General features: G+C 38.5%; 2 long non-coding RNA genes across 2 annotated transcripts; one reads left to right on the top strand and one right to left on the bottom strand.

The window, feature by feature from the left end:
- Positions 1–17690: 17690 nt before the first annotated feature.
- Positions 17691–33108, bottom strand: LOC101669871. The gene is made up of 3 exons (XR_198459.3): positions 33011–33108; positions 19794–19841; positions 17691–18243 (listed from the first exon to the last, which is right to left on the bottom strand). It is a non-coding gene; the product is annotated as an uncharacterized LOC101669871 (long non-coding RNA).
- A 1014-nt stretch (positions 33109–34122) lies between these two features.
- Positions 34123–41592, top strand: LOC101694424. The gene is made up of 3 exons (XR_198458.3): positions 34123–34324; positions 39309–39549; positions 41464–41592. It is a non-coding gene; the product is annotated as an uncharacterized LOC101694424 (long non-coding RNA).
- Positions 41593–72089: the final 30497 nt, after the last annotated feature.

The raw sequence follows: 72089 nt of genomic DNA, 5'->3' as shown, positions 1-72089 counted from the left end.
GGAGAGTATAATGGATATAGTCAATTATATTGTAATACGATATAATGGGACAGATGATAGCTATACTTGTGGTGAACATAACACGATGTATAAACACCAAACCTCTTAAGATTTACACTTGAAACTAATGTAATATTGTGTGTCAACCATACTCAAATTTTAAAAATAATAATAAAAAATAAAGACCATGTTGTTTGTTAGATACTGCAAAGCATTTTTGTTGTTGTTGCTAGCAACAAGCAAATCAAATCAGGTCAAACTCTCCAAACTCAATTCACACTCTTTTATAATGGTAAGAAGATAGACATGGGTTTCGGAGTGGTGGGGAGGTAATCATTCTCTTTTTTATTATCTCATCTTTCTTTGATCTCTAGAAAGTGCTTTAAATACTCATCATGATGATTTTTTCAATAAACTCTTTATACATCAAAACACCCCACAAGTCAAAAAATCTTCAGATTGCTGATCCACCTTCAATCAAGACTAATCCCTCTGGCTTTCTTCTTAACCAATTGCTTAAAATTCAATCAGTTACTTCCATAAATGCTCATATTCAATTTGATGTTCCTTTAAAATCTTTTTTTTTAAATTTTTTAAATTATTTTATTTGACAGATCACAAGCAGGCAGAGAGAGAGGAGAAAGCAGACTCCCCGCCAAGCAGAGAGCCCGATGTGGGGCTCGATCCCAGGACCCTGGGATCATGACCCAAGCCGAAGGCAGAGGCTTCAACCCACTGAGCCACTCCGAGACTACAGATTAATAATGAATACCATGTATTGAGCACTTTACACTCTCCGGGCCCTGGCCTAAGCACCTTACATTCGTTAATTCATTTAATCCTTTATAGCAACACTAAACAGTCTTTCCAAATTCCCAATAGATATTAATCTTTAGGAAACAAGAAATCAGAATTCCCAGAAATTTTTGTGAATTCCTGATGTCATTAATTATTCTATATTTTAATGGTATTTACCAAGAAAAAGTTTTTAGTAGTGGTTTCTGTTTTATTTTTCTTTGTCTTAGTAGTTTTGACAAACTTATAAAGAACTATGTACCCTATAGTGAATATTCAGAAACCAGAAAATGCCAGCAAAAATTACTGGGTGATGATGGAAAAACCTAACATTCAGATCTTCTAGCAAAATTAATAGCACTACACAGAAACGTATGTGAAAAAAGCTGATTTAAGAACTTATTTTGCTTCCAAATGTATTCTTTCCTAAAATACTTGGGATTTGTATGAAGTATACAAATTTGTTGATAATTATTTTATTCACAAGAATGACTGTTAGTCACAAAGAAGGCCACAAACAAGCTCTTATAACATGCTTCATTAGATTTCTATTCCTGTGTAACAAATCACCACAAATTTAACAGTTTAAAACAACACAAATTTCTATTTATCTCATAGTATCTGTAGGTTAGGTCCCTGAGGCTCAAATTGAAAGACACAGTTCTCATCAGGGGACTCAATGTCCTCTCGAAGTTCACTGGTTGTTGAAAGAATTTATTTCCTTGTGGTTTTAGGACTGATGTCCCCATTTTCGTGCTGGCTGTCAGCTAGAGACCACTCTCAGCTACTAGAGACCACCTACCATTCCTTGCCTGTGGCCCCAGGGGCAATTTGAAACCCGGATGTTTTTCTTTCTCCCAGTCCAGCTGGAGTGCTATCTCTGCTTTCTTCTTCTGTGACCAGCCAGAGAAAACGCTCTGCTTTTAAAGCATTCACGTGATTAGGTGATCCAAGTGGATAATCTCCCTATCTAAAGTCAACACATTTAAGGCCTTACTTACATCTCTAAAATCCCCTCACAATAGCACTTAGATTAGTGTCTGAATCACTGGGAGAAGGTGTATATATACCAGAGACCTGGAAACTTGGGAGCTATATAAGAATTTTGCCCACCACATCTGACCATAGCCACAGGATCTCTATGCTGACCACCTATGTGATTGAATTTTCTAGTAGCCACATTAAAAATGGAAATGAGACCAGGCCAAATTAATGTTAGTAATATGTTTAACCCAATATATTCAAAATATTATCATTTCAGTATGTAATCTAAATAAGAATAAGTGAGATATTTCACATTCTTTTTTCCATATTAAGTCTTTTTAAAATCTGATTTGTATTTTATACTTACAGCATATCTCACTGCAGACTAATCTCAGTTCAAGTACTCAAAAGCCATACATGCTGTACTGGACTGAGCAGAATTCAATTATGGTTGATTTTCTTCTACATGGTTCTGGCCCCGTTCTGGAAATGTCTAACTTGACTTTCACTGTGATAGAAGTTCCTGCTCTTGTTCTCAATGTGATATCACTGACTATTTTAAAGCCTATAGAATTTCTATGTTTTTTATTATTAAGCCTAATTTTCATAAAAGAATTAAAATAGTTTGTATTATTTCCCAATTTCTCAACTGATTTTTCTTGGGTTGTAAGATTCAAGAAAACATATATTCCCTGGGAAATTCTGGGAAGGAATTCCCACATAGAGATACTACTATAAGATATACACTATAGAAAGTAAAACTGAGGCTTGAAGCAGTTAAGTTATTGCCCCAAATCAGTGTAACTGTCTGATCACACTCTTGGCTACAATACAATATTGTTGATTCTTGTGCGACCAGAAGGACAAGCCCTCCTTCCTCTTCAGTCTCCATTCCCACAATGTAAGAGATTAATTCTTGTCTAAGACCTTACTCAGAGACATATTTGAAGGCAGTATATTCACACTTCAGTTAGCTCCTTTAATGTGCGAAGGAACATCCAGAGCTAAATTTAGAGGTGAGGGTTGGAGACTAAATTATTCTGCTCAAGAACATAGAGGTACACCCATACATTTAACAGTCAGGAAGTTTTCTGACAGACATGCCAAGACAATTCAATAGGGAAATCATCGTTTACCCAACAAATGGTGCTGGATGACTGAATATCTACATGCAAAAGAATAGGTAGACCCTTATCTCACGCTATATACAAAAGTTAACTCAAAATGATCAAGGACTTAAATAAAAGAGCTAAAACTATAAAATTCTTAGAAGAAAACATAGGTATAAGTCTTCATAAGCTTGGATTCAGCAATGGTTTCTTAGGAATGACACTAAAATCAAAGCAAACAAAGAAAAACAAAATAAATTGGGCCTTAAGAAAATTAAAAACTTTGGGGCTTCAAAAAAACACTTTGGGGCTTCAGAGGACACTATCAAGGAGGGGAAATGAGAACACATAAAACAGAAAAAAAATTTGTAAATCATATTTCTGATAAAGATCTAATATAAGTAGTACTATTACAACTTGACAGTAAAAAGTACGATTTTTTAAATGGGTGAAAGATTTAAATAGATATTTCGCAAAGAGGACATACAAATTCCAATAAGCACCTGAAAATATACTCTACATTACTAGTCATTAGGCAAATGGAAATCAAAACCTTAATAGGGTATCACTTCACATGTACTAGGATGACTGTAATAGTAAAAGTAACATGTCAAAACAAAATGTGTGTTAATAATGTGGAAAGGTTGAAACTGTCATACCTTGCCAGTGGGAATGTAAAATGGTATGACCACTTTGGAAAACAGTTTAGCACTTTCTCAAAACGTTAACCATAGGATGCCTGAGTGGCTCAGTGAGTTGAGCCTCCGCCTTCAGCTCGGGTCATTATCTTGGAATCCTGGGATCGAGCCTGGGATCGAGCCCAAGTCGGACTCTCTGTTCAGCGGGGAGCCTGCTTCCACCCAACCCCCGCCTACTTGTGATCTCTGTCTGTCAAATAATAAATAAATAAATAAATAGATAAATAAATAAATAAAGTCTTTAAAAAAAAGTTAAACATAGACTTGCCCTTTAACCCAGAAATTCCACTTCTAGGGATATACCCGAGAATTAAAAATATATGTTCATACAAAAACTTTTGCACATATGCTCATAGCAGCATAATTCACAACAGTCAAACATTGAAAACAAACCTAATATTCATCAGCCGGTGAATGGGCAAACCAATAGGCCTAGCCATACAACAGAATATTATCCAATCATAAAAAGGAAAGACCTACAGATGAATACTACAGCATGGAATGAAAACATTGTGCTACATGAAAGAAGCCAGACTATAAGACTATATGTTGTATGATTCCATTTATATGAAATGCCCAGAATAGGTAATCCATAAGGACAAAATAATAGATTAATAATAATCCATAAGGGCCTGGAGGCTAGGGGCAGAGGAATGAGAATTGCTTAACGAATATAGGTGTTCATCTGGGGCTATGAAAATCTTTTAAAACTAAGCAATGATGATTATTGCATGACTTTGTGAATATACTAAAAAAACATGAAATTTTTCACTTTAAAATACTTGATGTACTTGATAGTATGGAATTATATCTCAATGTGAATTATATCTCAATTTTAAAATAACATAGAACATACAAGAACTTGGCTTTTGTTCTGGAGAAGGGGAAAGAAAAGGAAGCAGCAGCAGGAAGAGAAAGAAATAGCCCCTAGGGCAACATGGCTAGAGACTGAGGCTTACTTGCTGATAGGGACAAGCATAATTTTAAAATAAAGGATACCTAGTGTTCAGTGTTTAGATGTTGCAACATTAAATCCTTTCTGTGTTACCACAACCTCAGCAACGTCTGATAAATACATAAAGACTTCATATAAATGTTTATTTGTTTGTTTGCTTGGCTCTTTCCCTGTGTGAAAGAGAATATGAAATCAAGTAAAAGCTTTGAGTTCCATGTGTAGGTCAACACATCATGGAAGGGGAATATAATATGACAGATGATCCCTCTATAAACCAAGCTAACACGGGAGCCTCTGGAATGTGGCGTGGAGGTAGGCATGGGACAGTCAGCCCTTAGAAATTTGTAGAAAACTTGGGGAACATACTTGACTTCCTACAAACATGGAATGGAATTTCTAAATAATACTATGTAAATCTTAAGGGCAAGAATGACTCCAAAGGACATAGGAGTAATCAGTAAAACTCAGTTTAAGGAAGATCAGTATTGCTTCTTTTATAGGAGTTTTAGACCCGGCCTGCCCTCGTGAGGACTGTGTGTATTTTAAATCTCTAGCCTTAGTTTCTCGGTTTCTATACAATCAGAAATTTGGTGTAGATCCTTTTCCATGCCAAAATTCTTATACCCTGGAAAATTAAAAATAAGCAGCTCAAGTTTTCAATCCAAAGCTTTCCAGGTTAAAAAAAAATTTTTCACTGATGATTGACCCTCAAATCAATAAAACCTCAAATAAGTCATTCAGGAAAATCACAAAGATGCAGGCAAGTACTTGTCAACAGAGATATCAAGCAAAACTCTTTTTCAGCGGAACATGTAAAGACAGAGAGAACATCCTCCAGACCTATTCAAGGTCCAAGTCCATATTGTATATTTAGATATGATTTTAAACTTAGAGTAATCTAATTTGCAAAATAGAGAAGAGTAACTTCTCACATCAGGGGTTTTCTTTTCTGCTTTGGCAGAAAAGGGGTTGATACCCCACCAACAGCCTTTTTCCTGCAATACTTTCATGTAATCCAAGATAAATCCAAAATAAATCCAAGATAAATCAAATGATGTCTTTATTATTATACTTAAAAATCTTAAAATCCATGAAGAATGTATATAGTGGTCAAGAATGAGATTCTCAGGGGTGCCTGAGTGGCTCAGTGGGTTAAAGCCTCTGCCTTCAGCTCAGGTCATGATCCCAGAGTCCTGGGATGGAGCCTCACATAGGGCAGGGAGTCTGCTCAGCAGGGAGTCTGCTTCCTTTCTGCTCTCTCTGCCTGCCTCTCTGCCTACTTGTGATCTCTGTCTGTCAGATAAATAAATAAAATCCTAACAAAAAAAAAAAAAAAAAAAAAGAAGAAGAAGAAGAAAAGAAATGAGATTCTGAAACCAGAAAGGTCTTCTTCCATCTAGAATGTAAAGTCTGTGAGGGCAGGAGATATATCTAATTCATAATTACATCCCCAAAACCTGGAATAATGCCTGACACAAATCAATTGTTTAATAGCCATTCAAATAAATGAATGGCTGAAATACCAGCTCTACCAATGTGTTATAGTTCAGTGAACCTCTGTTTCCTCATCTGCAGAATGGAGATAATTATGTTTCACTCAAGAGAACTTTGAACAATGTGACGTATGCAATGAGCTTAGCATAAGGACTGGCACATAGCACTCACTCAATCCTTGGTACCTCTTGTTGTTATTTTTCTATCTGTTTCTGAGGCTTTTCTTGATACACATTATGAAAATATTTTAATAAAGTGAGTGGCTTGTCACATAAATCCAACTACCAGAGCCTCACAAGGATAAAGTAGTCTTAGCTCAACTTAAAGGCCAACCCATATTCAGAAAGAATAGTTTTAACGGGGGAGTCACTGTTTGCTTAAGAGATCTAAGACTGAAGGAACAAAAATGATATTTCTAATTCTGATCTCACATAGGGCCTCATAAAGTACTGCAGGAAGAAAAAGTATTATCTCTGTTTTCACCTCCTACTACTGCCATGGCTCCAAAAGCCCCCACCAGACACTGTTCCCATCTTTACGACTACTTTAGAAACTCCAATGAAAAATCAGAGGTAGTCATGGGAAATCTATGAATGGAGAAGTCTCACTGCCATAGTTTAAACCACAGAATGTCTGATTGTTCAGGTTTGCAAATTAGCAAGTGAACAAATCAGTTTAAAGAAATAAGGACAGTACCACATGAAACATACTCCTCTTATTTATCTCGACAAGGCATGGTTCCATTTTAATGATTTATGTTAATGTTTTATTGTACAGTGGTTATGCCCCAAAGTACATTTTATAAGACAAATGAAGTCTTAGTAATCCCAGACATCTCCTCCAGTATTCTCTTATTATGGCTTTGCTGAGAACTCATGCGGGGGAGACCACCAACCACTGTGTGAGTTAGGAAGTTTGCAAATCAATGAAATAAAAAATCAGTCAAATTCTACAGTAGTGAGGGGTCCACAGGCGGTTCCAGTGGGATTCTGTTTTCACACAAAAATGGTTTATTGGTCTTCATCATAATGAGAGATGAGCAAACTCTGCTGTATTTAGGGTTCATCAAACATCAAACCGTTTTTTTTTTTTTTTCAAATGTTTTGGGTTTGCCAAAATCCAAAACACGTTTTGCCCTCAGCATTTTTCCCTTCATTTTCAAACCTCTGTGTATTTTAAGGAAAAATTTAATCCTTATGTTTCTGACTCATTTACACTTAACACGTGAACATGTTTCATAAGACTTATTTGACGTCTATGAAGCCTTGTAAGTCTTCTAAAGCCCTTTTTTCATAGCAGCAGGAAACTGTGTGTTGCAAAGACATGTGAACTTGAATCCCCAATGAGTGGAATTCGTTTGGAACTCAAGATTTGTTAAGACACCATGCTAAATTGAGTTAAACTTGGTAAAAATCCGTTTTCTCTCCTATAATTATTATCCTATACTTTGGTGCATGACTTTTAACAATGAAATTTCTGAGGCCACAAAACTCATTCTTGACATGCCTATGATATATACCATAAGCTGGATTTCCATAAAGGAGGAAGGAGCTGAGGCCATTTATTATCTGTGGCCAGTGGAGTACAGTTTAAATTCTAGACTTTCTAGATCCTAGTCACAACCCTCCATGGAAGCTCTTGTCTCCCAACTGTTCAAACTAAAAGGCTCCTCCACAGTCCTTGTGTTTGTCCTCTTCGACCTCCCCCAGTCTCACAAAGGGCCTGTGTGATGCATGAGGAAGCCCATGCACACTGGAATGCTACCAGACTTGAGTTCAAATCCCAGTACAATCACTTCTTGAAAGGCATGTGAGGTGGTGGGCAAGCGTTGTCTGGACAAAGACCCTTTCTTACCCTAGAGATTCAGAAAATGAAACTAGAATAGCAATCAATGCATAGAGTTTAAGTCTAGATAGTTGGCATTACTGCAAGTGAGGAAATGGAGAGACTTCAGTTCCTTCCCTATTCTTATGTTTGGCCCTTTTGGAAACTCTTCAATCCTAAGCAGCTGCTTCCACAGCAGTGGGACCTAGATGGGTCTAGAAGCTTGGTATAAATGGAGCATTCAGAGCCATTCCTTCTAGATTCAGATTCCTCCTAGAGAAAATATCAACTGTGGGTCTCCTGATGTTTCTTGAGGACAGAAATGATGTGGAGAGATTAGTGGTAAAACACAAGGACTTGAGAGTTAATCAAATTTAGACCTGTATCTTGCCTCTGCTCCTTCTTAGTTGCTTAATGCTTGGCAAGTTAACTATATCTCTGAGCTCTGTTTTCTAACTTCAAATGGAGACTTAAAGATATACTTACAAAGTGGATGGACAAATGAAATGGGATCAAATATGGTAAGTGTCGGGGACCGCCTCCGGCCGGGAAAATCCCCGCCATTACAAGATGGTGCTTGGCTCACAGCCAGCAAAATATGCTGCAAGTAAACAACAAACTTTCTGGTGAAGCCAGCCTAAAGGAGGACATAGTCATTGGCTGTTTCAAATTTAATCAGCATAGTAACAAGACTCTCATTGGCTCTCCCCATTGCTTGGCCCCTTATTGGTCACCCTGCTGTATATAAGCTAAGGAAGTTGACAAAATAAACGGGAATGAAGCATTAACACCATAACAGGCCTCTTGTCGTCCTTGCGGGTCGAGGACAATAGGTAAGTGCTTAGTGAGCCCATGTTGGAAGCACCATGAATAGCAGTAGTATTTGTTGCTATTACCATTGCTTTTGTCCTTATTTTCAAAGCAGCTCCTATAGGATTTCTAAAATCTACAGTCCCTCTTTCCACTATTTACAACCCCTTTCACCATACTAATATTTGCATAGGACTGAATATCCAGGAAAAGAATTGGTTCTATTTACTTTTTGGTCACTACTGGATCTTTTCAGGGTGTCAATAAGGGTGCCTCCTTCCTCTTTGCTTACATGATCCATCTTGAGGAAAGACATTGGGATAATCGGGGTTTTGTTTGTTTGTTTTCAAGTTTTTTTTTTTTTAAAGATATTTATTTGTCAGAGAAAGAGAGGGAGAGGGAGCGAGCCCAGGCAGACAGAATGGCAGGCAGAGGCAGAGGGAGAAGAAGGCTCCCTGCTGAGCAAGGAGCCTGATGTGGGACTCGATCCCAGGACGCTGGGATCATGACCTGAGCCGAAGGCAGCTGCTTAACCAACTGAGCCACCCAGGCATCCCAGTTTTCAAGATTTTTTAAAGGTAATCTCTACACTCAACCCGGGGTTCGAACCCACAACCCTAAGATCAAGAGTCACGTGCTGGGGCACCTGGGTGGCTCAGTTGTTTAAGCGACTGCCTTTGGCTCAGGTCATGATTCCAGAGGTCTGGGGATCAAGCCCCGCATCTGGCTCCCTGCTCAGCAAAGAGTCTGCTTTTCCCTCTCCCTCTGCCTGCTGGTCTGCCTACTTGTCCTCTCTCTCTGTCTGTCAAATAAATAAAATCTTTAAATAAATAAATAAATAGTCACCTGCTCCACCAACTGACCCATCCAGGTACCTCCAGTATTTAGATCATCTTTAACCTAACTTCTAAGCACTGGACTTCTGTACCATCTTTGTAGTCTCAACAGGCTGAATCCAAATATATTTGTCTTTCCTTTGAGGCTGTCTTCCCCTTTTCTTCACTACAACAGATTCCTCCCTTCTATTCACTCTTCTATAAGCAGACACATTCATTGAGGGCCTTCTTTCTGCCTTCATGCCCTTCTATATTATTTCCTTCTGGTATTTGTGGGGTACTTTCTCATTTCTGATCTCCTGCAAGACATATCTGTGGTTTAACCTGTAAGCTGTCCTCAAAACTAATCCCTCTATCTTCCTCCACAGATTAATAATATGACTCTATCACCTTCCCAGACACTCGTGCCCAAACTCTGGTTTCTTCCTTACCATAGTCCCTTGCATTTAATAACTCTGTTCATTCTACCTCCACAACAAATGTATTTATCCATCCTCTTCTCTCTGTGTGCATCACTAACACTCTGGGTTAATCCACTGTTCCCTGAGGCCTGCTCCGACTGTAACACTTTTCATCTTCCTACTCTTCGTCTCCTACAGTCTGTTCGCCAGGGGATGGAACTATCTTCTTAAAATGAACATCTGGAAATACCTGGGTGGCTCAGTCTGGTAAGTGTTTGCCATCAGCTCAGGTCATGATCCCACTGGGATCGAGTCCCACATCAGGCTTCCTGCTCAGTGGGGAGATTTCTTCTCCCTCTACCTGCTGCTCCCCCTGCTTGTGTTCTCTCTTTCCCTCTCTCTCGCTCTGACTAATAAATAAAATCTTTAAGAAAAAAAAAAATGAACATCTGATCATGTCACTTTTTTGCCTGAAGACTTGTCACGGTTTTCTCATGTTGTTAAGGTCCTGAAGGCCCAGATAATCTAGCATATCTCTCTAGCTCATCATGCACCACACATACCCACCTTTCAATTGTTCAGAGCTGTTGTTCTCCTTTCCAATGCGGGTCTTCCATCTGTTGATAACAAGGCTCTCCCCTTCTCCCTCAATTGGATTGATTCTTGTTCTTTCTTCTTGTCAAAGCTAAAACAACACTTCTTCTGAAAAACCTTTCCTAACCTTCCTCCTATGCCCTCATAGCACCCAAAATTCTTTGTGACACTTAGCACAAGCATCACTGAATAATTTGGGGAAGACTATTTGTTCACTAGCTCCTAGTTGTGTCATAAGCCTATACTCTAACAGGGTCTGTGTCTCTTGCTCACTGCTGACTCCTCATTGCTAACAGGAATGCCTCAGTCTGGTTTGCTCTTAATAAAAATGTCTTCAAGGGATTAACTGCTCCCACCTCTGTGCACTCCTGCCCCATGTCACTTCCCATGTGAGTTTCTGTTTGCACAGACAAAATTTCTGCTAGACTCAAAGTCCTTTAGTGGTGTAATTAAGGTACTTGATCTGGTTCAGAATTACCTCATAAGCTTTCTGTGGAAAAGCACCACATTTTCTATTGTGTTTTCATCACAAATTTGCCATTCCTAATATTATAAATCACTGTAAATACTAAATCATACAATATTATAAATACTCTCTGGCTGATAACTCATACTCTTCTTGGACAACTGTATTTATCTTCAGGATTCATCCTTTCTACAATATCCAGTTCTTTCCCTAGCCATGGTAATATATAGTTGATATTCATATATATATACAGTTGTATAGTTACGTATGAATAATATGTATCATTGTTAGATTTTCTCTATCAGTTGAGTGGCAACATGAAATCATTGTTGTTAAAATTCAGTAATTGTTTTAAGTTTTTGTTAATGTTAAGTAACTTCATGCCTTTGATGAATCATATTAATTCTAAGGTAAGGCCCAATTGCAACTGGTTGGATGAAGGCCACCTACCTTAGGGAAGGCAATCTCTTTTACTCAGTCTTGTGTTAATCCTACCTAGAAACATCCTCACAAACACACCCAGGCCATGTTGACCAACTATGTGGGCATCTCACCATCCCGTCAGGTTGAACATAAAATTAACCACCATACTTTGGGTTTTCTAAATTCTTCTGCCTTTTTTTTTTTTTTTAAGAATTTTTTAAAGTTTAAAAAATTAAAGTCTTCCCTCAATCCCTAGACTAGATTCAATCCCCTTATTCTTCATTCCTCTAGTCCCCTATCCATTTTATCCATAACATTCCTTATCTTTGTAATTCACCACATGTTTAATATGAGTAATTCCCCTCACCTCTGGTTCCATGAGTGCACTGACTATACCATTTTCTTTCTGCCATAGCCCTAGGTCGCAGAACTATGCCTGACCCAGAAGAGACACCTGATAAACATTTGTTGAATTGAACTGATTATGGTCTAGTTCCTCGGTTTTCTGACCTTTAAGCAATTATCTTCTAGGTCTGCATCCATGTTGCACTATATCCCAAGTATAAATGATGGCGGTCCTCTTCCCATCTGCTTTCTGCTGAGAAGGGGCACCATGACTAGAATGTGGGTTTGGGAGAAATCCACACTAAGCTTTGGGTTTAGCAGAAATCCACAGTAAGTCAAACAATCAAAATTATCTCTCTGTGGTTCATTCTTCCAACATAAAATAGTGGTTTCAGCAGCATACAACCCAGCCTGTCTTCGTCTACCCACACTACCCTCAGAGAGGAAATCCCTCCACCTAAGGAGCAGGCAGATTAGGTGACTCTGGCTACACTTATTTGCCAGTTCAATGTTGCATCTCCTGATAAACTTATTATCAAATGAGATAGAAAAAAACAACAAAGGAAATCCTGACACCATGTTTAGATAAAACAAAACCTGGGATTTTCCTTCCTAAAGTAATCACAAAATAAATGTTCCATATTTAAACTTGAAAGATTATGATTTTTTTCCCCCACAGTCTTACTATAGTTAAACCATAGCTACTTGTCCATCTATAGTGAGAGATAAGAATCCTAGCAATACCCTAGTTTACACTCATTTTTAAAAGGAAAAAACTATGACAGCAATTACCAAGAAAATGCTGGCCTAAATTTTAAGGTGTCATACATGCAAATGTAGCCACTCATTATTTTCTCCTTCAGCATTATAATAGAGAAGAAATGAATCAGCCTAAGACTCAGAATTCCTTCTGATTCTTGATTCACTCTCTTATTAGCAGGTAGATTTAGCTATCAACTCATTGATGGGTAAAAATAAGATGATCCTTTCTTCTTCCCTACCTACCACAAACAAAGTTGTATAAATTAAATGAGATATCATATGTAAACATACTTTATAATTATGAGATGCTATGTATGTTAAGCTAATAACAATGCCACATTATACCAGTATTTTTTTTTCCAAGTTTTAAATTCAAGTTAGTTAACAGATAATGTAGTACGGGCTTCAGGAGTAGAATTTAGTGAATCATCGCCTACATACAATGCCCAGTGCTTATCACAAATGTTCTCCTTAATACCCATCACCCATTTAGCCTATCCCCCCCACCTCCTCTCCAGCAGCCCTCAGTTTGTTCTCTATCATCAAGTCCTTTATGGTTTGCCAGTATACTTAATTTTTAAATAAAGGTCTTCTTAAAATAAAAGAATTTCCCAGTAAGATATGATTTATAAATAGTACTTATAGTTTGTTCAACTTTCATACTGAGCTTTTTTCCAACAACTTCTTTTCCTGACTACATTAGGGTATCATGTACTTTATGGGTAACAAACAAGTAATGTGTTGAGTGAACAAAAAGATTGCTTCATCTTTTCAGGTTTCAGGCAGGTAGTTACTTGGTAAAGCAACACCTTCAGTTAATTTCTTAGCCAATGTACATATAGGCAACTGCAATTTTCAGGAAGAGCTTTAAATCTCAAAGAAATCAATGAATCATATTTAAGTTAAAGATGCTGCTTAAATCATATTTAAGTTAAAGTTAAAGTTAAGTTAAAGATGCTGCAATGTGAACCACCAGTCACAATGTTAAAGAAAAGGCAATGTTGGTACCATGTTCAAACTTCTTAGCGAGGCTCCCATCTTAGAAAAGGATCCCTTCATGGTTTACTTCCACCAGGGCATTAGAGACAGCAGCCTATTCCCACCATCTGGGTATAATAAATGAAGAATTTGAGTCATAAAAATTTCTACCCAATTTAAGATGCACGGTATTGCTTTTCTCAAACTAACTGCCCCTGGCAGTCCTAGTTAATACTTCCGTTCAAAAAACAAAACAAAACAAAACAAAAAACAAAAAAACAAAAAGCAAGAAACACCAAAACCTTAAAAACCTGTTACAGTGACATTTAAAATAATTGGGAAACAATGTTAAGGTTTAATCTCATTTACATTAAACCTCCTATGAGATATGATTGTGTAAACTTCCCCCAATACTTCCCCACTTATGGCAGACCTGCTGAAAAGCAGTGTAGAGGGTAGATAGAAATCAGTCTCTCCCAGGAAAACAAATGATGACACAATGTGCATTTTAGATTTATCTCCTTAGCAGGGTCTAACCAACAACAGCAAATTCAACAAAGAGAACTGGATTCTACTAAGTCATGAGCAAACAGAGTCAAGAGCAAAATGTGATTTTTTAAAAATTGCTATTCCAAAGTTTGAATCTTTGTCAAGCAATGCCCCACAATTTATTTACAGCTCATGGGAAAATATTTTCTCCTTAACTATTTGACTACCACAGACTCTCCAAGATACTGGTGTGAACCAAGAGTAGAAGCCTTAAAGTTCACAAAAATGTATTTTTCCAAAATTAACCACAAATTGTCTTTGATTAACAGATTATTTTGGAAAAGGAGAAGGAGGGAGAGGAGGACAAAAGAAATCAGAATGAGAAAGAAACATCTCTTCTACCTCTCCTTAGTAGAAATTTAATTTCTTATACAGATTTTATTAAGACAAAATTTCAAACTTTATAAATTTAAAAACATGAACAAAATCATGAATCAATGAAAAATTCTTAAACTGACTTTGTAAGAATGTAAAACTTCCCTATGTCAAAAACAAATAGAAATATGTTGGCCAAATATGACCAAAAGTTACTTTTTCTACTGTACAAAGAGCTCATACATGTAGATAGGAACATCAAAAACCTCCCCTCGAAACTGAACAAGGGGTACAGACTATCACAGATGGAGAAATCCAAAGCAGAGAAACGTATGAAGAAAGGTCAACCATGCTAGTAAGCAAATAATTACAAATTTAAGGGGAAATGCTATGCTTTATCTATTAAGCTGATGAATATTTTAAAGTGATAATTATAGTGAATTTTCAGTGAGATATAAACTCTTCAGCATTGCCAGGGAGACAGTAAATTAGTTAAAGTTTTCTGAAATAATTTTGACTTTAAACATTAAGAGGTTTAAAAACCCAGCCTTTAACCTAATATATTCATTTCTAGGGTTCTAGTCTTTAAAAAAAAAAAAAAAAGTCAAAGAACCTCACAAAAACTTATGTAAAAAAAAATGCTTGCAGTTTTTATATACTAGTGGCAAATTTTAAATAATCCAAATTATAGCAATAAATAGATTTCTCATGATGGTATATGATGTCACTGGTATTGGGTATTAAGGAGGGCACGTATTGCATGGAGCACTGGGTGTTACACATAAACAATGAATCTAGGAACATTACACCAAAAACTAATGATGGGAGAGCCTGGGTGGCTCAGCAGGTTAAAGCCTCTGTCTTCGGCTCAGGTCATGATCTCAGGGTTCTGGGATCAAGCCCCACATCAGGCTCTCTGCTCAGCAGGGAGCCTGCTTCCCCCCTCTCTCTGCCTACGTCTATGCCTAGTCGTGATCTCTGTCTGTCAAATAAATAAATAAAATCTTAAAAAAAAAAAAAAAAAACTAATGACATACTGTATGGTGACTAACATAGCATAATAAAAAAAAAGTTTTTAAAAGTAAGTGACAACAAGGGAAAATGCTATCCAATGGACTTAATGAAAAAGTAGGACACAAAACTACATATGTACTATGACCACATTTTGATTAAAATACATACTTAGAAAAAAAGACAGGAAGGAAATGCAAGAAAATATCAACAGAGCATACTGGAGCACTATATTTTCTTCTCCATACCTGTGCATGTTCTATATGTTTTATAAAAAGATATTATTTCATAATTTTAAAAAATTCTGATTTTGGAATAATAGATGCACTATTGATACATTTTTGTCTGATGGGTCAGTAAGATATGAACTTGGCTTCAGAAGGGAGTCATTAAGTACAGAAAAGAAATATTTCTAATTTTGAAATTCAGAGCTCAAATTCAACCTGATCCATTAAGCCTTCCATGGAAACTCCCTTAAGTATTCTGACTCAAAGAAATCTCTCTCTTCAAAAATTCAAACTTTGTTTACATGCATCTTTTTATTTAATATCTTATAAATATCCCCAGTATTGATACCCTGTCCTAAGACCCTTAGATGTGTTAACTGTTATTATTCTCATTTTATAGCTGAGAATGATGAGGCAGAAAGCAGTTAAATGACTTGCCCAGAATCACACAACTAATAAGCGGTAGAATGAGAATTCAAATCCAGTTAGTGTGACTTCTGTACTATTTTTCTCCACCACATTTTGGCATGTTCTATCTGTTTTAGCACCATTTTATGTGTTTTGAAGTCTCCTCGGTGACAGCACATTTGCTTTAGAGTTGCTTTAGGGACCTTCCTTAAACTTCTCTACCTATCTTCATCAAAATTCAAGATGGTGCTGTGGATTAAGGATGCTGGCCATAAGGAAAGCAAACAAGTCCAATATGTTTACATATGCACTGAAATCTTCAGGGGGAGTACTTAAGAGATTAATATTATTGATTTTCAAGGCTTTTTCTAGACATAGATATCTACAAGGCAAACTAGAGCTGACCTATACAATCATATGCTCCAGTTTTAAGTTCTCTGTTACAGCAACATAGAGAGGAATAAAAAAAAATTAAGATTTATTTACTTATTTGAGAAAGAGAGAGAAAGCACACATGCATGTGCAAGTAGGGAGAGAGGCAGAGGGAGGTGAAGAGAAGCAGACTCCCAGCTCAGCATGGAACCTAACCTTCAACTCAATCTCAGGACCCTGAGATGATACCTGAGCCCAAATCAAGAGTTGGGCCACCCAGGCACCCCAAGACTAACAAAAATATTTTTGAACTGAAAACATCAAGTTGTTGTTATGAACAACCTTTCACACAAATCCATTTATTACCTGTGGAATTCTTTCGGACAAATGCTACTCAAAGGTAGAAAATGGGGAAGGAAGAAATGAAAGACTCCTTTTGCATTCTTGTCAAATAAACAAGTGGTTTATAAACTTGGCTTCCGAAGGGAGCCAGTGAGTACAAAGCACAGTTATCGTGCTACCTACTGCCTCAGCCAACTTGGTAGTAGAACATGTTTAATAGCATGTAATGTGATGCAAATTTGTGGGGGGGGGAGGCAAAGAGAACAGAAAATGTAATGTGTCATCCAAGTGAAATTACTAGGGAATTCTGGGTTTGTAGGTTACCCAAATTGGATTTTGGCCAAGTGATTGAAGATCTCTAAGTGGGTAGAAAAAGTTGCTGGACTTTTTACTGACCAGGACAGATTAAGACTCCATGTTACAGCTCAGTTGAAAGCCAAACCTTCCAACAGTGGCCCCTGACACTAAAGCCAGCCCAGTCCTGGTTCAGAAGAAAGAGTGCCAACATGTTGAATCATCAAATTATTTCCTATTGCAGATATTTCTTGGATGTCTCCCATGCAGTTTCATCAAGGCAATGTTCCTATTTCATTTATAAGCATACAGCCCAAAGAGATGTCTACATGAATACTGAGAGAAGGCTTCAAAGGAAGACCCAAGAATATTTTTTAAGTTTCAAGGTGCTGAAGGCAATAACGGAAAATACTAAGGTTTTAGGGTTGGAGTGCTGAAAACAACATAGCATGTTTCTTATAGATTGCTCTGGCTACATATACCATTTCTAGTGACTGTCGCCATGGTTCTTATACCCCGTATCTCTTTCTTATTTTAGAAAGCCGTTGTACTGTGTGCTAATGGAAACTCTGGCAGCACCAGCAATGAGAAAACTTCATAAGTTTTGGTAACTTCTGAAAGTTTACATCTATTAGATCCTATCTGTCTTTCTAATTCCCGAGTGTATAAATAGCATAGAGCCTGAAGGTGGTAGGTACACATGCATGTTGTTAAGTTTCCTAATTCCTTTTATTACAACTTGGACGTGGTGCAGTCAAAAACCCCAAGCCCATTTTATGCAGTCCTTCCCTTCATGAGATGATATCCCTATGGAAGAGGATTTTGGAAGAGCGTCTTCTGCTTCGGGGTTTTACTGTAGCAGTCAAAGATCCAACTCAAATATCTATCTGCAGAAAGAATCTTCCAGTTGTCGAGGAATTTGTTTCTTTCTGTTGAACTATAACTACCTCCTCACAGTTAAGATTCTCAAAATCCTTTGTGTGTGGCTCTCTTCCCATGTCTCAGACTGTTGTATTTCTCCGGGGTGTTTATATCTGCAGGGGACAGTGAACGACTTCCTTATCCATCACAGTGCATTGCCGTCATATTTTAATCGTCTTCAAGGTGTTTAAAGACTCCTGATGAGAATTTGGAAAACCTGGTTTCCAGTACTGAATGAAGGAAAACACATAACCTTTGTCCTTTGTCTCATTTCCGAATAAGTGATAAAGATCTCTCTCCCAAATAGTTCACCGTGGTAAGGACCAGCATCTGTAATATAATTGGAAAGTGTATACAAGCATATGGAATTGTGCACATGAAAATACGTCCAGGCAAATGCTAACAATCTAAAAAATCGTAGTTGAATCTTAGTATGGAGTTAAACTTATGGTCAGCCAAAATTTACCTGCAAATGGCCATGTCATTCATATTCAAATTAAAAGAGCCTTTTAGTGGCACTCAAAACAATTAAGGGTATTGCCCTAAAAAGATAAACACTGTAATAGGTCTTTGAAGTAGGAACTGGTTCAGCTGCCTTTCTCCTCCACTGCAGTGCCTTCAAAATCATCAAAGCAATGTTCTTAAAGTGTGAATGTCTTACAAGTAGCTCCTAATGGATTCACCCTTCACTCTGTTTCTCACTAATCAGAGGTAACCTGACTTTTACATTCGTAATTATGCCTCTTTCAAAGAGCATTAAGGCTAATATTGGTCTTAAATGATCCTAAATGCATCTCTGCTTTTGACCTGGGCTGCTCTGACCACATACATCCTGATATTAGAGCAATCCCAAAGACAGTATGTCCCAAGGGCACTAGTCAGTAGGATTTTTTTTCCCAGGGTCACTTCCCTTCCCTTCACCACCTGCAGGATGTTCTCTAAGTGGTTGATTTCCTTAGACCCCTCCCAGAAGAAGTCAAAGTTTTTCAAAGGCTCACTCTTGTCTGAAAGAGTTATTTTCAAATTTAATGCACTTAAAACAAAAACAAAAACACAAAAACCAAGGCTTTATGGGCTATTGTTGAAAATGAAGACCCCCTAGGCCCCCAAATCCCCGATATTTTAATCCAGTTGGAGTGAGTGTGGGAATGTGCATTTTAAATGAGCAGGCTAACTTGTCCAGGTGTAGTTGATCTGCCTTTTGAAAATTACTGCCCTATAGATTAACGTCCATTCTGGGCCCAAATAACTTTCCAGGCTTATCTCCCACATTAATTCCCAAATCCCATCCTTAATGTGTGCGTGCACACATGCACGCACACGCACACGTACACACACACAGATACTAGGCCTTAGCAGATGATGTACAGCCTCACCTTTGTGCTCTTCTCCTTTTTCTCTCAGCTTTGACTGTTCGTCTCTATTCCCTGTCACGTGAAGTCTACGGGTTCAAGGTCTTACCCACACACCAGCTCTGAAGCCAGTCCGAATACCTCAATTAGAATTCCCTTCTTAAAGTTTCTGGAGCACCCAGTTTAAATGTCATTTGACCCTTAGCAACATATTCCTTGCATTACATTTATTTTTTAGCCTGTCTGTGTTCATTATTAGACTATAAAATACTTGGTAAATATCATATCTCGTTTATCTTTTTAGTCCTAGCAGAGGGCTGTGAATATAATAGTTGCAGAGTAAATGTTTATAAAAGTAAGCTTACTTTACTTAGGTCTACTAGATGTACTTAAGGTTACTTTGTGAAGATGTTTGCTGTCTTCCCTTGGAACATTAAAGCAGAAATCATCTCTGAGGTAAACATAATACACAACTCAACTAGCCAAAATTACAAGTTTCCATGTCTGCATTTTGAAAGGGCTGCTTACCTTGTTTTGACAACTTTGGGTTCCAGAATCTTACCTATAATAGACAATCTGTAAATACAAAAATATTTAGGATTGTTCTTTAATGAGGAATTGACAAAGATAACAAAATATTGACATAAAAATTAAATGATCCTTGGGGCGCCTGGGTGGCTCAGTTGAGCGTCTGACTCTTGCTCATGATCTCAGAGTTGTGGGATCAAGCCCTGCATCAGGCTCTGCACTCAGTGTGCAGAGTCTGCTTGGGATTCTTTCCCTCAGCCCCTCCCCATACTCATAAGCTCTCTCTAAATAAGTAAATAAAATCTTTTTAAAAATTGAATGACCCAATAATTAGAAAACTTTTTATACTCATCAAATTGCAAAAAATTAAAAGGAGTAATATTGTGTATTATTTGAGATGGGGAGCTGAGCACCCCCACATATGGTGGGAGCATAATCTAGAATAAGGGTCTTGGAGAACAATGATAGCTTCCATTGAAATGTGAAGTGTAAGAATTCACTGACCCAGTCATTCTACCATTTTGTATCTTCCTCAAAGAAATGCACATACAAATATAGAGAAAAATGCACAAAAATATTCATTGCATCATTGACTGTAATAACAAAAATTCTATCAATAAGGGAAGGTGTAAACAAATATCGACATGGTCATGCTACAGGGCATTATGCAGTAATTAATTATGAGATGCATTATATAGACAGATATGAAGGACCTTTAATATATATTCCTGAGTTTAAAAGCAAAAGTTGCTGTGCCTTATTGTAGGAGACTCTTTCTTTCTTTTTTTAAAGATTTTATTTATTTATTTGACAGAGAGAGAGAGAGAGGGAGAGAGAGAGATCACAAGTAGGCAGAGAGGTAGGCAGAGGGAGAGGGGAAAGCAGGCTCCCTGCGGAGCAGAGAGCCCGATGCAGGGCTCAATCCCAGGACCCTGGGCTCATGACCTGAGCGGAATGCGGAGGCTTAACCCACTGAGCCGCCCAGGCACCCTGAGACTCTTTCTTTTTTGAAAGCTGATCCCGAAAGTCAAATATAGAGAAAAATGCACAAAAATATTCATTGCATCATTGACTTAATAACCCTATGAAGCCGACATGGTCCACAGGGCATTATGCAGTAATTAATTATGAGATGCATTATATAGACAGATGAGACTCTTAATATATATTTTTTAAAAGCAAAAGTTGCTGATCCCGAAAGTCAGTAAGATGATATGTACATTTAATTGCAGTTGCAAATGCAAATCTTTTAAAAATGTAATTATATCCCTTTATTGTCTTCTTCTTTTATGCCTTTTTTATGTGTAAAAAGACACGGAGGAACATATCGACACACAGGAACATATCGCAAACTGGTGACATGGGTTCCCCCTCCTAGGGTGATGACTGAAATTGGCACAGTAAGTATAGGGAGATGGGGGACAGCCAAGAGACTCTTCCTTTACTTGTATTGTCTGAATGTAATTTAAATGAGCTTGTGTTCATTGCAGAAGTGTTTTACATAAATGACTTGTGCTGTGCAATGGCAATTACATTCTACTACATGTTTTGTATGGTAGAAAACTATATTATATGGTTAGCTTATTATACAGACACTATATGGTTAGCATCAAGCTGTAGTTTCCAAAGGATGTGCAGAGGTTCCAATTCTAACTGCCAATTCCCTTTCACAAAAGACTGACACAGATGCTTAAGTAGCCTGTTGGAAACAGAAATTTGTTTGCCATGGTAGCGCTCAGTTTCTTCCTGTTTCCATGGGTCCTCTTCACAATATCCTGGGGCATGTATGCTACACCTGCTCTGTGTTGTCATTCTCCTATCCCAGGACCAAGGACAAATTACAGAAGTCTTTACTCTCTTCATCTACATGAATATTAAGCAGGGGTCTCCAGAGAATTAAACCAAAAGCCTATATATAGATATATAGAAAGAGATTTATTATGAGTGATTGGCTTACATGATTCAGAAGTCTGAAAAGGCCACAATTCTGCTAGAAGTCCAGGAAAGCCAATGGTATCATTTCAGTCTAAACCCAAAGGCCTGAGAACCAAAGGAACCCATGGTATTAAGTCCTAGTCTGATCCTGAAGGTCCTGGAACCAGGAGCACCAAGGTCTTAGGGCAGGAGAAGATGTATGTGTCAGCTCAAGCAGAGAATAAATTCTCCCTTCCCCTCTCTTTATTCTACTCAGGGCCTCACGTATTAGATGACACCCCTCTTCATTGGTACACTTCTTTAGTCAGCATACAGACCGAAATGCTGATCAATTTCACCCCGAAACACCCTCATAAACACACTGAGACATAATGTTTGACCAGTTCTGTGGGTTTTCCTTACCCTAGTCAAGCTGACACATATCACAACACAGCATTGCCCACCGCTTTGCCTATTAACCAGGTATGGCTGCAGAGCACCACAATCCTCTGTCTCTCACTAACATGAGCAGAAGGCACAGCTTCTGACTGGTATGTCCTCTGAATCCCAGGAGAGGGGAATAGCTTTAATTCCCTATTCCTATAAAGGTCACTGTGCGTGGGGGCTCATGCCAAAATGGATTTTGGTCTCCCTTTGTTCCTACTCCTCAAAAGAAACAAAGAAATGAAGATATTCCTTATTTTTGTGAGACTGACACTTATCATTTTGGAAAGTCCTCCCTAGGAAAATGAATGAAAGGTTACAAGTAAAAATTGCGAGAGTCCCCCACCCACGGCCAAGATCCTTAGAAGTGACATGTTAAGTGTACAGTCCTCAGCCTTAAGCTTCATTAGCCTCTGGGAAAATCCCCTCTGCTTGAGGCACCATACAAGCACATGTGCGCCTGGGGTGGTGTAAACATGCCACATCTACCATCACGTGACTCACAGAGCACTCTGTCTCATTTAGTAAATGTGAATGACTTGAGATGATGGGGATTAGGAAACTCCCTAAGAACAGTGGTAAATCGGAGTATATGAACACACATCATGCCCTAAATTGCCCATATACACCCTTTAGGTCATGGATCAAGGAAACTAAATCATTTTATGATACTAAAAGAAAAAACAGTGAAACACACAATGCCTCTCAAGGACCCACAAATTTTATGTATACAAATAGTTCCCATTTTCTGATAAAACTGATTCAAACGAAAGAGTTCTATTATTTGTAAGAGTTTATTGATACAAACTTTGTATTTGGTAAGTTACCTGTAGAAAAGGAAATTGTTTCCCTTACAACTATGGTGTGATTACTAGAGTTCGCACCATTGCCAGTGCCTCATGCTTTTGGAGATCACACACCGACATTCCCTGAAAAATGCACAGACTATAGAAATAGTACTTTGGATTTGCCCTTCTAGGCAACCAACTTGAGCCACAGTAACCTGAGCAACATGTGCCCACAGTGACCACTGGCTGAATACAAACAGGTCCTTTAGGTGACACACCTCAAAATATTCATAAGCTCTAGCTTATGAATAAGGTCTAGCTGACCAGTAGGCTAGTTGCAACCCAGCACAGGTACCCAAAAAAAGAGAATTCCATATGTTCCCATACCACCCCACCCCACCCCACCCCACCTCTTGGCAGTGTCTGCTTTGCTGTCATGTCCACTGCTTCCTTGAGGTATATCCAATCAACTACTTTCTCCTTTGGCCTGGCTTGAGTGAATCCTTTCACTTCCCCTGCCACCAGCCTCCACCTGATCGAGGCATCCTCCATGACCACATTCAGTGGAAGCTTGATCCAACATGTAACAGGACAGTGTTTTTCCCTGTTCCTCCATTCTGCCTTCCTCAGTGTTAGCTTCCCTAGAAAACTCTAGGATTTCCCCCTTGAGATTTAAAAAATAAAAACAAAAAAATCTTGCTAAGTCCTAGGACTCACATTCTCATCACAGCACACTGAATGATAACATCCACAGAAGTCCTCGGACTCAATCTCTTTGGCCCACATTGTCACATGCCTGACCACATACTATCCCAGTCACAGAGGAGCAGATAAGATAAGGTGACTGGCTTAAGGAATCAGCTTATCCTTTGGGCTCAGGGTAGGATGATAATTCTCATAGATGAGAACAGGGTGGAAATAACTTCCTTAAAAGGAAAATTTTGGTGCCGGTGGCAGGAAAGGAGAAGAAAAGAGGCTGGGCTAGACCAGTATTGGCACCAAAAAATGTCTACTACCCCTGCTAAGTGTTAGTCCTAGATAGGTATGAGAACCTGAAACTTTAATACAGCATCTGTTCATGCGCATTCAGCTAAAAATAACAAACAAAGTTGTTAGTCCCTCATTCTTCTTCCAGTCAGTCCCTGGACGAGAGGAAATTTTTGACCATTATTTGCAATTTAGAAAATCTTACTAAGAAATGTCATATTTAATTGCTATGTATACGGATTTTCTCCTCTATGAGAAGACCATGGAGACCTAATGACCATAGAATCTAAAATCTTCTCACAAAGGAAAGACAATTTATGCAAGAGGAAAATGGACACCAAAACAATGATTGAGATAATAGACCTTAATGTTCTTTCCACTCCTTTATAGAGATTTCTAAGTCAATCTGACTGTTTACACCCATGCCTGCCTTCATAGTATGTATCTTCTGAATTTTCTTATATAAATACTTTTTATCCTTTTATCAAGATTTATTGAATTGCCAAAACCACATTTGGAATTGCTCAGACATTGTGAAGAATTGAAATGTGTTCAGCCTTAACACATCTGAGTTCAAGATTGTTATGTTCTTTGCCAATAACGTACCCCAAATCTGAAACCAAGATAGAATATTGTGTCATGTATCAGGGAACCAGGTATCAGTCTGAATTTTCACCACACTTAACAGCAATGGAAAAAAAAAATTTAAACATGAACTAAAAATAAAAAAGTGAAAGGAATTACTTTTTCATAGGTTCACAAAATTCTTACTTGGAATATTCTTTGTGGTGGTGGTTGGTTTGCCACACGAACTGCTGTTCACCTTGTATTTAAGTGAAAAGGTAAAAATGTGCTGGAATGGGACAGAAAAAAATTGAGTTCTAGTCTAAGCTAGACTCTGTGACTTTGGGCAAGTCACTTTACATCTCTAGGCTGCACAGTGTACAGCTTGGCAGACGTATCTTTAGAGGTTCCCAATCCTGAACTTATTAGAATTTTGTGAAATGAACATACTAAGTAGGGAGCTCAGTTCACCTAAATATCTAAAATGGAACATTACCATCCATTTCCCTCCTAGGAAATTGATATCAGGTAAAAGAGATAGAAGTTTGTAAGACAATTCTGGGTTTCACAAACAAATTTCCACGTACCTCTTTAATTTGCGATTACCTTAAGCAAGCAATTCCCTTTACACTTTTATTCAAACATAACAAGCTGTGTTTGAAAATGCCGGTATACACCATTTATTACGCTCTCCAACCCAAACACGAAAACATTTGTACTTATGTTATGACTTCACCTGGTGGCTTTCATTTTCCCCAACATAAAGACAGGGTGAAGCAAAGTAATAGAAAAATAGAAAACATCTTTGTCGGAAAATGAGATTGCAGCTGTGTAACTGGAGCACACAACCATAAATCAGAATGTCAAATCCAAAACACATGACTGTTTGCAAGTTCTCCATGTGCGCTCTAATGTGATTACAGCCTGGTTGCTATTATGATTTAAAACAAAGTCTTTCATGCTAGAAACAAAATGCGGAATGTGAGCTGCCTGGGGGAGAGAGCTGCAAGCGAACTAGCGAACTAGGGACATACCCCTTGCTGTCAGAGAGGTGGGCTACAGTATTTCAAGTGCTGGTTTGTCAGGTGTGAGAGAGCAAGAGGATACAAGAGGAACCTTGGCAGAGGTCTTAACATGAGGGACAAATTAGCCAGCAGTGTTCAGCTCAGCTTGACAATTTGAAATTAGCTGCTCTCTTCCCCCCTCCCCATCTTTTTTTTTTTCTCCTGAGCAGAATCCTGAAGCCAAATACGAAGATTACAGAAGTCATTCTTTCCTGCCTATCACATAAACAAATGGCCCAGCTGTTATTGCTAAGATTCCAGTTTTAAACTTGGACTTTCTTGTATAAACTTCAATGTAATGGTATTTAAAGTGTCATAGGCAATAAGCATCTAATCCTACTCAATAAATTGTAGGCTCGTTGCATGAACTCCTAGAGCTGTTAAAGACAGCTGTGCTTTTTTTGTAATTTAAGTCATTTCCAAATTGGGCAAGTCTCCAGGTGTATTTTCAGACAAACAATGTGTACTAGAAAAGTGATGTTCTGAGTCTTTCAGCAATGGAATAAACACAAGAGAGTAAAAGCTGAGATGTAAGAGGGTACAAACATTCCCGATCACCCCAGGAGGGCAGGCACCAAGGTAGGGGAGCTGGGAAACTGGTTCTTATTTCCTTGGTCTATTAGAATATGAGCCAGAACCTTTTCCCCCAAGGACCTTCTTAGATCCCAGCTACTTTTGTAACTGCTTGTTGGGCCAGTGCCCTAAATGGGTACCAGGATGGACAATAAGAATTTAGTATTTCTCAAAATAGAATCATCAACTCTCAGAGCAATGACAAAACTCCTCCCATAGCTGATATTTAAAGGTTTCAGGAGAAAACGGTTTCCACCCTGTGATGTCATTGAAATAAATCATCATGAGACCAAAGAATAAGAAGGCATTTTAAGAGGTCATTTCATCCAGAGGACCCACAATAAAGGCATTTAAAGAAGATTAATTGGTATTTATTTTAGATTCAAATCATCATTAAGCATTAAATGAATCCTCTTCTAGGACTTAATAGCTCTGAGTGGGCCGGGCAGGGAGCATGCTTTTCTGTATCTACCCCAAGTTGAATATTCTACAATCAACTGATGAACCTAAGTAGGGGAACGACCAAGTTCTTTACCTTGCTTTAATGATAGAGAGTGGTCCTCAGAGAGGCCATCATCACAATGTCTACCTCCTGGATCTGATTTCAGAGCAGGGGAATATTGTTACTGTTTCACCAGGAGTTGTTATGCACCAATAGGATATTCTTACCTACATTTGTTCTGCTCTCTTGTAAGGTACTGTGCATTATCTTTTGGGCTAAACACATATGATGTCTACGTCACTGTCAGCAATGTAGAGAAAACAGAGAGAAGCTCAGGGAAAACATAAATTACAGATCTAGAGCCCACAATGCAGTTCCCTTGAGTCCTTCTGTGGTGGGTTGAACTTCATCATTGACAAACTAGGTCTGAAATGGATCAACACCTCTTTCAGTTACTGGAAAATAACACAAGCTCACAGGTGGAGAGAATTTCAGGCAATGACTCGGGATTACTTTTGGCCTAGGTAGACAGCTAGACAGGTACAACTAGTCCCCAAACTCTTAGAAATGATCTTCTGGATCCCTGCCCCAGCACAACCCCCAAAATGACAGTTCTACGTGCAAAGAAAATTCCTACTGAAACTTGTAAGTCTAGGCTTAATAATTAGAACTTCCCTTTATGCAGGGATCCTGATGGTATTCCTACCGCCCGGCTTTGAGAAAGACATGTCACCTCAGCGGAAAATTTCACCTCAGGCAAAAGCAATGGCCCACCGAGCACAACCTCTTAGGCTTGTTCAGTTTTGAGGGGAAACACAAAGATCTAACCAAAAAATGTATACATTAAAGATTTAACCAAAAAAATGTCTAGAAACAACTAATCTCTCGGTGTCACTTCAAACAAGTATAGCATACCAGACACATGGTATTTATCAAACAATTTAGTCTCTCAGCTAGCCAACCTATTGGGTCCCATTTCTGTCACTTTAAAAGTCTCTAAAAGCCTACAAAAATACTGTCAAAATGACAAAATGATAGTATTCAGAATTGTGTTCCTAAAGCAATTTACCCAATACCACAGGTAGCATTTCTCAATATGTGCATAATTAAAATGCTCTTTAATTTTCATGAAAGCATCTTGAAAGAAAGGACAAGCCCTATAGAATGGAATGGTGGGTAGATTTTTTTAAGCTAAAAGCCAGAGAATGAAATTATTGAAACCATCTTCTGTTCTACTTTAATTTTCACCAGCTTTTTGCTAGTTTACTTTAACAAGTAATGTTTGATTGAATTCAGGCCTGCTTTTGTTTACAAAATGAACCAGAGCCAGCAAGTCGTGGCCTGGTTAATTTGCACATCCACTGCCTTGGTCTCCTCCCCTTTAAACAAAAATCTGGAGTTTGTGATTTATTGTTGATTTGGTTAGTTCAAATCATTTTGATGGCTAAAATCTACCTTCTGCCCCATCCTTGAGATTCTCACCAAAAGTACCCAATCTACAACTCCTATACAAGGCAGAAATGACCCCACCACAAAAAAATGCAAAACACATCTTCTTAACTTCAGATGCCTACAAAAGAAACTGAGAATAAAAATTCACAGATGGAAGAAGGGAGAAAGCAGTATCCATAAATCAGTAGCTTTAGAAACCAAACTGTTCCATTCAGAAGAAAAATATCAGGAGAGCAAAGTAAAGTGGTCATTATTGATGACAGGTCTCTTTGAGTCTTTGAGAGTCATCATTATATGCCAGTAAGGTAAACCAGTGGCTCTCAAATCCAGCAGAACATCAGAATCATCACAAAAGCCCTATTCCTAAGTCTCTTCCTCTAGAAATTCTGAATTTAAAAGTCCATGATAGAATTTATATGCTCAAAAAGTACCTCCAAATGGTTCTGGAAGCTTTGAAACAGGGTATAGTCTTTATGCATGTTTAATTTAGCCCTGCCCAGTCAGTCTCACCTACTCCTCTGCTTGAATTCTCTACTCCAGATCTGAAAGTCTCTTCTTGCTCTAGGCTGTGAAACTGGTGTATTGTTCCTCATATAGTCGGGTGAGAGTAAATATGTAGAGAGAATAATGCCATGCTTCCTTTGTCACTCATGTACAAAATCCACACCCACACACTACTGTTGGGGTGTGCTCCCCAAGATCACTATCTAATGTTAAAAATGATTTCTCACGACTGTGAACTCTGAGAAAAAAACTTAGGGTTTTGGAGGTGAGGAGGGTGTGGGGTTGGGTGAGCCTGGTGGTGGGTATTAAGTAGGGCATGTATTGCATGGAGCACTGGGTGTGGTGCATAAACAATGAATCTTGGAACACTGAAAAAACATCAAATTAAATTAAAAAGATGCTTTTTAAGATACTTTTTTTATGTTGAAAATGTAATTTTAATAGATAATTCTTCATATTACATAGGAACACAATAAAATACACCACATTCTGAAGAAACTCCAGAAGTTATGAGAATCAAGAGTGGGGGAAATTCAGATGGGCTACAATATCCATTACCTTAAATTTCAAGAGACAAAGGTTCCAGCCCAGGGGGGAGGAGGGGTCCATCCATAACATTCCATTTCCATTCAAACTTCCATTTTCTTAACAGCAAGGCAAAGCTCATTCCCAATCTCCTTTACCTCCATGGGATATGCTGCCTTTCTTCTAATCCATCTACTTTCCTTCATATTGCTCATTTAAAAGTAATCTCATTTGAAATAAAAAAGGAATTCCCCTAATACTACAAGTATTGAGGGAATGACTATTAGCTCTTAGAGGGAAGGAACCATACCCATTTTGCTTACCTCTGTATCTCCTACACATTGCCTAGCTTTTGGCACATGGCAAATGTTCAGTAAATACCCAATGAAGGGTGCATGGGTTGCTTGCTCTGTCAGTTAAGCGTCTGCCTTTGGCTCAGGACATGATCCCAGGGATCTGGGATCAAGTCCCCTATCTGGCTCCTTGCTCTACAGAGAGTCTGCTTCTCCCTCTGGCCCTCCTCCCACTCATTCTCTCAATCTCTCTCTCTCTCAAATAAATAACATCTTGGAAAAAAAAAGTTTTAACTAAATATTTATTGAAAATACAAATGAGGTCCAAGATTAAAGTTTTCCCTAGAGACTACTTAAATAATCTATAATTTTTCAGACAGCACCATCTGGAATATTAAAATCTTAGAGGTGGAAGGGCTGATAAGGATACTGAGTTCATGTGAAGTTATGGTTTTTCTGAGGTCAACAGCACATGCATGGCAACTCTCAGATTAGCAGAGTCCAGTGTTTGTTGTTATTTTCATGGTTCTGTTTTGTTTTTTAGTACTCATCTATGAAATAATTAACAATGCTTCCCACATCATAGGATAGAAGGTGGTAAAATGTAATGAGAAGATACCTAAAAATGCTTACAAGTGTTCCTGATGCATTGCAAGCACTTAATAAATCTAAGCTTTTGTTATTTTATCATATCATCTTCCCTTTCCAAGTCTAATATCTATGCCTAATATCTAAATCTTCCATAATCTGCCTCAATTTTGTCAATCCAATTGAGTTTCCCATTATTGCTCTTATAATGCAATTCTGACACTAACTATCCAGAGATAGGTCAAATTTCACAGGTGGAGGGCACAGTCCTCTACAAGACTCCTCCCATTTCAGACTCTAGTCATAAACTCTGGAGTTCTCAGGCTACCTGCACTTCTGACCAACTGGCTACAAGCTTGGGTGTTCCCACTACCCTCTCAGGTTTAATAATTCACTAGTATGACTCATAGAACTTAGGAAAGGACTAGACGTATGATTATGGTTTCACCTATAAGATGCAAATTAGTACCAACCAACTGAAAAGACACATAGGGTGGAGTCTAGGAGGGTCCCAAATGCAAAGCTTCCATTTCCTCAGGACCTGTCACTCTCCCAGCATATCGATGTGTATCACCAACCAGGAAGCTTACTCAAGCCCCAGGTGTCTGTAGCTTTTGTTGGGGTTTCATTGTATAGGTACCACTGACTGAATCATTAGCCATGTGACTGGGTTCAATTTCCAGTACTCCTCCCCTCCCCAAAGGTCAGGCTGATACCACATGTGTCAAGCCTCAGTGCTCTCTATCACATGGTTGGTCCTCCCAGATTAGCTAGCCCCACCCTGAGTCATCTCCTTAGCATAAACTCCGGCATAGAACTGGGTTCCACTACAAATAACAAAGGCACTCATCCCTCAGGAAATTCCAGGGATTTAGAGGTTACCTTCCAGGGACCAAATTCTTTATTAGATGACAGGTCTCTACTCTAATGTGACTGGTTTTTTCATTGTCCTCAGATCATGATCAATTAATTCTAGGTCCTTCTGTTGAACAAATCTTAATTCTTTGTTTTTGTTACACTCATCATATTCATAATTACTTTTCTTTGTCTTCCTCATTAGACTGTAAGATCTGTAAGGGCAACCATCATGTCTGTCTTACTCATTACACTTGGCCAATTCCTTACATTTTTCCAAGGACATAGTTAATATACTTAAATTTTGGTTGGCTGGTGAACTCCATCTTCATGTCTTTATTCACAAGTATGGAAAGAACATTTGCAAACCTGAAGTTAGCACCAGGGCCACTGAGGCTGCAATAAGAGCAGATACAAATTGCAAAATAGGATAAACAAGGAAATCTACCAGCCATTGAAAAAAACATTCAAAGGAGATTTGAAACATACACCACTTCATATTCTATTGTGGCAACAAGAGAAGCTATGAAAAATATGAGAGAAAAAGCACAGAAATAAGAGAATTTCTTTATTTTTAACCCTGAAGGTTCTGGTGACGGTTATAGCGGAGGAGAGATGTTAATTGATTTTCTTCTTTACTCAACTTCTCATTGTATTTCATTCATCTTTAGTAAGCAATTATCCTCTAAATAAGCAAAATGTTTCAAGCTTACTTTCCCCTGAAAGAGTAATGTGGTAATGGTATCTGCAGGCAGAATTCTATCGCAATTGCCATACAAAGATCCTTTTCCCTAGCCATGCCATCACCAAAAAAGATCTTTTTAAAGTGGAATTTGCAGTTTTAATTTGTAATGGAAAGTACAACCATCCTACTAGTTCAGTCAATAAAAGTAAGACTGAAAGTGAGCCTCAGAATATTTTAATCCACCCTATTATAATAAACATTAGTAGAATTGAAGTGAATTGAAATCTGTTCCCTCAGTTTCATTGGTCTAAGTCTTGCTTCTCAACTCAATGGTAGGAAGTATCTCTTATGGAATGGAAGGCTTATGGAATATCATAGCTGGAAGCAATCTGTATGAGCAGAAAGCAGACAGCCACTGAGGATAAGTAACTTGCTCAATTTTCCATACCAAGTCAACAGCAGAGATCTCCCATCTCCTGACTCCCTACTCTATATTTCTTCTCTATCATACTATACTAATATTTCTTTTCTATGCTTCAGAGTTTATGACAATGCTCAGCACACAATAAATGCTTAGCAAACTATGCTGATTTTGATTTCTTAAAGAATAACACATTTGTGTAACACATTCTCAGGCACGATTCTCATTAATTACATACTTTCCTCTCGTATATTTAGTCCTACTTTTGTACCCACACAGATTACACATGGCCATTCACACAGAGCCAACCTGCTGAAAACCTGGTATGTCTGTATTTCATCTGTCATCCTTCTTCAATCTCTTCCCTATGTATGCACTTAAAGGGAAAAGTACAGCTCCACACAGCATATCTTTTATGGCTTATCACTACCCCATCTCAGAAGGTAGACTTGTTCTGCTTCCAGTTTTCAAGGCAATCAATAGTGTTGTAAATGGTTTGGAAACTTGACTTGTGGGGGTTGGGGGAAGCTCACATTACTCAAGGACATTCAAATTTTTTCCTTGGTCTCACTAGTCTCCAAAAGATTATATCTAGCAATTACTCTGTTCATTTGCCTTTTAAACCAGAATGACTGACATACCTTGGTCCCTAAAATGTGCATTAAATAAATGTAAATAAGACATGTGATTTGAATTTTTCACATTAAATTATAATGCAATGTGTTTTAAAATTCAAATTCCACATTTGAAGTAACTTTGAATAGTGTTTAAATTTAGGTGGCTAATGAATGAATATTGGAATTCACTCAGGAGTCAGTAGACACATTTGGAAAAGACAAATCATATCAGATCTTTCCTGCTTGAAGTCCTTCATTGGTTTCCCACTGTAATTAGAATAAATCAAACTCACTTAACAGTAGACTTCATGTGCCATATGACCTTGTTCTACTTTTTCCTCCAGCCTCATTCCTCTTGAAACTTCTTTTCATTCATCATTAGCCAGTGACCTTCATTTAGTTTCCTCGGATTTTAGCTTTTTCAGAGCCTTTGCATGTGCTGTCCCTTCTGCTTAAAATAGTCATAGTCCTCCCACGACTCTCCCCTCCCATAAATCATACCTCCTCGTGTCCATGCCCTTTTGGAATTAGACTTTGCTGCTCCTCCCATCGAGTGGTGGAGGCCATTTTTTTCTCCTCTAAATCTGGACTAGACTGTACTAATACAATGCAATGGACCCAACATTCTGGAACTTCTGAAACCAGGTCTTAAGTGGTGTCATAGCCTCCAATTTTGTTTTTAGAATCATGTTGCTATGTAAAGAGGTTCAAGTTTCTTGCTGAAGAAAGAAGACACCTGCAGAGAGAGATCTCCTGGAGAATATGTAGGAAGAGATGCCCTATAAAAAAAACCAAGATATCTTCGTTGACAGCCAGCATCAAGACTCAGACTGTCTTGGGTTCTTCAGCCCCATGCCTGGCACTGTATAGAGCAAAAGGATCATCCTAGCTGAACCCCGCCAAATTCCTGACTTACAAAATTGGAAGCTATAAGTGGTTATTGCCATTTCAAATTTATCTGATTTTAAAAGTTTTACTCGCAGTAAAATTTTTTGTTTGTTTGTTTAAAATTCTATGGACCTCAGTACATACATAGATTCTTGAAACCAGCATACAAATGAACTCAGCATAATTCTAACATCCTGAATTATATTCTAGTACTGTCCCTCAGTAGTCCTAATTCCATGCCTACCAAACCCTAGCAATTACTGATCTGGTCTCTGAACCTATAGTTTTGCTTTCATCGGAGTATCACATAGATGAAATCATAAAGTATTCAATATAGTATTCAACACTGGTTTCGTTCAATTAGCTTAACACATTTAAGATTCATTTATGTTGTATGTATCAGTAGGATATTACTTATTGTTGCCGAGTAGTACCCCACTGCATGAATTTAGCACACATTCAAGTATTTTGAGATTGTTTCCCATTTGGGGTGATTTTGAATAATGATATTTGAGGCATTTGTGTGGAAGTTTCTGTTTGAAAATAAATTTTTAATTTCTTTGGGATAAATAGCTAGCAATGGGATTGCTAAGTGATGTTTAACTTGTAAGAAATTGCCAGAATGACCATACCATCTTGCATTCCCACCAGCAATACACAAGACTTTCACTTGTTCAAACTCCTTGTCAGCACTTGCTATTTTCAGTATTTTTAAAGTATTTTATTTATTTATTTCACAGATAGCACAGGCAGAGGGAGCAGCAGCCAGAAGGGGAGGAAAAACAGGCTTCCCACTGAGCAGGAAGCCCAAAGCTGGACACAATTGCAAGACCCTGGCATCACCACCTGAGCTGAAGGCAGATGCTTAACTGACTGAGGCACCCAGGAGCCCTACTTTCAGTATTTTTATTTTGATCGTTCTAACAGGTATGTAACAGAAACTCTTTGTTATTTTATTTTGCATTTCCCTAATGACTAATAATGTTAAGCCTATTTCATGTACTTTTGTGATATCTGCATATCTGCAAATTAGCTCAATCCATTTGCCTCCACTTTTATTGAATTATTTTTTATTGTCGAGTTTTGCAAACTCATCACATTTTTTGTATACTTGTATGCAAAGGGCTGAATAATACATACTGGCAAGCAATTTAAAAGGCAATTTAAAAACTAACAAAATTTTTCTCACTTGCTGAGTGTTGCTGGGGAAAGGGAATATGTGGAGAAGATGCTGGGTAATGGACACTGGGGAGGGATGTGATATGGTGAGTGCTGTGAAGTGTGTAAGCCTGACGATTCGCAAAACTGTACACCTGGGGCAAATAATACATTATATGTTAATAAAAATAATTAATAAGAAAAATTTTTTTTCTCACTTGAAGTTAAGTTACTTTCTCTCCTGTTTGATCACTAGTGGAAGTAAGTATTGGACAGTGGCTAGCATACAGATAGATATATATATATATATATAAAATCTTAATATATTTTAAAGCATATTTAAAATATATTGGGGCGCCTGGGTGGCTCAGTGGGTTAAGCCGCTGCCTTCGGCTCAGGTCATGATCTCAGGGTCCTGGGATCGAGCCCCGCATCGGGCTCTCTGCTCAGCGGGGAGCCTGCTTCCCTCCTCTCTCTCTGCCTGCCTCTCCATCTACTTGTGATTTCTCTCTGTAAAATAAATAAATAAAATCTTTTAAAAAATAAATAATATATATAAAATATATATGTATATATGAGCTATATACATGAGCTAGATAGATATTTATCATTGTGCTGCCTGACTTCCAGATATTTCCGCACATTCTTTCTAAATATTTCCACACATTCTTTGCCAATTCTTCAAATTCTTTTATTTTCTTAAATTCATGAGATTTTAATGTCCTTGCTTAAAGAATTGAGCCCCCCATTGTTCCTTCTTCATCTTTATGCTTGATCCTGGCTACCCTAGAAAAGTCTTCTACCTTCTAAGCGCCATTGTTCCTGGGAATCCTTCTGGTCCCTGCTCTCAGACCCTGTTTAACTTCATTTTGCCTGCAGTTCTCTGATGTGATTCATGGCTTTAAATCTAGTTTTTGTTTTTTCATTCATTACCCCTGGACTAGATGTTTTGGAACTTCCCTTACATCCTGGGCCCACCCCAGCGCTCATCTCAGACTTTGATTCTAATTCCCCTTTAATTAGAGCCCTTAAAGTGCAGAAAAACCACACCCACTCCAATACCAGTCCCTGCTCGTAGAATTTCAACTAGGGCCCAGTCCCTGCTTGCCTGTGAAGAAAGGTCTCACACCTCACTTGTTCGAAACATAACATGAAACTCAACAGTGTGGGACCATCATGGAATAATTCATGTAATCATTACATTACAATTTAATCCATCGTGGAAAAGATCTCTGATTTTATCTATTATTGGAATGAAATTTTTCTTCTTTCCTAAAGGAGTATATGAAATATCATTTTTTTTTTTCGGGAATCATTTTAACATCAATTATCCACTGAGCTCTTATATAATGAGAACTCTAGATCTTAGTAAATGGGGAAAGACCATTTCTCTCCTAAAGAGGCCAAGATTGCTGTAGTTTTTCTGTTTTATTGGTGGGGGTAGTATTTGTTTGAATTCTTTTTTCCTACTTATTGTAGTTTTGCTATTTTCTCCTTTTCTAATGCAGCTTTTCCTTTTCTCTTGAAGGAAGTATCTTTTTTGGATATTGCTTCTAGTTTTCTCTAAACATTATTTAGGAAGAAAAACACCTGTGATTCACTTAACACCTCTTATTCTTTCTTTTGACTTCTCACACATATCTATGGATTTCATTCTTGCAATGATTATGAAATTAGTTTTACACATTATAAATTAATTAAAATAAAAAATTTATACAAATTTAAAATAGTACTTATGTCGTGAAAGAGTTGTGAATATTAAACACATGAAACATGTTGGAGCATGCTTCACACCTAGGAAGAGCTCAGGAAATATTAGCTGTTGTGGCTTTTGTTTTATGGCTGGTGCCAGAGATGGTATGATGCGCATTTGCAGCTGCTGTTAGACATCTCTTCTTGGATATTCTACTGGTGCCTCAAATTGCAGACTTGAATTCACTGTTTTCTCTACCTCCCCCCAAACTTATTATTATTCTTCCTGTGTTTTTAAATTCTGCCCATAACACCATTTCACTATCACATTTTTTAAAGATTTTATTTATTTATTTGCCAAAGAGAGATTGAGAGAGAGCACAAGCAGGGGGAGAAGCAGGCTCCCCACAGAGCAAGAAGCCCCATGCGGGATTCGATCCTAGGACCTTGGGATCATGACCTGAGCCAAATGCAGATGCTTAGCTGACTGAGCCACTCAGGTGTTCCACAGACTTGAATTTTTAAAAACACCTTTGATTTTTCTCTCTTCTTGTCTCCCAACCTGAACAATTCCTAAGTCCTTTTTACTATTTCATGAAATTTCTTAAGACTTTACTTTTCTCTCTGTACCCTTGTTCAGAATCTTATTACTGCTCATCTGGACTAAGGCCATAATCTCTGGACTAAAGCAATAGTCCAATAACTGCCTTTGATTTCCAGCCTCTGCAATACATTCCTACACTTAGATTAATTTTCCTAAAGAACATGTCCAATAATGTCTCTCTCCTAGTCTGAACTTTTATTGACTCCCCAGTGTGTTCTGGTTTAAGCCTTTCCACTCCCTGGCCCCAGTCAACCACTGCAATCTGCCTCAGCAATCTCTTCATGCTTTGTACCCTCCAGGCAAATTATTTAAATTATACTAAAATAAAAATAGTAGTATTCTAATTGAAGGTCTATGACTTTTTTCTTTCTATATTTAAATCAAGAGATGTATGAGTGGGCTTTGATCACCTCTATCTGGACTTCTAAGTGGTCTCCTTTGTTGACTTTTAACAGATTCTTGGCTTTATTCTGGATGGATGAGATTGTCAAATAGCTAAGTTCATTATAGGTGAAGTTTCCTGCCATTAAAAAAAAGTATCACGTACACACACACATACACTTGCACACACCACAAACACATAATAAGGAACACTTTGGTATTTTAACAACATTAATTCTTTACCTCAAATGCAGTAGATACCAGAGAAATACTTTTCCATTTCCCTTTACATTGGACATATTTGCAACTTGAGAACAAGAGCCAGTGTTGGTTTTCAGACAGAATCCATTTAATTAATCATACTATTTGAACAGCTGGGGAAGCCATGTATTTATGTAAGAGCTTAACATTCTTTCAAAAATTGTCAAGTATGAATCAAAATAATATTATTTCACTTTTTAATGATACACTATTTATCTTTAGATTTTATTCACACTTAACTTTATAAATCAATAGTTCCAGTCTCTAAGACACATTGTTACCTATGTTTAAAGGCTTTTTAAAAGCACTATCATATGCATAGGGCTAAGCTTCTATTTACCACAGGGACTCCTTTTGGAAGTGTGAGACTTTCAAAGTTTTGTTTCCAAATTTGACAGGCACTGGGTAGAGTAGAGAAGAAATAGCTTGATAATATTGTGTTTTCCCCTTGGTAGTCACCAACAGAAAAGGTAAACTTTTCTTATTAAAAAAAGGTAGCTTTTCTCATTCGAATCAACAATATGAACTCTACATGCACAAACGTGGGTAGAAGACATAATAAAATTGGACTGTTGCTTTAAATCTCTCAAGAACACAATTTTATTAAAAAAAATTTTTTTTTAAGTTTTATATATTTATTGTAGAGATGAAGGTGATTGCAGAGGGAGAAGGAGAGAATCCTACCCAGACTCCATGCTGTGCACAGAGCCCTAGGTGGGGCTTGATCTCACTGCCCTGAGATCATGACCTGAGCCAAAACCAAGAGTCAGATGCTTAACTAGCTCCCCAAGAACGCAATTTTGAAGAAAAATATTAATTAAAATGTGAAATAGTAGCAAAAGTATGTAGGAAAACTTCATAAAACTAGTTTTAATACTGGATTCTAGCTTCTGTTCTTAAAGGTAAAGCTAATTTGAAAGAGAAACTTTGGATTCTGGCCGAGATAATCTGATAGAAAACTTTAGGGATATGCGCAATTATTTAAAGGCAAGTCACTTATTGCTAGCAGTCCTTCAGGGCCAGCCAGAGTGGTCGGGGTCCCTGAGAGTCACTCTGAGGGCCTTGGAACTGTGTTTTAATTAAAAAATTTGTAAAGGGACAAAAGCTCCCTAAGACTAAATGAGAGGATAAAGAGAATGATAGGCAACTGGAACACAGCATGGTCAATTTTAATTTTCCATTTTGAGTTCTGTCATTACAGGACAGAATTGTTTATGGTTAGCAATTTGCATAGCTAATGGCATAGGATTTTGACAGTTGGGATTCCAGTGGAGCCTAGGCATATCTCCCCAAGGCATAAAATAGGAAAGTGGCTGCTGCAGGCTGGTGCTCAGAGAAACTCTAGACTTTTTTACACACTAAATCAGCCTTGAAAGTCTGATGAGGCATTAACTAAGGTCCACATACCCACATACCTCCCCACATACCTTTCAGTCTGCCTTTGTCTTTTTATGCTGTCTGTACTTCTTCTCCCCTTTAATTTGAATGCCCTTCTCTGTGCAGGAAAAGAGCAGAGTGTGTGTTATTGTGTTCTCTGTTCTAAAACATCATAGGGTGGTCCTGGGTCCTACCACTGTCTGAGACTGTACTGAGGACTGGACCAAAGAAACTTATCTCAGAAGACTAAAAGTCAGTCTTCACCCTCTAGAAATTTAATAATACAAGAGAGGAGATGCAAATACACCCAAACGTAAGGACTTCAGGAAAAAACATTGAATTTATATATGAAATTGTCAGAGGCAGCTCAGCGAACCTTAATGTTATTCATTCATTTTTTCACTTTTTCGTTCATTCCTTCTTTCATTCATTCTACAGACATTTATTGGATATTGCTACATGTTCCTAGGCACTGGAGACAGAAAAGCGAACAAGACTCAACCCTGCCTCTGCCCTTGTGGAGCTCTCAAAATAGTGGAGTAGAAAGACAATTAAATAAGACATAAGTACAAAATTGATACCGGACTGTGAAGAGCATGATAATATGAGGACCCACCATAATAGACATGACACAGTCATGCAGGGAAGACTTTCATGAGGAGACAGACACTGAGCAGAAGTAAGTTGTGTGATGGTCAGGGAATGCTTTTCCATGTAGGAGGAGAGAGCATGGTAAGAGGCACTGAGAAAAAGCCAGTGTGTCAGGCATGGAGAAAGTATGGGGAGATATGCTGGGAACTGAGCCGTGATGGGGAGAACTCAGACTCTGCACAACTGCAGGCCTCATTGATGAGTTTTGTTTTGAGTAGAAAGAAAGAGTAGCAAATACTTTGAAATGATTACCCAGAAGCACCATTTCCACTCCGGACGGAAGCAAGATAGACCTGCATAGTCTAGAATCCAATATGGTTGGGTATTGCAAAGTCACACCCACTCTCTCAGTGTACATTAATTGCTAGGGACAGCAATATTAAGAGATGGCTTCTTGAAAAGGGGCCAAACCACCACTTGGTTAAAACAGGGAAGTTTTGACTAGCTCCACTAATAAATAATGAACCCAATATCCTTTGCCTGGCCTTCACTCTTTCACATAAATTCAATATGTTAATGCATCTGTAACAAATTAAGTGTCTCTTAAAAGTCCCTTAAAAGTCTCCAAATCTTTTAAAATTTAGAGTGCCTATGGAAAACAAATAAGCAAAATCCTTGACCTTTTCTCTATTCATAAGTAAGATCAATGGACGATGCCAAGAACCGAGAAACCTTTTTATTCCCAGATTTTTTAAAGAACTTACTTTTATGAACCCAAAGTGAAATTGGAAATCTCTTTCAAAAGACTAGCTTGCTTGGTTAGCTTTTGATAATGAAGTCAAGAGAGTACTAATATATACCAGTCGCATTGCAGAATAACCTAATCTCCAAAACGCACACTGACATTTGACATATGTAGCCTAGACAGCCCTGGGAATCGAAGAGGAGCAATTTAAAGTTGTTTATTCTTACATAATGGAAAAGGAGGGAGGGGAAGAATTTCTATTTCCCATTAGTCCGTGTCACATGTCCTTCCTCTATTGCTGGTGAGTATTTTCTATAATAACCCATTAACCCGATCTGTAGCAAGCAGTAAAATACCTGAGAGCATGCCTAGAAATCCAAACAGAATCTTGGAATAGAGAGATAATGAGAAGAGAGTCTTTTGTAAGCATGTTTAAAATAACATTTCATTTCATTTATTTTATTTTATTTTACTTTGGGGGAAAAAAGGGGAAGAATGGGGAAGGAAATGCTATTACAGGGCTACCACAAGGACTCAGCAATTTCTGAGTTTTTCAATTAAGTTGCCAATTTTCAGGCTATTACACTGCTCCCTGAATCAAAAGGATTAACAATTTTCCTCTTAGCAATTAGAAAGGTAGAATTTTACCATGGAAGCACATGGGGGAAGACCGTACAAGAAGTTAGAATTAACTAAATCTCTACCGAGGACCACCCAAGAGGAGCTAAATGAGGGGTTACTTTCAAGTGGGGCTGGGATCAAAGATTGAGGGAGATTAGAACCAATAGGAGGTTAAAGAAAAACATCTGGTCCTTTGCAGTAATCACCAATAGCGAGGTGGATCTTCCTCAGGGGGCGGGGGTGGGGGGTAGAGCAGCAGATCTGACCACCAACCCAACAATGGGTCACAGAGTGCTGATTCCATGGGGGCGGATATTTCTGTTGTTCTGCGTGAAAGACTCCCAAACCAGAAAAACTGACAGGGACCGTTCTTCATCAGGAGAAATGCAAATGTACAATTCAGCCCCGGGGGGGGGGGGGGCTTAAAAGATGCTCCCCCGCCCAACATCGGGCAACATAGGCATGCTACATATTGAGTATAACCCCTTGGCAGCCTTCCTCTAATGAAGCCCATCTCTCTGAGTGCTACAGGTGGACACTGACCTCTTCAGAAAACAGCTGAGAACTGAGGCTATCGGGAAAAGAGGGGATGCACATTCACACTGATTTTAATAACCTTGTCACCTTGTCTTACAGAGTAAACGTCCATTTCTGCTGAGGCAAGAGATATTAAAGTCCTGGGCAGAAAATGGAAATATTCCGAAGAAATCAGGAAGAGGGGATGTTTCAATATTTTCCTAATAAAAGAAGTCTTTGACAAGAAGAGTACTTCATTTTAGAATGTTCTTGCTTTTTGTAGTTTGAGCCTTTTAAAAGAAGAGCCTGCTCTCACATGGTTCCTATACAGAGTGTAATTCTACCTTATTCCCTATTCTTCAGACGATCCTGAAGAATTAATCACCTAAAGGGATGATTAATAGAAAACAGCCCCTGAAGTGGCAACTTTAAACATGCCAGTTATATCTGTTATCTCTGCATATCACATTTCCTTAGAAGAATTCCAAGGAAGAATTTTTTTAAAGGATCAGAGCAAACGTGTTTGCCTGACTCCTCTATCTAACAGGAAGGCGGCTGGGACGAGATCCCGTGTGCACTTGGCCACTGGGTCGTGGAGGGCAGCAGGCTGTTTCCTTAGTCAGGCCACAAAGAAGAGAGGGCACACACTTTCTGGGCACTGTCTCTCTACATGCTTTCATCAGCGATGAGTTTGTACAAGGGAGAATCATAAACCATCGTGACTTCAGAGCAAAGATCTGAGATGAGACCAATTCACTTTTCCAGGGAAGAAACCAAGGTCTGAAAGAGTCCTAGGCTGCTGTGGAGCCTCTTTCTGCTGCTTTTCATGGAGAGTCCTGGTTGCCGCTCATAATCAGTTTTCCAATGGGCACTCAGCCTTGCCAGTGGCTTTCACCTGTCCTGCCTCTATCTCAGACAGCTAGAACATAGGGCAGCAAGAACCAGGTAACCTCAACCCAAGTTAGTGCTGGGGACCAAAAGAAGGGAGAACCTAGAGCCAAGGGTCACTGGCTTCAAGTCTTCCCACAACTTAGAAGTGGGCTTCCCTCCTAACCTATCTGTCACCCCCTCCTACTTGACTTATTTTCTTCTTTGGACCTTGGTTTGTACAAGATTGAGAATTATCATGTTTTTCAGTTTGAGGCTCACTAGCATCTGTTTGTGCAAAACCCTCTCTCTCTTTTTATAAGTTTTATTATCTTCCCCCTTTATCTTTCATCCCCACTCTGTTGTCCTTCCTTCCATTGGCAGGCCCTCTAATGTGTTTATTATGTGTCCTTGGATATCCACATGTCCTTGAATAATTTAGCATTGTTTTCTGCAGTACCTGTTTCTAATTTACAAAAGCAATATTGCATGAAGCTCTTCTTCTGTTACTTTTTCACTCAACATTCTTTTATTAAGATGCATTAATGCTTCTGTATGTAAATCTAGTTTATTTCTTAAATACTTCAAACTGCTGCATATTGTAGAAGGCATCCTAACACTTTTCTTATCCATTACTTCCAGGAATGGATACCTATGTTGCCACCAGTCCCAACTACCATAAATGGTGTTGCTCTGAACATTCTCATATATACCTCCTTAGACAATGAAAACATTTCTTTGAGTTAGACTACTAGGTCAGGAGGAAGATGTATACTTATTTTCACTTCACATTTGCTCGCTACTCTCCAGAATGTCTGTACCACCTGCAGTACAGAAGAATTCTCCCATCCTCATTAGCATGCAGTGTTACATGACTTTTTAACTGTGGCCAATTAGGCTTCTCTCTTCATTAATAACAAGACTTTTGGGGCACCTGGGTGGCTCCGTTGGTTAAGCGACTGCCTTCAGCTCAGGTTGTGATACAGGAGTTCCAGGACTGAGTCCCACACTGGGCTCCCAGCTCCACGGGGAGTCTGCTTCTCCCTCTGACCTTCTCCCTTCTCATGTTCTCTCTCATTCTCTCTCTCTCAAATAAATAAATAAAATCTTTTTTAAAAAATAAAAAGACTTTTGATTTGGCAATTGCAATTATAATTTTTACAATACATTTTTCTATTTCATGAAATTATATCAAATGCATATACCAAATGCAAGAAAATTTCTCGTGCAGTTTGAACATATATTGGGGAATAACCTAATGTCCTGATTAATGGAGTGCTATGGGTAGGGCATACCCAGGTTACCATCTTCAAAGAAAGTGAACAACCTGTAATTGCAAAACCTCCCCTGTGACCATAGTTAGTCTGTGAGAATTCCGAAGTCACTTTAGGATTAAGCATGATCTGTAGATCATTATCATGAAAACTAGCCGTGGTTGTATTTTCCCTGTAAATATATCAGCTAAAAAATTACTTTGTTTTATAATAAGGAACAATGGGGGCGCCTGGGTGGCTCAGTGGGTTAAAGCCTCTGCCTTCAGCTCAAGTCATGATCCCAGGGTCCTGGGATCAAACCCCGCGTCATCAGAGCTCTCTGCTAGGCAGGGAGCTTGCTTCCTCCTCTCTCTGCCTGCCTCTCTGCCTACTTGTAATCTCTTTCTGTCAAATAAATAAAATCTTTAATAAATAAATACATAATATGATATAATAAAATAAGGAACAATGTTAGAAAATGTAGCAGACATATTTATGATTTCCATGCTCCTTCATCCCACCCCCACTCACTCCTACACACTCTTTTGGAGATTGATCTCCACTCACTGAAAGAGTGGTCCTAAGTCCATGTTACTACCACATGATCCTGCTCTCTGGCCACATTTTACAGGATGAGAGAAATTCATTGATCTAACATCAAACTCATCTATAATTTTGGATGAACCAGGAGGAGACTTATAACCTTGAATTAACTGAGATGAAGTCAGTTAGACATAGTGAGTGCCAGAGGCAGCACTTGAGCAAGACAGAGCTGATGTCATGAGAAGACATATACTAGAAAATTGCAGAGGATTCTGATTTGCAGAGAGGAGCAGAGATTATAATTCAGCTGTAAGTGCACGAATCAGACAGGCAGGAGCATTACTGGGAAGAACCTTTATATAAATCCTTCACCTAACTGCACTCCCACTCTATAGGAAATAAAGCCTATTGGACATTCTTCTTCAAAGACATGCTGCATCAACCCCAGGCAAGGGACTGACTTTCAGGACTCTGTTCTCTCCGGTTCTCCAGAACTTCTTCCAACTAAGCACCATCCACCATGTTTGAAGGAAAATGGAACATCTGAGTCTCCACTGCACCATGCCTGTTAGAAGTAAACTTTAGTAATTTACTCTCAAAGAGACGGATTAGGGAAAGGAGAGACAAAAAAGAGCTTATGGTCATCTTTACCAGGGAGTAATTTCAGCATCTAAAGACTCAACTAGAGTATGGATGATTCAAATACATCCTGAACAAGGGTGCCTGGCTGTCTTAGTCAATGAAGCATGCACCTCTTGATCTCAAGGTTGTAGGTTTTAACTCTTTGTTAAGTGTAGAGATTGCTTAGGAATAAAATCTTAAAAAAAAAAAAAAATTCCTGAACCTACTGGAATACCAAAGCTAGAAGGGAGCTAAACATAATATAATTCATATATATAATAATATGTTTTTAAACAACCAAATAGTATTGTGTTCTTGTTTTACTACAATGGAGATGCTCTAAATACTGTTTTTGAATAGAATCAGTTGATTTGGTGGAAGTCATCAAGCTGGGGAGAAGGATGTAGGAGGAAATAAAAAATGAAAGACCTGTAGTTATAGGGAATTACTTTCTTAGTGGCCAAAAGACAACTTCTGGGATGACCTTAGAGGAAAAGGTCTTCCCTGCAACATTTTGACAAGTGAACCAGTAACTCTCCATTTGCACTACGAATTAGATGCTACCAAACCACTGGCTCTATAAATTAAAAGCTAAGTAGAGTAGGCAGTCATGTTTTCCATTGTCCCTAAACTTCTCTTCAGGTGGTGGCAGAATGAGGTGGTTAAAGGAATGAACTGTAAATTGGGCTATTGACATTTTAATCCTGGGTCTATCTCCTCAGCCACTATATTGAACAAGTTACTCAACTTCTCTACACTTCAATTTACTCATGTATAAAGTAGAGATAATAGTGCTTCCATTACAGGTTGTTATGATGATTGCCTTTAGAATAAATTTGACAATCTGGAAGAAATGGATGCATTCCTAGAAACATATAAACTACCACAACTGAACCAGGAAGAAATAGAAAGCCTGAACAGACCCATAACCAGTAAGGAGATTGAAACAGTCATTAAAAATCTCCAAACAAACAAAAGCCCAGGGCCAGACGGCTTCCCGGGGGAATTCTACCAAACATTTAAAGAAGAACTAATTCCTATTCTCCTAAAACTGTTCCAAAAAATAGAAATGGAAGGAAAACTTCCAAACTCATTTTATGAGGCCAGCATCACCTTGATCCCCAAACCAGACAAGGATCCCACCAAAAAAGAGAGCTATAGACCAATATCCTTGATGAACACAGATGCGAAAATACTCAACAAAATACTAGCCAATAGGATTCAACAGTACATTAAAAAGATTATTCACCACGACCAAGTGGGATTTATTCCAGGGCTGCAAGGTTGGTTCAACATCTGCAAATCAGTCAATGTGATACAACACATCAATAAAAGTAAGAACAAGAACCATATGATACTCTCAATAGATGCTGAAAAAGCATTTGACAAAGTACAGCATCCCTTCCTGATCAAAACTCTTCAAAGTGTAGGGATAGAGGGCACATACCTCAATATCATCAAAGCCATCTATGAAAAACCCACCGCAAATATCATTCTCAATGGAGAAAAACTGAAAGCTTTTCCACTAAGGTCAGGAACACGGCAGGGATGTCCATTATCACCACTGCTATTCAACATAGTACTAGAGGTCCTAGCCTCAGCAATCAGACAACAAAAGGAAATTAAAGGCATCCAAATCGGCAAAGAAGTCAAATTATCACTCTTCGCAGATGATATGATACTATATGTGGAAAACCCAAAAGACTCCACTCCAGAACTGCTAGAACTTATACAGGAATTCAGTAAAGTGTCAGGATATAAAATCAATGCACAGAAATCAGTTGCATTTCTCTACACCAACAGCAAGACAGAAGAAAGGGAAATTAAGGAGTCAATCCCATTTACAATTGCACCCCAAACCATAAGATACCTAGGAATAAACCTAACCAAAGAGACACAGAATCTATACTCAGAAAACTATAAAGTACTCATGAAAGAAATTGAGGAAGACACAAAGAAATGGAAAAATGTTCCATGCTCCTGGATTGGAAGAATAAATATTGTGAAAATGTCTATGCTACCTAAAGCAATCTACACATTTAATGCAATTCCTATCAAAGTACCATCCATCTTTTTCAAAGAAATGGAACAAATAATTCTAAAATTTATATGGAACCAGAAAAGACCTCGAATAGCTAAAGGGATATTGAAAAAGAAAGCCAACGTTGGTGGCATCACAATCCCGGACTTCAAGCTCTATTACAAAGCTGTCATCATCAAGACAGCATGGTACTGGCACAAAAACAGACCCATAGATCAATGGAACAGAATAGAGAGCCCAGAAATAGACTCTCAACTCTATGGTCAACTAATCTTCGACAAAGCAGGAAAGAATGTCCAATGGAAAAAAGACAGCCTCTTCAATAAATGGTGCTGGGAAAATTGGACAGCCACATGCAGAAAAATGAAATTGGACCATTTCCTTACACCACACACAAAAATAGACTCAAAATGGATGAAGGACCTCAATGTGCGAAAGTAATCCATCAAAATCCTTGAGGAGAACACAGGCAGCAACCTCTTTGACCTCAGCCGCAGCAACATCTTCCTAGGAACAACGCCAAAGGCAAGGGAAGCAAGGGCAAAAATGAACTATTGGGATTTCATCAAGATCAAAAGCTTTTGCACAGCAAAGGAAACAGTTCACAAAATCAAAAGACAACTGACAGAATGGGAGAAGATATTTGCAAACGACATATCAGATAAAGGACTAGTGTCCAGAATCTATAAAGAACTTAGCAAACTCAACACCCAAAGAACAAATAATCCAATCAAGAAATGGGCAGAGGACATGAACAGACATTTCTGCAAAGAAGACATCCAGATGGCCAACAGACACATGAAAAAGTGCTCCATATCACTCGGCATCAGGGAAATACAAATCAAAACCACAATGCGATATCACCTCACACCAGTCAGAATGGCTAAAATCAACAAATCAGGAAATGACAGATGCTGGCGAGGATGCGGAGAAAGGGGAACCCTCCTACACTGTTGGTGGGAATGCAAGCTGGTGCAGCCACTCTGGAAAACAGCATGGAGGTTCCTCAAAATGTTGAAAATAGAACTGCCCTATGACCCAGCAATTGCACTACTGGGCATTTACCGTAAAGATACAAACGTAGTGATCCAAAGGGGCACGTGTACTCGAATGTTTATAGCAGCAATGTCCACAATAGCCAAACTATGGAAAGAACCTAGATGTCCATCAACAGATGAATGGATCAAGAAGATGTGGTATATATACACAATGGAATACTATGCAGCCATCAAAAGAAATGAAATCTTGCCATTTGCGACAACATGGATGGAACTAGAGCGTATCATGCTTAGCGAAATAAGTCAAGCGGAGAAAGACAACTATCATATGATCTCCCTGATATGAGGAAGTGGTGATGCAACATGGGAGCTTAAGTGGGTATGAGAAGAATAAATGAAAGAAGATGGGATTGGGAGGGAGACAAACCATAAGTGACTCTTAATCTCACAAAACAAACTGAGGGTTGTTGGGGGGAGGGGGTTTGGGAGAAGGGGGTGGTATTATGGACATTGGGGAGGGTATGTGTTTTGGTGAGTGCTGTGAAGTGTGTAAACCTGGTGACTCACAGACCTGTACCCCTGGGGATAAAAATATATGTTTATAAAAAATAAAAAATTATATTAAAAAAAAAAAAAAAGAAGAGTGCCTGGGAAATAAGGGCTCAGTGTGTTGGCCATTACAATTATTATTTTGGTAACAGCACCACAATTTTCCTTCAGGAAACCACCATTTCTTTCATTCTCAGTCCAGTTAACTGAATGGACTGACCCCCCCTACTTTAGCTCCTTAGATATTGCAAGATATCTAAGAGATATCTAGAACCCCCTACTTTAGCTCCTTAGATATTGCAAGATATCTAAGAGATATCTAGACCCCCCTACTTTAGCTCCTTAGATATTGCAAGATATCTAAGAGATATCTTCTTTGAGAGTCAAGGTCAGGACTTTTGATTGGAGCAGGCACTTTTTTATTTGCTGGCATTTGTTAAGCTAATGACAGTAAGCCTGAAGCCCCTGGAAATTTTCAAATTGAAGGTCCTGCCTGAGGATTAAGACAAAAGGGTGAAAAAATCAGAGGTGAATGAGGCAAGAGACCAAATCTTTATGACATTATTTAAGTTACTGGATCTAGCTGTACCTGAAACTAGTACCTGGGCTCCTTGGAATTCCCAATTGTGTGAACCAATAAATTCTCTTCTTTGCTTATCTAATATATATTGGGATTCTGTTATTTATAATTGAAGGAGTTCTAAAAAATATAGTAAGTTATAGCTAAAAAAAATTGGGGGCTAAATAATTCATTTCTTAATTAATTTATTAAAAACACTTTCACTGAGTACCCATTTTGTGCCATAAACTATACTGGGTACTGTGTACAGTATCGAACAAAATAATATTTTTATTCCAGTGAAGGAAGTCAGTCAAGAAGCAGAACTCTAAGATTGAACTACATGAAATTGTAGGTCATTTTTGTAGGTCAAATGCAGTGAAATGTTGACAATTGCACATGGTTCACCCCAAAGCCTAAATGTCATACTATAGGTACTGTCTATTGTAAGAGGTTATATGCACTGAAGTGAGCCATATTGTTAGTTTCTAAGTAAATCGCCATGAGAGGTTTTTAGTTTTACCTCTTCATTACAAAGATCTCCACTCCTCCTGCCCATCATTTCCTCTATGATGAATTAACTCTACATACTACTATAAACTCTGTTGTATCATGACAGAGAGATACAACCACCTTAGAAATCATTTTCCTGTCACTTAAGTCCCTTATACCTCTAAAACCACATTGCTAAACAAACCTGGGGCCGTATTTTCCTTCACAGGTTGTCACTAACAGCCTGGCTCACTATCTACTTCTTCTAACCTATTTACCTACTTGACCCCAACATGGCTCATTTATTTATTTTTTCAAGTTTTTATTTAAATTCTAGTTAGCTAACATATAGTTTCAGAAGTAGAATTTAGTGATTCATCACTTACGTTTCACTTACATATAATACTCAGTGCTCATCACAAGTGACTTCCTTAATGTCCATCACCCATTTAGCACATCTCCCCACCCACCTCCTCTCCAGCAACCTTAAGTTTCTACTCTATAGTTAAGAGTATGGTTTATGATTTGCCTCTCTTTCTTTTTTTCCCTATGTTCATCTGTTTTGTTACTTAAATTCTACATATGAGTGAAATCATATGGTATTTGTCTTTCTTTGACTGACTTATTTCACTTAGTGTAATATACTGTAGTTTCATCTTCATTGTTGCAAATGGCAAAATTTTCATTCTTTTTTAGGGCTGAGTAATATACCATTGAAGATAGATACCACAATGTCTTTATCCATTCATCAGTCAGTGGACATTTGGACTCTTTCTACAATTTGGATATTGTTGATAATGCTGCTGTAAACATCAGGGGGTGTGTGTCCCTCTGAATCAGGATTTTTGTATCCTTTTGGGTAAATACCTAGTAGTGTAATTGCTGGATCATAGGATAGTTTTATTTTTTTTTCATAATTTTATATATATTTATTTATTTTTTATATTTTTATAAACATATATTTTTATACCCTCATGCTTAGCGAAATAAGTCAAGCGGAGAAAGACAACTATCATAGGATAGTTTTATTTTTAACTTTTTGAGGAAACTCCATACTGTTTTCCAGAGTGGCTGGACCAGTTTGTATTCCTACTAGCAGTATAAGAGGGTTCCTCTTTCTCTGCATCCTCACACATCTGTTGTTTCTTGTGTTGTTAATTTTAGCCATTCTGACAGCTGTGAGGTGATATCTCATTGTAGTTTTGATTTGTATTTCCCTGATGATGAGTGATGTTGAACTATGTGTCTGTTAGCCATCTGTATGCCTTCTTTGGAAAAATGTCTATCCATGGCTTCTCAAATATGACTCCCTTATCACTGATATCACTTGGTACCTCTCTACCAGCTCCTAGTCTGAATTCCTCATTCCTGTTCAGTTGCTCATTCCTTCCCTTCTAACTTAGAACACCTGGCCATCCCCCATCATTTGTAGTCTGGGGAAAGGCTATATCTTGCCTGGCTGGTGGGGATTTAGCAGGACCAAATCTGGTAGGAAAACTATTTATATTGGGAGTGACAGTAAAATCAGAGTAGTCATGAAGTGGGGCAGAGAGACAAGATGGGTGGCCCAAGGAAGTGGACTCTCAGATAGAGAAAGGCTATAGGAGAGTATTGGGCTCTTGAGAACAGCATCTATAGAAAGGAAGGGAAGAGAAGGAAAGGAAGTAGAACTAAGTAGAGGGAGAGGTTGAACTACAATGTAGTTCCAATGGAAGCTTCAAGAAGCCTACAGAGAATTCTAAAGATGGGATGACACTTAAGACTTGTTCTGAATTGGGGTGAAAGAGGAAGGCCATAATATTCAGAGCGTGGTACCCAAGAGACCTGCTATCTTGGTGCTCATATGTTATTAGCAATATTCAACGGTGTTTAAAGTATGTTTTATCATCTTAGTTTTAACTACAGTCTTTCCCTACTTATTACCAAGCCCTTTTGGCCCCTAACTATGTGTTGTCCTTAAAAGCCAATCAGAGGCTTATTGAAAACATGAATTAAAAAATGAGTAATTTGGGGCACCTGGGTGGCTCAGTGGGTTAAGCCTCTGCCTTCAGCCCAGGTCATGATCAGGGGGTCCTGGGATTGAGCCCCAGAGCCCCACGTCAGGCTCTCTGCTCAGCGGAGAGCCTGCTTCCCCTACCCCCTCTCTGCCTGCCTCTCTGCCTGCTTGTAATCTCTCTCTCTCTCTGTCAAATAAATAAATAATATCTTTAAAAATAATAATAATAAAATTTTTTTTAAAAATGAGTAATTTGTGATTCAAGGGAATGAAACAAATCTATAATTCATAATTTCTGCAGGACCGTTTATGTTTAAAGGAGGAATTTGATCATTTTGTTGTCAATATTTAAGATAATTTTAATCTCTTAACAAATGTTGGGTAAGCAGTTTGTACTAAATATTATAGGCATACAAATGAGAAATGATCCTTAGTGTCAAGAAAGTCATTCTACTTGTAAGTCATACAAGCAAATAATTCTGATGCTATTCAGGATGTGTTACTACCAGCAGAATCACCCAATATGCCCCAAGAATTGAGACACTTGAGTCTCTACTAGATAAGGGACAGGGTAGAATGTTTTGGGGAGGGAGTGCACTTAATCCAAGCATGCAGGATAAATTGGGTGGATGAAGTAGATGAAGTTAGTGAGATGTTGCAAGCTGAAAGAATGTCATGGACAGAGGAAGAGAAAGTGAATTAGGCACATGATGGTGTGAATTTGTGTAGTGGCAAGAGATAACACTGGAATATAGGTTTATCATCAGGCTCTGGAAACATCCAAGAAAGTCTTTTAACTACCAGACACCTGAGTCTTAAGAGAAAAACGCTCTAGTACTCTATCTTGTGATGACTACAACTGAAAATGGGTTTAATTACAAAGGTGATGGGAATAATTTGAGACTTGGAATAAAACTTAGGAAAACAAGAATAAACAATATATTTACTGATATATTTTAATTACTATCAGCTTGTCCTTCACAAGTAAAGCCAACCATGGCTGAACCTCATCTCTAAGGGTCAGAAAGTTCTAATTCATTGTTACCATAACTTTAGTTTTCAGCTAGATCCATTCTAGGTTATCTGCTGGCATTTTTTTTTTTTTTTTTTGATAGTCTTGTGGCTCACACTGGGCAGGAAGGTGGACCTGCTGAATTAGAGCAAGACAGCCCCAGGTTTCTTTTGAAGAAATCCATGATTAATGTGTTCTCACATCTCCCTCAGCAGGTTGCACATTGGAAAGGTCTTTCTAAAGGCTTAAAAAAAAAAAAAAAAAAAAAATTGCAGGGCTGGGCAGATTCATGAATGTCTTCTAGCTCCAGGAAAGCCATCCAGACTGGAGATTTGCCAAAGGGCATACTTTGGCTTCCTGCCAGTATTTTGTAGTGGGGAAACATTATGTGGAGGGACTTCCTTTGCTCTAGTGAAAGCTTACTAAAGATCAGAAAATTATCCATTTTACCCACACACGGAGTCTGACATTCACAGATTTATTGTGGCTCAGGAATTCATGACATATCCTCAGAGTTTACTCTGGATGACAAAGAAAGTAGAAATACGATAATGAAATCATTAGACACAAACGTTAGTCTTTTCTGCACATTTTCCTCACACTGTCCTCCTCCCCAAAAAAGTATAAGTAATAATTTGATTTGTTTCATTTTATAATTATTTAAATAACTTCTAAAAATATTTTCCCAACAGAAACAATACCATCTGGTTCATAATACCTAAACCTGATGTATCAAAGCTCATATACAACAATTTTTCTTTAAAGTTTTAATTAGGTTATTGTATTTATAGTTTCTTTTAAACAAAACACTTGATATCAAGGAAAAGAAATACCACAATGTCAGATTGGTTACTTCTAAACCTTTACACTCCATCCTATTTCTCTTTTACTTTACATGCTGAAATTAAAGAAAATAATGTCTTATTGTTGTTCTTTCTGAAATAAACAGGAAAAATTGTGCACACTATCAAATTTAACAAAGCAAAGCAATTCTTTCCACAGTTAAAATTTGCCTCATCTTTTTCATTCAATACCAAGCTTAAGACCACCAACCTAGAAACAACTTCTCATTTTAATAGCTCCCATTAATATCTATGAAAACACAGTAAATGCATAATTTTCACATCAGGATATGGAACCACAAGAAGTGAATTATTTATATGGACTGCATAAAAGTAATCTAGCAATACCAATGCTTGCCAAACAAAAGTATCCTTTATAATTTTCATTCGTTCGACAAAGATTCATTTTAAGTCCTACCAAGTGCTTTGTATCAAGGCACAAGATTTAAGGGACATGAGATATATAACATGCAACTCCTGCCTTAGAGAAACCAGACTCCAGTTGGGAAAACACACAATTATGTGTACATACATGCTTACATGTACACAAAATACCCAGCCATATGTGATTAAGGGTTCAATAGCAGTCACAATACACAAAGGGCACAGTGGCTCAGAGGAAATAGTGATCACCATTATTTCTAATGGTCTAAAAAGTTGTCATGGAAATTGTGGGCATTTTCCCAAAGGATAAACCAATGTCCAAGGACCTCACTCTTCACAGATGTATATATCTAATTGAAAAGAAAATTCTGTTGATGCTCCGTTACCCTGGATAAATATTTTTATACCTTAACATCCCTCTTCTTTCTTTCTTTCTCCTCCCTCACCCCACACCCATCAGCTGCTTGTGCTTATAGCGCCTGTTGCTATGATTCCTATGTGTTCTGCCAGAAATCCTTAGCCAAAGTGAGTCTTAATCTCTGAGCACCAGAGAAAATGGTGTTACATTAATGACACATTCTTATGTACAAATGAAACAGCCTTCTCAGAGTTGAGAAAGAGGCATATATATAAATGCATAGATTTTCTGAGGAAATTTTACTCGGAGTTAGTTATAAGCCTTCTTTTGTATTTTCTTTCGTAGACCCAAATCAGCTTACCTGAGAATGATTTATCTTTGTGAATAGAGGACTGAATTAGGTGGAAACAAAGTATTCATACTTTGTAGTTACGTTTTGAAAATATTTCTGAAACTACACACTTAATCTATTCTTTTCTGAGCTTTATTATTTTAATTATTAATTAGATCCAGCACTAGAAGAATGTATTCTATCATTAAGAACTTTACTTATACATAAAAGGTGAGGAAATCAAAATCAGATTGAAACTGCAAGAGTTTCATAACAGAGTGGACATTGCCTTTGTTTTTAACCTTCTGGGGTTGGAGAACCTCACCCAGTGAGGTACCATCACGAAATAATGCTTCATCATCTGAGATGGGTGGGTCAGCGTAGATGCTCAAGTTACCATGACCCAGAAGCTCTTCCAAATGTAGAAAGAGTTCTATTTTCTTTCAAAACCCTTTTTTGCTTTGTTTTCCTCAGACCTCGACTAAAATTAGGATGTTTCACACATGTGTTAAGTCTTATTTGGAAAAGTCAAACCATGTATCTTTTCTTAACAAATTGCTTGCTTTCTGCACCAGCACAATGGATGTCCTTTCCAAATATCAAGCCAAAAAAGAAATCAATTTACAGCCTGTTATTCAAATTAGGCCAGCTGTGAATTCTTCTCTGTGCAGGGAGGTTTTATGGTCATTCATTCTTGAAAAGGTTGACAGTTGTTCAAGAAATATGTGTTAATTTTACCAATTGAAATTGTATTTGTGAAGAAGCTTCATGTATTCAGAAAGATATAGGACTTGGATAGGCTAGCTTTTTTGAAATGAGCAGTCCAGATTTGGGGGGGCTATAAGAACCAACTTTCCAGACAAGATGCCCCTTCCACTAATGAAACAGCGAATTTATTTCACCACTGGGGTTAGTGATAGCCTAGATCTTATTCTGAGCCATGACTCTATGACCTACCAAAAATCTGGAAGACTTTGTAACATTTCTGAGGCAAAGCAAAAGTGCCTATGGTTCAAAAAGATGTATAGCCATGAAGCACGAAGGTAAAACAGGAGAGATTAGGGGAGGACTACAAGAATCTTCTTCTCAATTTTGCTCATCTTTATGGCTATTTTAGCCAGTGAACTTATCTTCAGTGACTAACTCAGCATCATTAGATGTCATGCAAGTATATTCACTTCTGGATCTATAGGAGCTGGGAAGGTGGTACAAAGAATTCTGAGCTCCTGAAGAAAAAGTCTATGGAAACATAAAAGGTTTTTAATAACTTTTCCTCTAAGAACATGCTTTTATATTTCCCTTTCTCTCCTCTTATTATCCCCCCACCCTCTCCCCCATCACTCATTCTTTTCTCTGGTCAGTTGGGTTACCACCCAAACCCACAGTGACACCTGCTGGCCAAGCAGGAATGGCAGAATAGAGTCCTTGCAAAGGCCCAGTGAGCCCTGTGGTATAAGCAAATGAATCTACTGAAACTAACCTTAAATACTACAAAATTATTTTAGAAACTTAGTGAGAAAAAATTAAGCGAGCATTGTACTCCTCTGAGCATCTTGGGAGGGTGAAGATTTTCAGGGAAATCAGGCTGTATCATTATAAATATAAATTTTAAGGATTGTATGTGTTTTGACCTCATAAAAATGAGCCTGAAATACATCCTGTACCTAGAACCAATTATTAAGCATTAAGAACATTGTTGTGCTAATAGCTCTTGGAAAGTCACTTTTTACATAGGTTTTTATCAGCTATACTCATGGTCCAAAATGTTTTATGTTACATTAACTTCAAAAATTCCCCAAAAGAATACATAAAAAATGTGTTACATGCACATTTGTTTCCCTCAGAAATATTTATTAGACCTCCAACACAAAGGGTTAAAATTTTAGGTTGAAGACATTCTTTCCTTCCACTTCCCAAGAACTTCCAATTCTTGGTTGAGTTTCTTTACTGAGGAATATTCATATTTTGTTAATCCTAGGAATTTATACATTGGTTATTTTGGCTGGGTACATTTTTAAGGATGTTTGCTTTGTTTTAAGAAAATCCGTTTCTGACTTGAAAGTACAAATTCTAGTAAAAACAAAGACAACAGGAATATTTTTTAACATTCATACATTTTCTTAAAATATTTACACTTTTCATTTGAAGGTTAAATCCTAGGAAAAATTCTCCATACACATGTTCATATTTGAACCAGAAGGTTGTCCCTGAGGACTTGTAGCAGCAAATGTGTGTTGGACAAAAATGTTGGCCTTCTTCATCCTTACTTTGTGTTCTAAAAGCCAAAACTTCAGTTTAGCATGACCTTAGAAGAATAGTGATACTTTTAGCATTTCCTGGTATTTGGTGGAAAGAATGTTTTTATTTGACTGTGGATGTCACTTGGTTTACAGGAAAGATTTGGTAACATGTTCATGCCAATACTGCACTTACCCCAAATTTCTTGCTATGTAGGAAGAACACATGTCAAAGCTCACTGTTTGTTAAATGGAAAAGATTCAGTACACCAGAAGCTTCTATTATAAACATTGTGACTTTGTGCAATTTACAAAATGTTCTATCTCCATTAAACAATAAACCCTTGACCCCAGAGCTCAGTTTCGGGATTCTGCGATTTGAGAAGGTAGACATAATGGATGGCAATAATAAATGAAAAGTTCAAGAGGTTAAGAAAAACTGTTTAATTATTTCTCTAGAGTGTGGGCTGCAGAAGCCTTGCATGTCTGCCTTCTTGTGGAAATGCTGCATGGAAGGGGTCCACCAGTGTAGCCCAGACAGGGCATAAAAGCAGGTTGCTGGCCCTCAGCTGTGTTTATGAACAAATGTTCTCTAGATACCCTTGCATCTCTAAACCTCGCAGTTCCTGCCAGGGGAGGTCCAGTGCCAGTCCCAGAGCTCAACATCTGTTTTCCAAAGAGCTTGGATTTGTTAGCATGAGAAATTCATTGCTCATAGTTGCTTCCCAGCTGTGGCACTAGTGAGTGTAGCCTTTTTGCCTTATTTATTTGTAGAAAACCATGTTCTGTCCTCTCTTGGAGGCTTTCTTACATAATCACTCCTGGACACTGGCTGCTGTGCTCTCAATCCCAGACCCATTAAATTGCCTTGTTAAGCTAAAGAACTCCTTCTGTAATGCCTCCTCATTTGAACTTCACAAGTTTGGGGGTAGGGGTGAGGGGACAGTGTCCCATGTGAGGGTGGACCCAAAGCACCACATTTTTGAAATCAGATGCCCAAGAAATAGGGCAAGTCTATAGACTGGGGGTGTGGTTGGAGAAATCGTCAAGGGAATGCACTTAATGGCATTTTGGAGGCCAGGTGCAAAACCTTTGAGAAGAGAATGACCAGAGCAGATCCCCTGGGGATTCCTCACAGAGTCTGTAGAGTGCTCAGAGCAGAAGCCAGTAAAGAATACATAATAGGTCTAGACCCAGGATTTTAAGATAAGCACACAGGTGTTCTTGCTGCCAGATGAATGTGAATTTTTTAAAGTTTCCTATCCCTCAGCTTATTCACAAAACATTTACAGTAAATTGCTTTATGTCTGATTCCATCTAGACTTGCAGAAACCGGGTCAGGAACACCCGCTTGCATGAACCTGGGCTCTGGAACTCCAGAAGAAAAGTGTCATAAGGCTTGCAACATGGCAAAGGAAAAGGATTTCAGCATTTAGATGCTGAAAAATTTTTTCTTTATGGTCTGAAAAAGAAAAATCGAAACAGAAACTGTAATAAAAGAATTGTAGCATTTTACTTATTTGTGTCTTAGTATGAAAGACGTTGCTATTAGCCTGCCCATAAAAGAGGGGAAACTGGCTTTTCTCCTACGTGGAGAGGAGCTGTGTGGAATGAACGTAAGAACTGGAGTTTTGAGTTAGGAAGTTCTGGATCCTACTGTTACCTATTTGGGTACTCTTGGGAGGTTTTATTTAACGTCTCTAACCCTCAGTTTTCTAATCTGTAGGCTAGAATAATAGTCCCAACCCCAGACTGTTGTAGGGTTTAAATGACACGTGTGCTTAAGAAGATGCTGAACACAGGGTCTGGCACAGCTCACTCATTGCTGGCGATAACAATTACCATTAAGCCCATCAACCGTGACAATAAAGACCTTGAATTAAAAGCCGGCCTTGACAACAACATTCTGTTTGAACTCAAATTTCTTCCCTTTTCTTTGGCTCAAGATCAGTCCTTAGGTATCACTGGGATGACAACAGAGTGAATGAAATATTTCTTGTTTCTAACTGGGACAAGATTAAAATGAAATCATCATCTTGAGGGGAAAAGATGGCATCCTAGGAGCAAGTGTCCTTATTCCATCCTTACTCTGCACTCTGCAGATAAGGTCCTGACAAGAGGAAAATGACAAGCCCCATGGCCTGAGCAGTAACTCAAACCGACAGGAGAAGGGGGCACATGATTGGCACTGGACACAGGCCACTGGGTCCCCAGGAAGAGAAAGCCCAGCTAAACCAAAAGTCAAGAGTGGGCTAGAGTGGAACTTCTCAGCCGATGTGCCCCACCCCACGTAGTGACCTGGGGGACCTCCACTGGATTAGAAGCCCAGAGGCCCCCTTCAAGAGTAACTGAACCCCTCCCCAAGTTCTCCACATCACCATCAAACCCTCCAGGTAAGACTTATTGTCCTGATGCCATGCACACGTTTGATGGGAGCCACAGAGTGAAGAGGACAAGGAAGCCCCAGGAGCAAGGCGAGAGGGGGACAAGGGTGAGGCAACTGAGGTACATGTCTTAGGCACAAAATATAAGAAGGTGCCAAAAACCTTAGTCATCAAAGTAAATAATATTTCAATGCAATGTCTTAAAAACAAAAATTAATGTGTAAAACTCCATGATGAACAAAATATAATTTTAAATAAAGATGGGATTGGGAGGTTCAGAAGCACCAGACACAGGAGTTGCTGGGACAAACTTAGGGCAATGGCTGTACCAGGAGAGACCTAATGCTGCCACACCCAAAGGGGTGCCGAGAGGTCCCAGTGAAAAAGCCCATAAATGGACAAGTTCCGTTTTTGAGGACCTTGCCCCTGGAATAGCATTGTCCCCATCATTGCTTTATTCCAGACACATATAAAACTCCCCACCCACTGGCTGGGAGATAATTTGAGAAGTAAGCTCCAACTGCTCTGGGTTCAGGGTTCATTCAAAGCTGGCAAAATTTTACTTTTATGGTCCAAGGAAAAAACTGCTTATCAGAGAGCTTAAGAGATGTCTCAGTCCCGATCTAGTATTTACTTTGCAATGTTTTGATGAATGCCGGTGAAATGATTCCAAAATACACAGATTAAATTTCCCTAGAACATACATGGTTTGGGGAAAATGAAAGGGAAATGGTGCTTTGAGCAAAATATACCTGTTTGGTTCTGCCATGCCCCCAGATATTTAAAGAATACTACAAAGCTTGCCAAACCCCAAGTGCTTCTAGACCCATATAGTCTCTCTCTGTACTTGAGAATACCTTTCCACCTTGTTTTCCCCTGGCAGCTCTACTCACAAAAGGAGGTCTATAACTCCATTTTCTCTTTTGTAAATAAAAACATCTCTTAAAGTGTACGTCTGACATGCACACCAGAAGGCAAGAAAGAAAGGCAAATACAATGTTTTAGGGTCTTGTCATCCACCCAGGATCATCACACACTTAGGAATGAGATGTCAGGTGTTAATCTTGGAGGACTTGCTCTGTTTAAACAAACAGCTCTGGTTCTCATGTAATGTCACACTCCATTCTGAGGCTTTGGAAGAATAGCCCCCTTGTCACCAGGCTCATGAGTCCTTACTGAAATCTAAATACACAGATGAACCAATAAATGTCATTCTGTTCAAATTCAGGTATCGGCCCAAAGTGCCTTACCAGGTAAGTATGATCATCTCACCAGATCAACACTATAGCAGTGGGGGGTCTGGGGGGCGAGGGAGGTGGGTGGCACAAGGCAAATGAATTGCATTATGATAAGAGCCAAAAAGTTGTGTTTGGGAAAAAAGTCTCATTGTGTATATATCACTATGGCAGGATTAGAAATGGGTAAATGGGTATCAAACAGAAAAATTGTGTTTCTGAGCAAGAAATCAAGGCAGGCAGTGCAGTGAGCCCTGGAGATGCAAGGTTCTCAGGTTGGCAAGTGGGTTAGCAGGGCAGAGGTGAGGTGTTTCCATTCCTGGGTTTGTTTTGTTCACTCCTTGGCGTGAGAAGCCAGGCACATTTCTTCAATCTTGGAAGCGACAAAGGAGTCCTATTCATTGGAGTTTGTGAATCAACAATGAGGAATGGCGTTTAATATTTAAATATGTCTCATGTAGCCATTAAAAATCTTTTATGAGTGTTAAGCCATTATTAAAGCAAGATGGGCTCTAGGTCATGGACCCTTTCATGGCACTCCCACAGAGCTAATGAGACAAATAATATCTCTTCATAAGATGATGGCTGGCTGCCTCCAGCACTGAATTCAGTGTGCCTACTATAGTTAAAAATGCTAAAGGAAAAAAAAATGACCACTAGAATTATCCTACCCGAGGAAATTTTTTCTTTTCATTGTCTGAGCAAAAACATACTTTCTAACTCAATTAATGTTAGCTTGGGTTCCCCTCCCCCGTGTGTGTGTGTGTGTGTGTGTGTGTGTGTGTGTGTGTGTGGTTAGAGAGGCTGGATAAAAAACATAGACTAAAGATGATCAAACAGATGGATATTAAGAACACACATGAATGCCTGTTATTCACTGCACCAAAGAGTTATGTCTATAGAAGTTATTTACCCGCTTACATTTATAGATGGCATCATGTTCCACTCCACTCTAAGTCATCCGCTCTTTCCATGACAACTGGGCTGACGGAAGGAAAGAACAATGACAAAAGCATGGAAAGCCAATAAAAGAAGATAAACATACTCCATAAGAGAAATATGTGAGTGAGCACAGATGCTGTAAATTTTATACAGCAACTTGTTTGGAAAGACCTAGGTCAGTGAGTGATATCCTCCACTTGCTAAAATCAAAGTTTTATTATACCCCATTGCCAAACTATATTCACACAAATAAATAGTAGGATATTTAAGATATCTGTATATGTAAATGCTCCCAAATACTCTTCTTTTTCTTTACCCTAAAGAAGATGGAGTTCGACATCCAGCTGTCCCCAGAACATGGCACTCTCCACTAAGAGTAATTGAATGGCAACTATCACACCATGAGAATGAAACATGAATGTGTTATTGTTTTCAGATCATATATTCAGCACAAAACTTTGTCATAGCTTCTTTTAATGTCATATATAACATATAGTTTCATGAAGTGTTCCTTAAACTGAAATAATAAAAAAGTACATAATATGGACCTCTGAGTTCTAATATTCATGGTATATGATTTTTTTAATGAATACTGACAAGAGACAAACAATTTCCAGGAGTTTTCCAACTACTAATGTTAAGGCATTTAGAAAAAAATTCACAGTTGACAGTGGTAGCAGGAGAGCAACAATTACATTCTATACCTTTTGGTTAATTCATCTTGGTTGCTACATTACCATTAATTACAGTGTTACAATATTCAACAAAAATTCAACAAATTTTGCTGGTGTTGTCATGACTCGTTTGGTCATAAGAGGCAAAGATGGCTCAGACAAGGTGCCCCAAAATGAGAAGTGTGGGGGCACTAAATTTGGAAACAAAAAGCAATCAGGAATTGAGGTAGCTTTTGTTGTGTGCCTGTGTATGAACTTGTGTATCAGTCTATCTTTCTCCCTTTCTTTCGGGGACTTCAGGGACCCTCACCCCGACCTTCTCAGTGCATCTCTGCTTTATCGTCCCCATTCTCTTGGTCCTCAACCATATAAATGCTACGCGGGTCTATCTGGTGGGCTCTCAACTCAGTTTCCTGAAGCTAACCTGCTCAGGCTCTGAATTTCCTCAATTCTAAATTCCAACAAGAAAGTAGAGAGAGGATGTCTTCTCTTTTTCACCCAGACATCCCGCTGGAAGTCATCAATAATGCTCTGGACAGACCATCCTTTGATCCCATGTGCTTCACCAATTGAATCTGATCTTGTTTAATCAACCCATGGAGTCACTGATTCAGCAGGTTAGAATAGTATGGGAGACACCCAAGCCTAGCTCACCACACTGAGGACATGATTATGGCAGAATATTATAGCAGTGAGCACTTGCTGTCAGAGAGGACACCCAAGAGAAGACGTGGATCATGTGCCGGCCGCTGTGTCTCAGATTAATGAGGAACTCTTCATTTCAACCTGCAAACAATTTGAAGATAAGACTTCTCCTCTGTATTTTTTGGTAAAAATAAATAAATAAATAATCTCAGCTTATATGAGTGCACAGAAATAAGGAAGGTATTCCCTGCTGCTAAGTAATTAGAGGCAAGCATTTCTTCAGACTACAGTGGGTCAAGCAAGATAGCCTTGGAAATAAAATGTATTAAAACGAAATTACAAGAACAAACCACTGTATGTGGAAAAAACTTGGAGCACAGGCTGTCAGGGCCCTTTACATGGAAATGATCATGCTAGACTAGTCTGTTGAAGAGTGAGGGTGACATCTGAGGAGGAACAACAGCCACTAGGGGACCCAGGAAGAGAAGCACAGGGTTAAGAAGCTGCTGCTGCTATTAGTAATGATTTTCTGTCTCTGTAGTAAGGTCTTTTATGCGTTATCCTTGGTCTGGGTTTTCAACAATCCTTAGAGAGGAGGGACTTAGCAAAGAATATCTAAACCTTGTTGTATCCTTGTTGATCATTTGTTACCCATAATTACACTTACCTTAACTGGATGTAATAAACTGTATATGATTTTTCATGCACAGAGTAGAACTTAAGCACATATCCTTCTTGTTCATTTCATCTGAAAATAGATACTACTGTTGCTGCTCATCCCAAGAGCTTTTAAGAAAGGAGAAAACTACCACAAGGTAGTATGGCACTCTTTCTTTCAAAATGTTTTAAGGAATTGATAGTTCCTTATTATCATCTGAGTCATCTCCCCAGCTGTTTCAAGGAAAGAAACAAAAATGGCCAGCAATCTTCTAATTACAACTGCCCTCTCAATCCACTATGGAAAGAAAGGAAATGGTCACTCAGACTTATTCTAACAATATATCTCAACAGAGTCCTTTCTTTTTTTTTTTTTTTAAATAACTTAGAGGTATGTCCAGGATAAACCAATTTAAAAATACTCTAAATCTTCCTTTATGGCAATGGAATATAACCACTATAAAGACGGTGAGAGAGCCTGCCTGGATTGTTCCCTAGTGCTTAGTCCATATTGGGGCTAAGATAATGGCTCAGTTTGTATTTGTTGAATGATTAAATTAATTAACTGACAGTAAGCAGGAAAGGAGAAAAGGACATTGAGGTAAGAGTCACTAATAACATTTTTGTAGGTTCTTCCTCTCATCCTATTAGATATTATTATATTAGCAGAATACCAAATTTGGACACTTTATTAAATACAGCTGTTAGATCATGACAAATGATAGACAGAGACCTGCTAAGTTATTTGCATCTAAAAGAACAAGAAAAAAAATGGCAATCTTCCTTGTCCTCAGCTAAGCCAGTGAGTTGGTTTGGGTTCTAGAGTCATTGTCAAACACGTCTGACTTTTTGAGTTTAAGTATTGGAAATGACTCAGTTAAGATGCAAATGTGACTTGATACAGCATCAGAGATTTTAGAAATGAACAATGATTATGTTAATTATGATCGATGACCCTGACCATACTCTGATTACTATTTGTAGTTTCACCATTTGAGTTGTAATTCACTGCCTATTAGCTCATATCAATGTCTGGTTATAAAAATGTTCATAATATTTACAATCAGAGGCCGTGGTGAGTACAGTCATATAAATGTGTGAATAATTGAGAGGTTATGTTGCAGGACATGCCTCATCAAGCTTCCTTTTCAAGTCTCAAGAACATATTTAAAGTTCAACACTAGACGTCAATAATACTTGAATTACTGGGGGGTGGGGATAGCGGTGGGGACGGGAAGCTGCATTAACAAAACTGTCAAAAACACCCTCTGCTTTAAATTTACTTGGACAACTGAACAATGGAAATAGTTCACTCATTTAAGGGTTGACTTCATCTAGTAAAGATTCCACTGCATTTAAAAGAAGAAGAAAAAGAGTCTGAAATTTATTGAGTTTCTTGGTCCTCAAGAAGATTGAAAGAAAGTCAATCTTGATAAAAGAATTACAAAGTTGACTAGATTGCCAAATTTATATTGTAGATTCGGTACAACTGATATAAAGACAAGTGAAATATTCATATACATTTGATCCAACAAGATCATATTACAGTGATCTCAATAAAGTACAAAGGACCCAGCAATAAAATAATATGATGTAGGGCATATTAACCAAAGACTACAATTAAGTACCTACTAACTTTGATTTGACTCCACAAGAGAAGGTTCTAGAGCGTTTAGAACTGAAATTAACCCAACACATGCAAAAGGGTCCTTTTCCACTAATCTTTATTATTTACATTTCATGGAATGCTATTGTAAAGGATAGTTCAAGTTTCAGGGGAAAGTCCAAGTTATTCTAATATGAAAATGTGGAGGAAAAAAAAGTATCATAAGATTTTTAAAATAACAAAACCACCAACATTTTTAGACTTTATTAAAATACTAATCCATGTTTATCTTTAATATGCATAATGTGTAATAATATGCATAATGTATTTTGCAATCTGTACAACAGTCCAAGTGTAGATAATCTCAGGTTACTCCTCTAAAAATAGTTTTTTTTAATTTTAAACCATGCGTAGATAGACTTGATAAACTCCTTATCCTGAATCCCCTAGAATAATCCTTATCCCTCAAATTAGAATACATTCCTATTGCTGTAGAATCACCCTATTGGATAATTTTCATTTTAAAACCTCTCTTGATTTGCTTAAAGATGAAGGTAATTTAAAATAGGAAATGTGAACTCTTAATGTTATAAAGAGCCTTAAAAGCCAACTCATCCTAGTCTCTCATCTCTTCCCTATAAAGAGAAGGGAACAAAGTTTGAGAGTTTGGTGACTCATCCAAAGCCACATGCAACAATGCAGTGGCAAAGCTTGGACTACAACCCAGTTCTCTGACTCTTAGTCTGAATTATTTCCCCTCTACTATTCTCCACCGATACCAGATGCTTCTCAACATCCAGCATTTCTCCCTCCCATGCAAACTCTAGCAAAGAAGTGTAGTAATTCAGTTCCAAAAGTATTCATTGTGTATCTACATGTATGGCCCTCCAGAAGGTAAGGTGGGTAGGTACAAAGCTGACTAAGCCTAGGTCCCTATCCTTGGGAGGAAGATATGCTCCTGTAGCTAAGAGGGAGTCATTCCAGGTTAACACAACTTCAGAGTGCTTTGAGAGTGATTAAGGAAGATTTTGGCAGGTGGCTTATTACTTGTTCTGGAGAACTGGTTCATTTTGCCAAACTAACTCAATTTTAACCATGAAAAACTATAATCCAAAAATATAGTAGACTACATCTGGTCAGTGAATGGTGGGTCAGAATGTTGCTAGAGACTGAACAGATAAGCCTGCAGACTACTAAATACACATTTCTTTAAAGCTTTGTCAAAGTTATTCATATAAATCTGTCCCAGCACAATGCTTTCATTTTACAGTATAGCGGTAAGGGAAAATATTGTTTTTATTTGTTTATGGGTTTAAAAATGATGATCAGAGAGATTGAAGACTTAGCCCACAGATGAGTGGCAGAACGAAAGGTAAAACCCGTTTTTCCCACTCCCTGAATTTTCTATGCCACCATGTTGTCTTTACGACTTTACAGCTTTCAGACTCATTTTTATGAACATGAAATCAGACGGGAGGAAGATCTGTCCAAGGTCACAAACTTTCAGAACACCACTACAAAACCAGTCTTGATAAATCAGGTATCACTGTCCCAGCCTGTGGACTCCCTCACAACCCTCCATCAGAACAACCTAGCTGTTACCGAGCAGTATCATCCAGGTATGGTCGATCAGGCATTGTATATACGCTCGCCTTCTTTCCTCAGAAAACTAGAAACACCTGGATTATGTTAGGTCACTTCTGGGTTTCTACAGCTGGATTTTATGCTTCTCCCCTCTTAAGGAGTTGACAATCTGGAAAAATCTTGACATTGAGCCAAGAAAACAAGAGCCTTTCATTTTGAACATGGACATTCCTATATGTTCTGGCAAAGGAGTGGAGTGGGGAAGGTGAAGTGGAAATTATTCCTTATGGTGTATAAGTAAAAGTGGGCAATAAGAAAGATGGGTCACGACCTTCATATGGGTATATTAATCTAGAAAACCACCCCCCTTTCTTCCTAAATTATCCTCTTCAGCATAACAAGTAGCCACGTGACTCAAGAGCCCTAGTCAGTAGTGCCCAGTGGAGAGTAACTTCAGGCCGCCTGTGTTTCAGTTGGACCATCTGCTATGTGGGTCTGTGCAGCTGGGCCCCTACTCTGTCGTTCCTCCACCCTCTCTCAAAGAGACACTTGAAAATCTCCTCACTCCAGGCAGAGGGCAGGGGGCCAGGGGTGGGGTGGCTGTGCTTACTCGTACCACACTATTTCTCCGGTTGAAAAACTTCTGATGTAAAATTAGTCATCAATTTAGCTATTTTTTTCCATTAGTCTAAACCCTGGCTTTCTGAATGCAATGTGTAGATGTAAAATATCCAAACCATGGGAAGAGCTGCAGTTTCCAAGACATGAACTTTGAGGCCAGTGAAGTTCAGAGTAAATTTGACATTAACCAAATATTACTTCCCTCCCCAGGCTGCGAGCTGAAAAGTCGCCATACCAAAAACAAGAAAAGGAGGTTTCGCCCAAGGGAACATGAAATGCTCCGAAACAGGGTGAATAAAGGAGGGTTCTTTGGCTCTTTGCCTATGACAAGAACAAGCCAAAGTGTACACGTGAGAGGGGTGGTCAACGCCACTTTACATTTACCAACTATGAAATGCGTACATCATCCAGCCAGGGGAAATCAAATGCAAGGAGGCAGATTTTACCTGCTGCTACATCATTTTCTTGACCAAAATGGAGTTATTTACACATATATTTATTTCCCATGAATGTACAGCTCAGTGCCTGAGTGCCGCTAGAGAGATGATGGCAGGTGTGCCTCTTGTTAAGATGTCCCTTCCACATGGGTACTCCCAGGCATCAGCCCTACCCTGATGCTGCTGTCCTTTTCATCTATTTCAGCATTCTTACATGCTGACTTCCAGTCCAGCCAATGCCATGAGAGGCAGGCTGCTGTGCTCCAGCTTCTATCTTGCAGTTGTCCAAAACTTTCCTCTCTTCCTCCTGATATTGCATCATTCTGGTTCCACCCAGCAACTAACTCTTGACTTTGCCTCCCATCAGCCAACCTGAAAGCAGCTCCTTGTATTTAATGGCAGCACTTGTGTGTGCTGGTGTTAATCCTCCATGGTCCCCAAGGACAGTGAATCAGAATCATCCATTGACTCGTTCCACTCTTAGACACACAGATGGTAACTTCTTCCTTCCCCTGCCCATCTCTGGTCCCTGGAACTCAAACTGCACCCCTGACCTGTTGAACTCCAATCCCTGTGGAGCTGGGGGTGATGTTGGGGCATATCATCTGTTATCTATTGCAGGGCAGCTTATTACCTTATTAGAGAATCTCATGCCATGGAATTAAGCAGAAAAATTACCCTCCTCCAGTGAGAAGTCAGAGGAAATAAGGGGACGTTCATGAATATTAGTAAAATGAATTAAAAAAAAAACGGTAGCAGTAAGGCACATTCCTACTTCCTCATTGTCAACAGCCAAAAGCTACAGTAAGTTTGTTCCTAGGATGAAAACTCTGCTGCTGCTCATAAAAGATACTTTAAACAGTCTCTGCCTTCCGTGGAATAATATGGGTAATATCAATATCCACAATATTTTTAGAGAAGTGCTGCAAATACAGTTATTGCCAAAGCCACAAACAAAATAAAGCATTAGGAAAGCCTAAATAACATGTATTTTGCTTGGATTCATGTATTTTGCTTGGAAGTTGAGGAGTATATAAGAGTCACTCCTCTTTGGTCAGAGAAGGCATCATACAAGAAAATCGGTTCTTAGGATCCTTGAAAACTCATAGTGAATCAATTTAGAAGACCTGGAAAAGGATTCCAAAGATAAGAGACCACAGGCACTTAGACTTGGAGTTGAGCAGGGCACATGGCTAGAGGGACTGGAAGGAAACATGTAAAGGGAAAGAAGAGGAAATAATAGTAGCTACTGCTCATTACTCATAAAGAAACCAAGGTTTAGAAAAGATGGATAATGTGTTGGATCCAGGTTATGCTGCCTCTTCACCTGAGATTCACTCAGAAATGGTTTCCTATTGCTCACGACCCTTCAGAAAGCTTTCCCAGCACCAAGCATAGCCTAAGAGGAAGGTTCATCTTTGACTTCATGGCAGTCGGTGTGCTAAGCCAGCTGAACATGCCACTGCAGGTGCTCCTAGAATCTGAGGTCATTATGGGAATGATTGAAAGCCATCTTTTCTTTCACCTCACCGTCAGAGCCCTCTGCCTCTTGCCAAAAACTTTTTGGTCACTGTGGTGTGAGGTGCCATTAGTCCCTCTGAGTGTTCACATATAGGCACAAGTTCCCCCTTTCCTGAGGTGTAAATAAAAGCTACCTACCCTGTCTTGCTGCCACCTACTGTGTGCCCTGTGTGCTGTGACTCACATGGAAGAGGCAGCTGCCATCTTGCATCTGTGCTTTCACAGTGGCTGTTAGGAGAACCAGTTGGTATAATCCAGAAGTGTGGAGGAATCATGGGTCAAAGTCTGACCAATGGTGAGATGAATGATGATGGATAAATCCTTCTCTTTCTTCCCACAGGTAGATTCTTCTAAGATATAACAATTTAGCAACCTCTCTGAAGCTGTCCCAAAAGACTGAGCAATTGCCAATGCTGGTTACAGATCTGTGGCTTCCTTGGGAATGTATCCTTTTGCATTTGCTCTTCTTCCTGGGCTGCCTCATTCTCTTTTTCCTTTACAATTGTTTTTCTAGTATGACACTTCCCACTAAAGTGACAACATAGACAATTTTGCCTCAGTCTTTGTTTTCCAAGCTAACAGTAGGCTAAGGTTTTCTTTTTTCTTTTTTTCTTTTTTTTTAATTTATTTGACAGACGGAGATCATAAGCAGGCAGACATGCAGGCAGAGAGAAGGAGAGGAGGAAGCAGGCTCCCTGCAGAGCAGAGAGCTCGATGAGGGACTCGATCCCAGGACCCTGAGATCATGACCTGGGCCGAAGGCAGCGGCTTAACCCACTGAGCCACCCAGGTGCCCCATAGGCTAAGGTTTTCATTCCTAACACTGCACAACTTGTAAGTGACAGAGCTGGAATTTGAACCCAAGCCAACCTCAACTGTGAAACACAGATGAATAGAGACCCCAGGTAGCTGTAAAGTCAAAAGAAAGAACCAGATTCTAATAAAAAAAAATAAAAATAAAAAACAATGATAGGCCTGTCTGGATTCCCAAACAAGAAATAAATAGAGCAAATCCAGTAGAACAAGTGTTATATTCTGCCATTTTGATTGCCTGCATCCAGAGGAAAATTATAGCTATCAGGTATTCTGCCTTTCATCTTCCCATCACTCCACACTATCTTGCAATTATTGGTGGTCTCAATTTATCCTAGAAAAAGAACTTATCCAACAAAGATAACAAAATTTGTTTTTAGGTATAATTCACTCTAAGTTCCTTCTAGAGCACTATCTCTAAAATGGGTGCAAAACATTGGCTACCTCACGAGAGACTCCCTGTACCCTAGCTCTTTGATTTTAAGACAAAGACTGCAATTTAAAGATCTTGACCACAAAACACCAGTTACCACAAATCTTGCATCTTTTAGTAATCTTATTCTCTTTCTATATAGATTCTTTAAGAACATTTCAGTTAAAAACTCCACATAAGCAATAAAAATAGAACACTCTGTTGGGGAAAAAAAACATCATCTAACAAAGAGGTATAATTTTTGAGACTTGTATATCATTGAGTTCTTATACTTTCTTTAGGAGCTTTTGGTTTTTACATAGGATGGTGACATTCCAGTAACAAACAAAACATCTCTAACATATATTTTCCAGCTCTACCTCATGGATTTAGATCTAATTTTCTCCATTGTGGAAGGTGGGTCACACATTACCAAATAAATCTGCTCTGGCTTCTCTTTTAGCAAACTGGTGCATCTTCTCCCTGGAGTACAGTTAAATAGATGATACAATAATTTCCTTGGACTCTACCAATCCTCCTAGCTCATTTCTTTGAATTCTCACTCCAGCCTCTACAACATCACTGTTGTCTCATTTATCCTCTTGCATACACTCCTCCCCCTTTTCCTTCATTCCATCAAGGACAACTCATTAGCGAAGATCACAGAGGAGTCTCCTTGTTCACATGAAACCATTATGATCATTAGAGAAAACTGAAACTATTTAAACTGTATCTTCTGGAACACTTAACCACAAATATCTAGAATCAATAATAAGCCTGGTATTGAAATCTTTCTTTTCTTGCAAATGTGCACAAATGAGTAACCTTGAAGTTAAAAAGTCTTGAATGGAATCCATTTGGAATTTCCAGTTTAGTGATGTCTGGGTTCCACACCAGCTGACCGTCAGCTCTTGAAGGAAGTACTAGGGAAGCTGGTCTATTCATAAAACTAGGTAAATGAGGTGCTCAGAGGCATCATTTGGGTAAATTTCATAGCTTCTACCTCCCATTACTATTGCTATAAAATTTTATGTGATTGAAATAAAGATTAAAGGTGGATTTGGATGGGGAAAGAAGTCACTTGTTCAAGTCCAAGAAGCCAGCCAGGAGGTATGTAGGGAAGTAGAAAGTGTCATCCAACTCTGGGCCTTGAGCAAGATGTTGGCAATGAATACTTCAGTGACTGAAAATAGGTCTAAAAGCGTCATGTTCCTTTTAGGCTTGTGAAGCCATCTTCTCTGTCTCTGCCCACATGTCTATAGCAGAGGGTTCCCCAAGCAATGAGGCTTGAATAGGACCAATTACCTTGCGATTGGGACAACACTGTTTATAGAGAACCACTTGTCCATTGATGCTCTCTTTTTTTCTCATGAAATAATCACTACCACTCAAGCTAATAGAATCAAATGAATTTCAATTTTCAGAAAAGTACTTGAATATTCAGAAATAGATTTTAAGAAAGCTAGTCATTTGGAACAGAAAAAAATAAACATTTCTTGGCCCACTTTTTAAAAAATTTTAAAGTGTCATTTGTTTGTTTGTTTATTTTTACTTTGACTTCAGTGGTTTCTTGGAATTCATTCAAGCCACTTCAACATGGCCATGTAATTCACATGCCATTCAAAGTGTACAGACCAAAGTACTTGTGGAGAAATTCAAGGAGGAGAGATTATCCATTTGATCATTTTTCTGTTTGAAGGAGAGTCACCACTTAGGTTCTACTATGAATCCAGCTTCTGTACTGCGGTTGTTATAGAAGTTGAGAGGAGATGAGAAAAAAATGAAGGAATATTGACTTTGAGGCAATATTAAGTGTTGGAAAAATAATTTATATTTGTTGAGATTTTGGACTGAAGATGGAACAGAACCTTAAAGTCAAGGAGTCAAGAACTCCCTTTCTCCCAGAGAAAATGCTGTCTTACTGAGGGTCAAAGGGGAAAGAATTATCCCTGCAAAATCCATCCATCTGCATGGAGGTATAAAGGGAGAGTTCTAATGACCTCTCATGATTCCTTTCCCTCAAGTCTATAAATAGGGAAACACCAATATGGTTAAAAGGACAACGTGAAAAAAGAAGTCTTATTGGTAAAAATGACTTTTCTTTGCTAGGGAACTCTCATGGCGCTTAACCA

This window comes from Mustela putorius, unplaced genomic scaffold (genome assembly GCF_011764305.1).
Source record: "Mustela putorius furo isolate JIRA1106 unplaced genomic scaffold, ASM1176430v1.1 tig00000129_pilon_pilon_pilon, whole genome shotgun sequence".
Taxonomy (NCBI): domain Eukaryota; kingdom Metazoa; phylum Chordata; class Mammalia; order Carnivora; family Mustelidae; genus Mustela; species Mustela putorius.
Note: the sequence above shows the minus strand (reverse complement) of the source record. Positions and strands in the feature narration are given on the sequence as shown.